The sequence below is a fragment of the Callorhinchus milii genome, unplaced genomic scaffold (assembly GCF_018977255.1).
Source record: "Callorhinchus milii isolate IMCB2004 unplaced genomic scaffold, IMCB_Cmil_1.0 Scaffold8, whole genome shotgun sequence".
Taxonomy (NCBI): Eukaryota; Metazoa; Chordata; class Chondrichthyes; order Chimaeriformes; family Callorhinchidae; genus Callorhinchus; species Callorhinchus milii.
The window spans coordinates 10,119,668-10,189,660 of record NW_024704749.1 but is presented as its reverse complement, the minus strand read 5'-3'; the positions used below and the strand labels follow the sequence as shown (position 1 = coordinate 10,189,660).

Sequence of the window (69,993 nt, the reverse complement as noted above, 5' to 3'; positions counted from 1 at the left end):
GAGCCTCCTCCTGCCCTTCCTCAACTAAGCTTTCAAGAGTCCAAGTATGTTCAGCCTTTCCTGATAAATATAACCTCTCAGTTCTGGGACCATCCTTGTGAATCTCCTTTGCACCCTCCCCAGTGCCTCTGCATCCCTTCTATAATGTGGGAACCAGAACTGCACACAGTAGGTAAGTGTGGTCTAACCAATGCCTGGTTTGCCTTTGTGTGGCCTTATTAACCTACACCTTCGTACATATTCACTGCCTTCGTTATTTTTGGGCAGAGTGCCATGATTAAATTGCCGAAAAATAGCTAATCAGAGGCTCAGCAAGGGGGAGCAACTCAGCCAGACAAGTCATTAAGGCCCTAGTTTCATTCCCCCATCTGTGCTGAGTTACCTCTCAAACGTGGTTTCCTGCTAACTTTAGTTTCCAGGTTTGGAAGAGACAGTCAGTCAGCATTTCCTCTCTTGATTGCAGTTCTATAACTCCTGCAGGATGTGCCCATGTTCACACGGACGCTGAGAACAGAATCTGGTTTCATTGTGAGGCTCTTTTCTCTTCTCCCCCACCTCCCACCCACCTTCTCTTGGTTCTAATGAAACACATTGCCTAGGCTCACATATGAAGTCAGGCCATTTCGACAAAAAAGGAGTCAAATAATGCCTTCGGGAAGAAGGAGTGAGCAAACACACTGCTGCAATTCGGAGTAACGCAGAAGAAGGGTGGCCTTTCCTTGGCTCCGCTCATCGGCAGCCTGTTTGTGTTTGTGCGGTAGTTGCATAGCATTCTGATCAAGATTCTCTGGTTATTTGCTCGGGAGTCCAGGCTCCTGGAGTTGTGGAGGTAACTGATTGTGGCTGATCGTTGCCCCAGGTGGACGAGGAACAATTCGGGAAGATTCTGGGATACATCAGCGTTGGGAAACGAGAAGGAGCCAAACTGCTGTGCGGAGGAGGGGCTGCAGCAGACCGGGGCTACTTCATCCAACCCACTGTGTTTGGGGACGTGAAGGATGACATGATCATCGCCAGGGAAGAGGTGAGAGAGATAGAGAAGAAGAGAGACAACTGGTGCAGTCCCGAGTGCTTTGCCCAGAAGAATACAATCAATCGACTTTACAATATAATCTGTGAAGCGCTTAGAGACATCTCAACGAGGTGATAAGGCACTATACGAAATTCAAGGATTATTTATTTATTACCTGTTTCTGGACTGCAACACTGTAAATATCTCATTTGATAATTCTAGTATGGAGCTGAAATGCTACGATTTTCTGTATTTTACAGCGCATTATTATTACTGTGGTTTGCACTCTTATTGGAATAGTGCTGTGGGGGAGAGAGCTAACATTGTCCTCTGTCTGCCTTTGGCTGTAGATCTTTGGGCCTGTGATGCAGATCCTGAAGTTTAAGACTATGGAGGAGGTGATTGAGCGAGCGAATGACAGCAAATATGGGCTTGCAGCTGCAATCTTCACCAACGACCTCAACAAGGCAAACTACATGTCTCACAGACTGCGAGCAGGGACGGTCTGGTAAGGTCCCTGTTACTGTAGACCATTTCTCACCTTCAGTAATTATGTCTCCAATATTCAACCATTTGTGTGTCACGGGCAAGTGCTGAGAGTGCCGTGCACAGTATTTATTCGAAAACATAGGCAAGTTTCCTTACTCCACAAGTTTCTGTTTACCCAGCAGTAAGTAGAAACCCAGTTGTTATTCGATTGGCGGATTGCTTTCCGGGGGTGGTAATAATTTGGTCACTCAACCCACGACTGTTTGTGAGACGTTGCTGTGCGCAATTGGCTGCTGCGTTTCGCCCACAAAATATACAGTCAATTCACTCTACGGTATATTCTGTGAAGCGCTTTGAGACGTCTTGAAGCCGTGATAAGGTGCTATAATATCAAATGGAAGGATTATTATTATTATTATTATTATGTGACTTCTTGTTTGTTTCCGCAGGATAAATTGTTATGATGTGCTTGTACCTCAAGCACCTTTTGGTGGATTCAAATCTTCAGGCATTGGGCGGGAGCTTGGAGAGGACGCATTACAGGCTTACACAGAAATAAAAACTGTGAGTAACATCCGGCTTCAGATTTCAGAGATGCGGGCAGCTTGTTTTCATACGATTTTATGATATCCTGCAATTGGTGACTAATTAACATTCAGGTTACAGTGCAACATGCCTCTGGCATCTCGCCCTCAGTTTCATCTGAAAACAGCACTATTATAGTCTGAGAAAATAGAACTGATTAACACACCTTTTCCTTCTAGGACTGCTCTACCTATTACAGCCGAGGCTCAAAGGGCAGTTGAGGCTTGTCAACCGTCAACGATGTTTTGCATTTCTGTAGACGCACTTGGAGTTTTAGGAGTATCCAGTTCCCAAGAGTTGGACGACCTTGCTCTAATCATCTTTCACCCCCTTCGTGGCGGCCGCATTTCCTGTGCACAAATTGGCTGCAATGTTTGGCCAAAATACTCACTACTTCATTTGAAGCGCTACGTGATTAGGCACTGTATCAAATGTAAGGGTTATTATTGTTGAAAAAGCGGGAAAGTTCTCTGTTTTAAGAAATCGATAAATAATCTGTTCTCTTGCATTCAGGTGACCGTGAAGCTTCCTCAGAAGAGCTCTTGAGCCAGGGACCAATTGGACACTTGGCTCCTGTTGTCTTTTCGGACGCAGATTCTTGAAGAAAAGCTTGAGGCATTCAACTAAAGCAGTTGTTTCAGCTTGTACAGTATGAAGCACGACTCTGTAATCCAATCGATTGAACTCTAAACCTGATCAGCAATACAAATATAACAGCAACCTCAGTGCTTAAAAGAAAATAATTGTGCAATCTGTAAATTAGTCAGGGGAGTTTACTGTATTTACAGTTCTTGATTTGTGGAGGGAAGAGAGACTGACTCCAGTCGCTAATGAGGGTTTGGTGTTTTCTCAATCCCAAGAGTTTGGATGTGATTTTATAAGAACATAAGAATTAATAATAATAATAATCCCTCCAAAAACAAAAACAATAATAAATTGGTCATTTTCAATCCACGACTGTTTGTGGGACACTGCTGTGCGCAATTGGCTGCCGCGTTCGCCCACAAATATACAGTCAATTCACTTTGCAGTATATTCTGTGAAGCGCTTTGAGATGTCTCGAAGACGTGAAAAGCGCTATATCAAATGCAAGGATTATTATAACATAAGAATTAGGAGCAGGAGTAGGCCATTCGGCCCCTCGAGCCTGCCCCGCCATTCAGTAAGATCGTAGCTGATCTATTCTAACTCCACCTACTCGCCTTATCCCCATATCCCTTAATCCCTGTATCCACAAAAAAAATCCCTTTATCCACAAGAATTTCTGACCAAACTCTTGCAAATAAAACATGTCGGGCCTTTGATTGGCCTCAATTGGGATCAGGGGATGAGTTTTGAATATTCTTTAAACACGGTGATGGGTTTCCATATATCAGACACTCAGAAGAAAAATGAGGGGCTGCAATTGGCGGAGTGGGCAGTGGAAAACAGCAATGCGATCCCCAAACAGTAGAGTTTGGGTTGACTTGTTGCTGACCTCAAAAGTGATGATGGGCGGGTGGGGTGGGGTGTGATGGTGTACAAACAGCCCCCACCGAACTCTCCCCTCACTTTTTTTTAACCATGCTTTGATCATAACACGATTTAGGATTACAAGGATTCTGTTTTCATTTTGCGCTGATGTGTGCGCGCGTGTGTGTGTGTGTGTGTGTGTGTACTCTTCAGCTGTCCAGTAGAGAAAGCATTGTCCTTTTCATTTTTATCCTTCACTAGCACGTACCATGTATCGTACAAATCGCAATAATAGGCACATGCAATAAAGTCACTCAACCGATGTGTCAAGTCTGGTCATTTGGATGAAAAATGTCGGTTCTCATATTTGGGCCATCTCTACTGATGAGTTGGCAATGGGGTATGTCCTGGGGTTTGCCTTTTCCAGAGACCTTTCCCTTCAAGTCGATAACTGTTAAAGCAACAGCAAGTGATTGCCGCGCTCTTCATATCACATCCCCCTGTGCTTTTGTGCGTCAGCCTGGCTCGCTCTGTCGGTAGCGCTCTGGTCTGCGAGTCGGAAGGTTGTGGGTTCAAACCCCGCATGGGAACGTTGAGCGTGTATCGTCTCGGCCGGGGCAGATGTAGGATTGGCAAGGACTCTGGCTCTCTAACCATTTCCAACTTCATTGTCCGACGAGGAAATGCAGGCGACATAGAGGCTCCAGGCCAATCAACAGAAGGTCTTAAGTCAATGAGTTCCATTCCCGACTCACATCTTGAGTCAATAATACCTGTGTGTGTGGGGTGGGGATTGGGAGGTCAGTCCTTGGGAGCCCCAACATTAATTTTTAAATTAATTTTAAATTAAGTTTTAACATTTAAAATCTTAAAACTGAGAAAGTTTGCGGCAAAGTTGGAGGAGGTGGAGGTGGGGGGGGGAGAGGGGGAGAGAGAGAGAGAACTGCAATCTGGTTCTCGATTACATGTATATTTTGGTGCTGTGGTTGAGAGCGGTGGGAGCGACGCAAGTGTGTGGGGGAGGCAGACCTGCAGATCACCTGCTTTGTGGGGGTAAGGGAATCAATCAAATCGGCTGGTTGTGGGATTAAAAGAGAATAAGATTTGACGTGAATTTGCCTGTGGGGAGGGGTCTCAGGGGCAGGTTAACAGCGGATCTGGAATTGGCAGGTGGGAGAGAGAGAGAGAGAGAAATGTGTGATGAATGAATGAATTAAATTAAATGAATGAATGAATGAATGAATAAATTGCTGTGATCTTTTATTCTGGTCGATTGCAACGTGTTGTGGCCTGAAATGGACCTGGGGGGGGGTTTGGGGAGGGGGGGGGGGCAGAGACGAGGAGTGGGGTAATGTTACAGAAACAGATTTATGTTTTGTTTTGTTTTTAATCGAAATAATTGGGAAGTAATTAACTACAGGATCTGGGAAGCGGATCCCCGGGGATACACAGAGAGATAAAGAGGGGGGAAAGGGATGAACAAGACGACACTCAGAAATTCCGGGATTTTTTAACCCCCCCCCCTCCCACACCCCAAAAAAAAGGAAAACGCGGATAAAAGAGAAAAACTCCCGGGATTAAACGAGCAGAAAGAGGGAAATACCGGGAATAGACGGGCAGAGAAACGGGAAGATCCAGGGATGAATGAACAGAGAAAACAGAGGACCATTTTCAGGATGAACAGAAGGGAAAATCCCAGGGTAAAGAGCCAGAGAGAAACTGGTGGGGGATATCCCGGGATAAACAGGAAAATTCCGGGATAAAACGGTCAGAGGAAGAGGAAAAAATCCAGGATATGAATGGAAAGGGTATAAGATCCCGAACTATAGGTCACAGGACATCAAAGTGCTTTACAGAGAGGGAAAGGGAAGGGTTAGTGAGTCAGACAGCCAGAGGAAGCAGAAATATAATGATGATTTCCCTTGCATTTTAGTTCAGCGACTTTTACATCCCGAAGACGTCTCGAAGCGCTTCCACAGGATTTGCCGTAAAAAGAGCAGTGTTTCGGCAGGCGAAGGCGGCACCCCAATTTGCTCGCGGCGTCATCCCGCAAACAGCCACAAAGTAAATGATCAATTCATTCCATCTGTCACAAGAAACAGACCGAGGAAAGGGAAATATCTTGGGAGAGTCAGAGAGAGTCAGAGACACGAACAGGTGGGAGAGGAGGCGTGAGGTGGGGGGGGGGGGGGGGGGGGGGAGGAAGCTGACAAACGTTGATTTTAAAAAGCTGGAATTTAAACCTCAACAACACAAAGTGAAAACTCTTGGAATCTGCTCACTTGAGGAAATACTTTCTGCTTTGTCTACGTCAGGGCTGTTGGACCCCAATTGACAAGTGGTCAATATTATTCTGTGTTATTATATGATTATTATAACTACGCGACCAGCAACTGACTGACTGACTGACTGACTGACTGACAGCCAACACACAAGGGAAAGAAACCATCATGTCTCACGGATCTATCCAGCCAACCAGGAACAAGCAGGAATATTTCGCCCACAAAATATACAGTCAATTCACTTTACAGTCTATTCCGCGAAGGGCTTTGAGACGTCTCGAGGACGTGATAAGGCGCTACATCAAATGCAAGGATTATTATCATTAAGCGTGCGCCAAGCAGAGTCCGTGCTGCCGGTGTGATGTATGCACGATACATGAACAATAATGTTACATTATAAAATGTGCAGAAATCATACGTGTCGGATCACATGAAGCGAGTGATTACTGAGGGCAATATTCTATTTCTTAGGTGCAACGCAAGTTGGTTGATCGAGTGGCCTCATCTGAATAGCCAAATGGGCACTGAGTTGGACGGGGCCGGTCTGTGTGTTGTGGGTGAGGTAGCCTGGAGCTAATCACCAGCATTAATAACATTGTGTGTTAGGTGCTGGGAGTCGGCAGAGCGAGGGAACGAGACTGACCTACCTGGGCCTCTGATGGGCTGCACCTCTTCTATCACCACTGCCTGGCGAGTCAGACGTGTCCGCCACCCCAACATCCAGATCAACGGTAAGACACCCCATGTACAGACAAGCCGATAACATGACCAAAACCCCTCCACTGCACAGAGCTCCGAGACGAGCCTGTGTGAAGGGTGCTATATAAGTGCAAGTTTTTGTTACTGCTCTTCAGTCCGTACAGTTTACATTTACATTTACAGTGTTGTCATTTGTTGTCGGTCTCTATTGTCCTGATGCTCTGCTTGACTGATTTCCTTCACAGTGATTGAACCCAGCACTGGCCTGAGCGACACCCCCTCCTCCATGACCTCAGTCCCGCAGCCTTCCAAGTACAAGTTGTCCAGAGTCGTCCAGGTCAGAGACACAGCCACGTACGGCCGTTGTCACTCAGCGTTCAGTCGCCTGGCAGACCTTAGCCCAATGGTCAGCGGGAGGCATCGGCGAGCTTCGGACTGTGATCAGGATACGGGCGGCCACACCAGGCGCAGACGATCTCTGAGCAGCTGGTCACACTCCACCATAACAGCCTGGGAGAGTGACATGGACTCCACAGCGAAGGAGAAAGTGATGGAAGTCGGATCTCACCTGCAGTCAGGTAACACTCGCTCGACTTCATAATAATAATGATCCTTACATTATAATATAATATAATAAGCTCGGGTTTGAAATGCTGTAAACCATCCAGCGCCTTAGGATGTCCTCCCGACGTGAACAGCACCATTCAAATGTAATCTTGTTGTTGTTACATTTGATACAGCGCCTTATTCACATCGTTGCGATGCCTCAAAGCTCTTCGGAACATATACTGTAAAGTGGATTGACTGTGTATTTTGTGGGCGAATCGTGCTCAAAGTCAAAAGGATAGGTTTTGAGGAGAGAGTGCGAGGCGGAGGGATTCCAGTGCGAACGAACATAATTGCTGAATATCTCCGAAGAGCGGGGAGAATGAGGGAGAGAACGATAGAAGTCTCTGACGCTGCTTGAAATTCAGCGACTTACGTTCATTTTATTTTCTTCTTCTTCTTACAGACCAGGTGGAGAGGACTCGTCACCATCAGCTGGGTCCTCAACCTGACATTTTAACCCAATCTTAACCTAGTTTTAAAACATCTTTCCATTTGCAGGTGATATTGCAACCTTCACTTTGGGAGGAAGTCTTGGGACGCCTTGGGACATCTTCCCGGCGTGAAAGGCACTATATAAATGCAATTTGCTGCTGTTGTTGTTATTTGGCCTAATCACAGATATAGTTTAAGGAACGTACCTGGGCACAGGTTACGAGAAGGGCAGAAGAGAAAAGGATAAAAGCTGCAAAACCAAAGCCACGCAGACGACCCGTCGTGTGTAACGCACTGTGGAACAAACACTCTGTGCCTGTCAGCGTGTTTAGCTTTTTATTTATTTATTTTCTGCGATCCCTCTTTCTCCCTGTTCGACGTCCAAACCCGGCACTGCACAGCGCTGCTAGACTCTCCCTGGGGCCCTACCCTGCGCGAGGGGCGCTGTATAAATGCAAATTGTTGTTGTTGTCCTCCTGCGCCAAGGGAGCTGTATAAATGCAATATAAATCGAAATTGTCGTTGTTTTTGTCTAAAATATTGATTGCGCTGAAATAAAGATCAATGGAAGCTGGCTGTGTGACTGTTGATGTCCGGGACATGTAAAGTAAAACGAAGGGGTTCAAAAATCCCTGACCAGTATACATCTCGCGCTCTTAATTACTGCGGCTGGTTTGTTGCTTTGCTGGCTGCAATGTGTAGTGTTCAAGCGAAATATTGCTGGCGCAAGGTACGCGCAGAAACTTCAAAGAAAGACTTCGCAAACAGCCTGCTGCGTTACCGTCAATAGTCCTGACCTTATCCAGCGGAGTGCAGTCTGGTGACTCCTGACATTTCCACAGATGTCAAACAGTGCCATTCCGAGGATGGACCACTAGGTGGAAAGCGTAACCCAGCCAAGAGTACCAACCTTAATGATAATAATAATAATATTAATAATAATAATAATAATCCTTGCATTTGATCTATTGCCTTTTATCACATCTTCGAGACGTTTCAAAGGGCTTCACAGAATATACTGTAAAGTGACTTGACTGTACGTTTTGTGGGCAATGATCTCCATTGTCTTTCTAAAACACTTTGAGATGTTCTTCCTATATGACATGTGTAAAATAAATACTAATGCCTTTCTTTCCTCTGCCTCTGCTTCTCTCTGTCCCGTGTGTCAATCTGTTTCTCTCAGGTAGACACTGCCTGTTTTCTCTCGCTCTCTTGTTTCTCCCCCTGTCGATCACGAAAGAAACGGCGAGAGAGAGAACAAAAGAGGCAGAGTGAGAGAGACAGAAAACAGGCAAACAGAGCGAGAGAGCAAAAGAGGAAAGAGAGAAAAAGAGACAGAGAGCACGAGACAACTCTCGTTCTGTTCCATTATCTTGCATTGTCACTTTCTTGTGTTTTCTGTTTCTCTTTCTCTGTTTTCCTCTTTTGCACTCTATCTCTCATTCTGCCTCTGTCGTTCTCTCGCTCTGCCTCATTTGCTCCCTCTGTCTCCTCGTTTCTTTTTCTGTCTCTCGCTCTGTCTGTTTTTGTCTATCTCGTTCTCTCATTCTGTCTCTTTTGCTCTCAGTTGTTCATTTGCTTCTCTCCATTCTCTCTCTCTCTCTCTCTCTCTGGGCCAGTAGCCATGGTAAATGTTCAGACTGATTGAGCTGAAGTGACAGTAGAGAGATTGCACATGTCATCCTCTCTGAGAAACCTCCCCCTCCGCCCCCCCACTCAGCACAGACCTCCTCCTGCTAACCCCAGGCAGCCGCTGCATTGTGAACGCTCATTAACATCATTCCAGTCAAAGAGCTGAAAAGCAGATGCAGTGAGTGTGATTTCTTCTTCCTCAGTGCCTCTGGGTTAGTCGAGGGGACCGATAATAATAATAATAATCCTTGCATTTGATATAGCGTCTTATCACGTCATTGAGACAGTCTGAAAGCGCTTCACAGAATGTATTGTGAAGTAGATTGACTGTATATTTTATGGGAGAAACACGGCAGTCGTGGATTGAGTGACCCGGCGAAGGGAAATGGGACAAGGCAGGTTGATTAGACAAACTCATGGATTGCCTCACGGGTCAACAAAAAGGTCGCCAGCCATCACTGCTGCCTCGGGACCTTTATCACATTGAAACGCTCAGTAATTACTGATTACTGTGAAGTGTAATGGTGGTGTATTTTCTCCAGGCGGTGTCACACAAATAACCTGGGGGTGAAATGAGTAATTGAACAGTAGAAACACCCTCTCTTTTCAAATACTGCCACGGAGTCTTTAACATCCACCTGGGGGCGGGCAGGTGCGACCTTGGTTTGTATCCCCTCATCCAAAGGACATCTCCAACAGTGCGGCCCTGCCCCGGCCTTGCACCGGAGTGTTAACTTAGACGAGTGAGTTCAAAGTCCTCGACCCCCAGAGGTCAGAGGTCTGGCGACTGAGCCAAGTTGACATGAATCACTCGGTGTCCCTCGTACGGGACAACACAACGATGGCGCGTAACAATAATCCCTGCATTCGATCCATCGCCCCGTCGTGCCGTCGAGACGCCTCGAAGCGCTTCGCGGAAGTATCCGGCAAGGCGGAGCGACCCGCGGATTTGGGGGTCCAGATGCGCAACGCGCAGTCACTACACTTTGCCGGGGCGTCCCGCCAAGCGCTGTGTGGCGTCCCGCGGCGACGCGATAAGCCGCCGCGTCAAATGCACGGATTACTATCCTTACGATCATCACTATTACTGTTACTGCAGGTGGAGGTGAGGACTGGCCGCACCCCCCCCCCACTGCACCACAGAGACCCAACGTGGGAGCCATGTGCGTTTGGTCACGTGGAGGAGATGGCCACCTTGTAGCTGGTGCGGCTCCGGAGGACCAGAGCCGGAGACCTCCAGCATCCCGGCAGGCACCGCGCCGGCGTCCAGGCAACCAGGGATGCCGTGACGTGCGGCGTGACGCGGCGCCCCCGGCGCATGCGCGGTCGGGTGGAGCCTCAGCGGCGGCGGCCGGCAATGGCGGCGGCGGCAGCGATGGCGGAGCGCGACTAACCGGCTCGGCAGCGGCCAAGGCGGAGGGAGGGAGGGAGGGACGCGGGGCCATCATGGCGGGGACGGAGGGGCCGCAGCTCTGAGCCCGTCACTGCCCCGAGGCCTTCCCGCCCAACACAGCACTGTGAAGGGAGAGAGAGAGAGAGAGAGAGGAAGAAGGCCTTCATTTGTCCTCCTCAACCCCCACCCCGACCCCCTCCCCCCACCCCGACCCCGCCCGGGCCTCGGCCCTTCACCCCACCCCCTCCCTCCCTCCCTCTCCCCGCTCCTCGCCCCCTCCCCCCTCCCCCCCCCCCCCGGCCGACAGCATGTCCGAGGACGGTCTGGAGACAATGATCAAGGTAAAGGATGGGGCGTCTCATCGTGGGAGCGACTGTGTGTGTGTGACTGTGTGTGTGTGTGAGACCCGGTGACTGTGTGTGTGTGTGTGACCCGGTGACTGTGTGTGTGTGTGTGTGTGACTGTGTGTGTGTGTGTGACTGTGTGTGTGACCCGGTGACTGTGTGTGTGTGTGTGTGTGTGACCCGGTGACTGTGTGTGTGTGTGTGTGACTGTGTGTGTGTGTGTGTGTGTGACTGTGTGTGTGTGTGACCCGGTGACTGTGTGTCTGTGACTGTGTGTGTGTGTGTGTGTGACTGTGTGTGTGTGTGTGACCCGGTGACTGTGTGTGTGTGTGACCCGGTGACTGTGTGTGTGTGTGACCCGGTGACTGTGTGTGTGTGTGTGACCCGGTGACTGTGGGTGTGTCACCCGGTGACTGTGTGTGTGTGTGTGTGTGACTGGTGTGTGTGTGTGTGTGTGTGTGACTGTGTGTGTGTGTGACCCGGTGACTGTGTGTCTGTGACTGTGTGTGTGACCCGGTGACTGTGTGTGTGTGTGTGTGACTGTGTGTGTGTGTGTGTGTGTGACTGTGTGTGTGTGTGTGTGACTGTGTGTGTGTGTGACTGTGTGTGTGTGTGGTGACTGTGTGTGTGTGTGACCCGGTGACTGTGTGTGTGTGTGTGTGTGTGTGACTGTGTGTGTGTGTGTGCGGTGACTGTGTGTGTGTGTGTGACCTGGTGACTGTGTGTGTGTGTGACCCGGTGACTGTGTGTGTGTGTGACCCGGTGACTGTGTGTGTGTGTGACCCGGTGACTGTGTGTGTGTGTGTGACCCGGTGACTGTGGGTGTGTCACCCGGTGACTGTGTGTGTGTGTGTGTGTGTGTGACCCGGTGACTCAGTGCGTGTCTGTGATTTGAGAAGCTCTTTTGAAAGAACAGCACAGACACGATGGGCAGAATGGCCTCCTTCTGTGCTGTGTAATCCTATAGTTCTATGGGGTGAAGTGTGTGTATCCCAGTGACTGTGTGTGTGTGTGTGTAACTCGGTGACTGTGTGTGTGTGAGAGAGAGACAGAGAGTGTGTGTAACTCGGTGACTGTGTGAGTCTGTGTGAGAGACAGAGAGAGTGTGTAACTCGGTGACTGTGTGTGTGTGAGAGAGAGTGTGTGTAACTCGGTGACTGTGTGTGTGTGAGAGAGAGAGTGTGTGTAACTCGGTGACTGTGTGTGTGTGTGGGGGGGGGGCGGGCAGGAGGACATCACCCACTCTTCCTGCTCTTCAGTGAAACTTATTGGAAGAGAAGTAACCTTTAGTGCCCCGTATATGTGTTATGTATATGTGTAAATATAATATTTATACCAAGATTTTCACCTCAGGTGTTTTCCTCTTCTAAATTTTCTGTATATCTAACAATAACGACTCTAGAAAAGTGCACTTGTTCCACAAGTATTTAATTGGGGGTAAGCAATAAGGTAGGGAATTGATTCTTGTCAGGGTTTGTTATATAATTCACTCATTGTCCTTTTTTGATACAGTACAAGGCTCCCATTACACAATTGAGTTAAACTTGCAGTTTGGGCACATTTGTAAAGCTTAGGGACACATCCCAAGTTTTCCATTGAACATAATAATAATAATAATCATCTCACATTTGATGTAGTACTTTATCGTGTCATTGAGAGGTCTCAAAGTGCTTCACAGAGTGTATTGTAAAGTGAATTGACTGTATATTTTGTGAGTAAAACATAGGATGAGCAGCAATGGGTATTGCAAGATTGTTAATTGAATTACACCCTTCCCGCATTCAATGTAATCATTAAATAGCTATAAATACGCTACTGGTGTGTATAAGCAGCGGCACGTCGTGCTAGAGACTTCCTGCTGGTTTTGAATAGAGTGAGGTTATAGTTTCAATTGGGTCCTTGCTGGACAAGCAGTGGGAAAGCTTGCCAGACAGTGATATCAATGGCAAGCTATGTGGTTTCAGCTGGTTAGACTCCAGCAGTTACCCCAACACAACCTACGCCTCAGCTCTTGCCAACCTGCGCCTAATACTTTCTGGAATTAGGTAGGCAGGATGGGCGAGAGTGTGCATTCCATTCCAACAATCTATCTCTGGGGTTTCTACGCGTCGGTGGGAGATGCATGGGATTCTCAGCTTGGTTTGGAGACTCTAAAGCACGGTGATGGGTTTCTGCATGTGTCAGACGCGCGGCTGCCCAAAAAAATGTTGCAAAGTGCTCCGTCTGCTCAGGGCAGGTGCATACTGAGGATGCTGAGAATACCTGAGGTGGCCTGTAGCGTAGTGGTTAGAGCGCTTGCCTCACAAGTGAGGGGACACAGGTTCGATTCCCAGGCAGGGCGAAACCTTAAGAAAGTTTCCTTACTCCACACCCCTCTGTTTATCTAACACCAAGTAGGAACCCAGTTATTAGTCGATAGGTGGATTGCTGTCCTGGCATAACAATCCCTCAAAAAAAAAATCCACGACTGTTTATGGGACACTGCTTTCCACAATTGACTGCTGCGTTTCACCCACAAAGTACAGTCAGTCCACTTTACAATATATTCCGTGATGCGTTTTGAGACGGCTCAACGATGTGATAAGGCGCAATATCAGATGCAAGGAATTGTTTTATTATTATTATAATACAACAAACTAAAGAAAGTAAAAATTTGGGATTGTTTGACTACTAATAGGAAACGGGAGGTCAGTTTAGACTGCTGCAAGGTTCGTTAGTTTTCCTAAGTTGATGATGTGTTGTTACAATAGTAATCTTTCTGACACCTGCTCAAAATCTTTTGAATGCACTGGTATCAAGTTGCTGGGAGTTCTGCCTAACCTAATCCTTCAGTTCGACTGGATTTGGGACCCATTTCCTTCATTTCATAATCCACTTGCTTGTCAGTAGTGCTGGATCAGCTGCTTCAATGATTTCATGAATATTTACTTTGTGAAACTTTAGAGCTGCTTTGTGTCACTGCCAGAGCTTTGGCTGGCAACGCGTTGTATGCGGTCAAATGACAAACTGCAAGCTGCTCGAGTCTTTTCTCCTTGACTCCCTGGAGGCTGACTGAGTACAGTTCCACAAGTGCCAGGAGCCCACTGTCACCTTGCCCAAGTGTTTGCACTTAATATTTAAGTCTGTGCAGCAAATAATGTAACATCGCCCCTTATCGCGTCTTCAAGACGTCTCAAAGCGCTTCACAGAATATACTGTAGAGTGGGCTGTTGACTATATTTTGTGGGCGGAACGCGGCAGCCAACTGCGCACAGCAGTGTCCCACAAAGAATTGTGGATTGAGTGACCAAACTTATTATTTTCATTCACTGACTTACTTGATTCCACTGAATACTGCAATACATAGATCTGCCCACTTGTTTCCAGAATGTAGATAATATTCCACAAGCAACACATCAATACATGTCTGGCTGTTTATTCAAGGGGGGGGCATCACAGTCGATCATGATCCCAACTTCCTCCAATGTCAGCACGGACACTTGTGGATCACTGGGCAGTGGTCCAGTGCCTGATATACTTTCCCCTGCCCTCAGCGAGCATGCTAAGGCCAATTGTGTTGCCAAACAGCTGACCTGTTTCAGGTGAACTGAATGGGACAAGAGGGGACTGAACGTGCAACTTTCTAATCTGTCAGGCTTAGTGCTGCAACAGGTGGTGCCTTTACTCCACAAGTTATGGAGAGAGCAAAATTTGGGTTTCTTTCTCTCGTGGAATGCATGGCGATGTATGATATGAAGTATGACAGGAGTGTTACAAGGATAACCTAATTTTAAAGTGTTTCATTGATTAATTGCTGTGCACCATTGGCTGCCGCATTTTGCCCACAGAATATACGGTAAATTTACAGTACATTCTGTGAAGCGCTTTGGGACATCTCAACAATGTGATGAGAAACTATACCAAGTGCCAGCATTATTATTATAAATGTAATGTTGGATCCTTTCACAAGCTCACAGTGTTATTTTAAGAGTTAACTGTGCTTTCTTTCATTGCGTGATCAGAAGATTAATCATTTTTTTTACCAGAAAATAAAATGAACTCATGTTTCACAGGAAACAACATCCTTTGGAAAGTAATTTTTATTAGTTTGCAATTCCTACTGTGTGTAAAAAATACATTTGTTCTGTTATAGATTAAGGAGGTTTTTCCTCTAAGACCAGGGTTAACCTCTTCTACAGTATTTGTGCTGTTCTCTATCAACAGGAATCCTCGATACTAGACGAGTATGCTATTAACTGGACGCAGAAGCTGGGAGCTGGAATCAGTGGGCCTGTACGGTAAGAGAAACAAATGGTGATAGTGTTCTTGGACTTGTGATTGTACATTTGTGATCCTTGCTTCATATCCTTTCAACCCCCAGCTCCAGTCCAAATTCCTTACTGTCCAGCACGTTGGGATGTCCTCCTGACGTGAAAGGCGCTATACAAATGTAATTTTATTGTTGTTTGTGAGCTATATCATATCACATATCACTGTTGGATATGTGAGAATTTTGTCTGATGCCGTTGTCCTTGGCTCTCACATCGAACAGATTAACAGTTGTGATGCTTCAGGTTTGTGTAGAAATATGCAGTTGGCCTCCTTGACATTCTGCATTCAATATATTTAGGAAGGGATCAATATAGTACAACAACAATTACATTTGACAAAAGGCAAAATATATGATAAAATATATGATGAGGATAATAATAATAATCCTTGCATTTGATATATTGCCTTATCACGTCTTCGAGACATCTCAAAGCGCTTCTCAGAATGGCCCCAAATCTTCCGCAGACCATGTAAATAAATGCCTTTTAACCATGTAAACGCCAAATATATTGGCTGAACTTCTGAGCATCTGGGTCATGCGTTTAAGCAACGTAACTAACGCCTGTGACATTTATTTGAGGGGTGGATGGGGGTGAGTTTGTAAGTATAATAGGGCTCGAGAGAAAGGAAACGCATTTCATCTAGTGCTGCAACTTTATTTATGAGAATAATAAACACAACACAAAGACACCAAGGTCAAAGTTGGGGCCGCAGTACAATAATGCAGCAGTGTTAGGTACAGGGCTATTTCAGGAGCAAGAGCTTGCTGAAGCTCCCAGATATGTGACAGTGCCGCTTTCAACCATTTCCATTTTTAAACTAACCTTGAAGGCTTCCTGTAAGGCACAAACACTGACGCTGATCCTGGGTGACGTGGGATTGCATAAATGTGTGAAAGAAATTGGCTGTGAAGCAACTCTGCCTTCATCAGTGAAGCCTAAATCACTGTTTGCTAAATTTAAACAGGTTCCTGTTCTGATTGCCAACAGTCAATGCTGTATGAAGGAATATTAACTACTTAGTGCTGCTGCCTTAGTTGAGATGCGCAGAGGAGTACTTTTATTATAGGTTGTCCTGCCACTGGCAACTGCAGAACATAAATAAATAATCCTTGCATTTGATACAGTGCCTTATGTTGTTGAGACATCTCAAAGCGCTTCACAGAATGTACTGCAAAGTGAATTGACTGTGTATTTTGTGGGACAGTTGCACACAGGATTGTCTCACAAACAGTCGTGGATTGAGTGACCAATAAATCTTTTTGTAAATTTTTGGGGGAGCAATTTGTTACCAATCAACCAACAACCAGGTTTCTACTTACTGTTAGGTAAACAGAGGCTTGTGAGAGTAAGGAAACCTGCCCTATGGTTTTGCTCTGCCCGGGAATCGAACCCAGGTTCCTCTGGTTTGGGAGGCCACTACACTACAGGACTCCATATGGTGATATCGGGTGTAACACGTAGCTTAAAGCTAGAAGTTTCAAAGATATTGAATAGGAATTACCCAAATGTCCCAGAGCTGAACCCTTTGCTGCCATTCCCCCCCTCCCACCAACACCAATTGATATAATTGCCTTTGTCGGTGTGCTGTGGCTTTGAGAAAGGTCAGTGTTGGGGGTGGTTTTCCTCCAGTATTGCCAACGGGGTGCCGTGGAGCAGTAATGACCCACAATATGGTGACTTACCATTGATGGGTTCAGCTTTCCCAGGAGAGAAAAAAACACAGTTGGGATGAGTCATCCCAGACTTGGAGTGAGCTGTAGGTTGGGAGAGGTCTGAGACTAACTGATGTGTCTGCTTCAGCATATGGGTGGGATAATGAGAAAGTTTAAAGGAAGTCAAGAAAACAAAATCGTATTCTAAAACTACATCCACGTGGTCAGATAGCGTAGTTTACTCGTGAATGTTGCCGCAGGGTATCCAGGGGCCATTTCCAGAGGAGAGAACATTTGGGAAGGAAAGCCTTAAGAACTTTCAAAATGTTTACTTTATGATCCATTATAATCTGAAATGTCATTATAATTTTAAAACACGTACATTTTTAAGCTCCTCTGTTTTTTTTAAGGCGGTAATGCTCAGATGTCGCCAAAGAACGGCTTACCCCACATTACAAACACCAGACTTTGCTCACTCACTTACACACACTTTCTCCTCTCCATCCCCTTTCTCTCTCTCTTCTCTCTCTCTCTCTCTCTCCTGCCTCCACCTTCATAAAATATTTAAATAGCAGGACAGGCATATAGAAGGTGTTGGTTTACGAGAAGATTTTGGATGAGTCAGATCTATGTAATTTATACGCTTTCACAAGGGAAATTGAGGGACATTATAATAATAATAATAATAGACCTCTATCTGATGACCGCACCTTTGCTAATCGCACAAACCTGAACCTTTCAGCCTCGGGATTATTTGCAAACTGCATACATCTCCGATCCTGCAGAGCATGTTCGTCTTGTTTGTGCATCGGGGCCCTCATTCATAAACACTCAGGTTTACTTGGACGGGAGTGTGATCTCCGATCAGTGCGCCACCACTTTCTCTCATTACGTTTAACAAGAGACTACACTTAACCTGTTGTACGCGCAGATGACTAGTGTTTTCCCTGGTGTATTGCCACATCATAACCGCATGTGGCCCTGAACAGATGTAACCTTCGCTGACTGATTCACTTTAGGTGGATCATTCCTGAACACAGCTTTCGTTTCCTTCTGAACTTTGGAACCTTCAGGGTAGATTTTGGAACATTGCAATGTTAACTTTTTAATTTGAAAACAAATGGACCAAAGGCCGAATGATCCATTGTTTTGAAGATCTAGTTTAATAGGTAATGATTTAATAGCTAATGATATCTCCTCATGGAGAGGAACGATTCAGAACTGTTCTCTTTCGCAACACACGCAGAACTTGTTTGCTTATCTAGATCAATTTGCTTGCACTAATAGTACACAAGGCAGGCACATTGCCTTGTGTACTATCAGTTTAAAGTGCCTCTTTCATACCCTGCCCGCTGTTGCTGTGAGTTTACCCTTTGACACGAGGATGCCTGACTAGGGTGGAAAATCAGGCTGCGAGTGCATGACCAGACGCAGAAAGATATGATCACAGTTCTCGAATCACAAAATATTGCAGTTCAGAACTAGCGCTCATCAAATTTGCTCTTCTGTTTTTCTCCACTTGAGCAACTCTTAATTCCATTTTCCTGATTGCTCCCACACACTTTAATATTCCTCCTCAAAGTCACCAACCTCCTCGTTGTTTGAGACCAAACCTCCCTGTTTCTTCTCCTGCTGCTCGACCGCTCTGTCACCTTGAGGACTGCTGACAATGCTATCCTTCTCCACCATTTCTCCTTCATAAATCTCTGCAAGTCTGCACTTTCCTGGTTCCACTCCTACCTGCTCCCATGCTGTTATTGTCTCCTCTCATAAGAACATAAGAATTTGCAAGATGAAAGAAGACCAAGGTCCATCCATTTCGCCTTCCACCGTCCTGGCAGTCGCATGCACATATCGTGTCCCAAACTATCCCGAGATATTATTTCCTACAGAAACCTATCTAATTTGTTCTTGAAAGAATCAACACTTTCTGCTTCCACCGTCTCCCTATAGAGTCTGATCCATACGTTTTCTACTCGCTCACTGATGTAGTGTTTCTGCAGATTTGTTCTGAATTTACTTCCCCTCAATTGCAGGCCATGTCCTCTGGTTCTACTGTTCAGTACGAGCTAATACAGCTTATTGTAGTCTACATTATCTAGTCCCTTTAGAATCGTAAAGACTGTAATCATATGCTTTCTCCTCGAGGTATTGTGCGCCTAACCAGATGTAATGAGCGCCAGAGATTTTGTGCAATCTCTCATGCTTTCTCCAGTCATGATGCATTGTTAATCAGGGCTCTATCCTCGATCCGCTCCTTTTCCCATTTACACGCTTCCCCCTTGGTGGAATTCTTTGCCTCAACCCATTGTTGAAGCAGAATACATTAATTATTTTCAAAGGGAATTAATTAGTTGCTTGACAAAGAGGACTATTAAAGGGTGTAAGGAGCGTACGAGCGAGTGGGATTATACAAGGTGTTTCCTGTGAATAAAAACACCAGCTCAGATTTGATGTGCCGAGTGGCTTGTTTCTCAGCTGGAACATTGTGTGATTCTCCGAACGCTCGTGGCTACACTGCTGCGTCCTCATGTGGATGGTTGTGACGGAGAAGTTGTCCTTGCTCTTTCATCTAGTTTCTTTCATTTGTTTTGCAGAGTATGCATGAAAAAATCAACTGGGGAAAGGTTTGCACTAAAAATTCTCCTTGATCGTCCAAAAGCAAGAAATGAGGTACAAATGCTCTCTGTATTAACAACAACAACTTGCATTGATATAGAGCCCTTATGCAGGGTAGCATCCCTGAGCGCTTGATATTTTAAGCCATTGCGCAAAGCTCCAACTGATGTGGATGGAGGAAAAGGTAGGAAAGTGGAATTAAAACATGTGATAGACAAGCGTCTTACCCTCGATGGTCTGAATGGCCACCTCCTGTTTCTCTGTTCGTATGTAGACTGCCCCAGGCACCTGCAATATTACTGGTTTAACGGACTGGAGAACAGCTTTTTCTTAAGCGGAGCAAGTTTTATGTATTCATTCCTCTAGGATCCTCGCATCACCATTGACTTTTGGTCTGATATTTGCTGTGGCAGGCAATAGTTATGTGCAAAGCTGAATTACAGGTTCACAAATAAACGGAGTAGTTGTGAGATGCTGCTGAAAGTACATAGGTTTGTATTGGTGTATGTACGTGTGTTTAAATTGGTGTATGTATGTGGCTGTCTGATGCGATGGTGCTTGTCAGTACCTACCAATAAATCCTTTTCCTTTTTCTCCAGGTTCGACACCACCTGATGTGTGTGGGTCACAGTAATATTGTTCAGATCATTGAAGTTTACGCCAACAGCGTCCAGTTCCCCCATGAGTCCAGTCCAAGGTACCACGTCAGTCACAGCCCAAAACCTTTTTGATTGTGGGACTTGTACGTTTAATCGGGTGGGCAACAACACTGGCCTTTCACTTCTGGGATATTGGTTTAATTTCACTTCCCGACTGGTGGGTTTAAGCTTCCTCTCTGCCAAGGGTAAGTGGAAGTGAAATGTGCTCAGAGGCACCTTCTACCCACTTCCTGGTGGACACAAATTCCCAGGACGAAAACATTAAAGCTCCATTATCTGGTGCAGTGGAGGGGGTGCTCTGTGTAGCTCAGGGGGCCTTTGTGTGCAACATGTACCTGATCATGGTGGCATATGCCAACTGTTGAATCTATCTCTTCTATTTTTTCACTGGTTTATTCACTATTCCTGTGTCTTCTCTCTACCTTATTGTCTTCCATTCATTTAAACTCCCTGTTCTTTGGCTTTTTTACTTTTTTGCCTATAAAATACACAGTGATTTTACACTTTATAGTAAATCTTGTGAAGCGCTCTGAGATGTCCTCCTGCAGTGAACGTGGCTATATCGAGTGCAAGGTTTTATTATTTTTCCCAATCAACCCTCAGGGCTCGGCTGCTAATTGTGATGGAGATGATGGAAGGCGGGGAGCTGTTTCACAGAATCAGCCAACACAAGCACTTTACAGAGAAAATGGCAAGTCAGGTCACAAAACAGGTGAGTCTGCAATCAGTTTTAAAAGCAGCTCAGCCTCATTAGTCAGTGTTAGTCGAACGGGAGACATGGTGTGTCAGTGAATGGCTTTAGTTCTGCAGTATTTCCCAGTCAACAATTTTGAATCCTCAGCTAGATTGTCCAGAGGCCAGGTTTCACTCCGAGGAGCAGTAAAGGGTGAAGGGCTACCTTTTACTTTTGGCTGGCATTGTCGGGTGAGATTGCGAACACTCTCCAGCAATGTACCATTTGTGCTGACTGCAGTCTGAGAGCCGAGCTCGCTGTCTGCCTGTTCAGAAGGACCATAAGCATCAAACACCTGAGGGCAAAACATTGGTAAAGACAACATGAAACATGACCTGCAATGCCACAAAGCTGTTATTACACGCTCAGCATTAGCTTGTGTGGGGTCTTTGGGGATCTGAAGCACAAAATCTGCAGCAACCTGACAGTTTCAGTCGCTTTCAATAGGAAACGTAAGATCCTCTCCTCCACACAGCAGTAAATGTTACGTTTGTGAGTACAAGCTGATTGAGATTTGTCAAATGTTTAAATAGATCAAAAAAAATAAAAGAAATTGGGTTCAGGTGAAAACTTCTGCAACGTTTAGAATAAACTTCCTGCACTGCCTTACTGATTTACTGCAATGCTTACAACAGAACTACTCTGTCTTCTTCGACTCTCAACTGTCCTTTAAACACCGCATTGTGTTGTGCTCTGACTCATTCAGCTTTCTCTCTCCTCCTCAATATTGCCCGCCTCCACCGCTACCTCTACCCTGAGGGCTCTGAGACTCTTCTCTGTACTTTCAACACGCCCAAGCTACACTATGCCCAATCCTATGCTTTCCATACTTCCCGACACTTCCCTCAGCTGCAGCCCATCCAGAACTCTGCAGTTCGCATGGCCTATCCCGCACTCAGCTCCGCCAGCTCATCCTTGCCTGGGTCCACTGGTTCCCCATCCTCCAGAGGATTGAATTGAAGATTCTTATCCTCACTGTTAAATACTTCCCCCCCCACCCCCACACACACACACACACAGACTTGGTTAATCCAGGGCCAAGAGGGAAACTGAGTCTAAACAACATTCAGAGTCCTCGGTTTGATTCCAGCTGGGTTTTGAGTTGACTGATATTAGACGAGACAGACATTGGTGAGGAGCTATATTTATCCTCAGGTCCTTGTTAGCGAGAGAACAATCAGCTAGAGTTCCTAGTACTGACGTTATCAGGACTCTTACTGAAAGGCAATATTGAGTGAGGGCGGATTCATGGCTAAGGCTGTGATTCGTTCCACAGTTTAATCACTTGCTAAAGGAGCATTAGTTTGGGCCAATGTCCGAACGGCCACTGGGTACACATGTATCCCAGCAACAGTGAGGAGGGGAATAGTCCCCCAAAAGCTGATCGAGTACAGTATGGCTGTGTTAGAGTATTTACTAATCTCGGCCCTTGTTGTGTTTTTTTTGGAGATCGCTCTGGCTATTCAGCACTGTCACTCCCTAAACCTTGCCCACAGAGACCTCAAACCCGAGAACCTCCTCTTTAAGGACAACTCGCTGGTAAGTGAACAGAATCCCATACAAAGAAGAGCTCTTCTAAACTAGTGATGTGGCAACTAAAATTCAACTAAAAAAAATCAATAAAATATAGAGGAACTCACATATATAGAATGTGTCCCGGGTCTTGTAGGTGTGTAACAGAAATGTCTATTTTTCATAGACAAGGTGTGAGGTAGATCCTAATTAAAATCCTAATCCTGGTAGATCCTAATTTTGATACCTGTCACTTCCTCTTCCGCAGGATGCTCCAGTTAAACTGTGCGACTTTGGGTTTGCCAAAATCGATCACGGGGACCTGATGACTCCACAGTTCACTCCATATTATGTAGCACCACAGGTGAGCTTTTGTGGGGGATTGCCTTCTACCACCCACCCGGTTACCCTGGTTGGTTACATTGTGCTGAAGTCGCCTCATGGCCATGACGTTTTGAGGGCTTTTCTTCCTACAAAGCAAGACGAGCGATATCAGAAGTATTACTTGGGGGGTAGGGGATGTGGGGTGGCGCAGTGCTGTTAGATTCGGATTAAGACCCATTATTAGGGTACGTTTACAATACAAATTACATTCATTTAACGTCTTTCACATTGAGAGAACGTCTCAAAGACCTTAACTCTTCTGGTTGGGCATCCGAGCCGGGGATATAGGAAGACTCAGTAGAAGGAGCTTTTACCCGGTGTCCTGTTCTATGTATGATCTGCTATCCTTGAGAATTGACGAAGAGATTGTTGATTGTTGAGTGTTCCATTTCCACACTGCTGCAATGTGACTGATTATTGTGTTCTGGACTTGGGCAGACTGGGCACTGGATTCAGACGCTGCCCAAACTCATTTCATTCAGGACTCTTAAAGTGTTTTCATCCCATCAGGCTGGGCTGGATGAGACCCAGAACCCAAAGCTTGGCACAAGTCTGCAATCGAAGTCCACAGTAACCTCCAGCCCATTCAGCTTCATTTTTCACCAAATATTTCCTTGCTTGAACTTTAATGATGATAATAGTAATCCTTGCATTTGATGTGGCCCCTCACCAAGTCATTGAGACGTCTCAAAGCGCTTCGCAGAATATATTGTGAAGTGGATTGACTCTGTATTTTGTGGGCAAAACCTGGCAGCCAATTGCGCACAGCAGTGCCTCGCTGTTGTGGAGTGAAGTGACCAATTTTTTTTTTTTTTTGAAGGTATTATTACCTCCGGAAAAGCGATCCGCCAATCAACTAACAACCAGATTCCTACTTACTGCTCGGTAACCCGAGGCATGTGGAGTAAGGAAACTTGCCCAACATTTCGCCCTGGAATCGAGCCCAGGTCTCTCGCTTGCGAGGCGAGTGTCCTAACCACTGAGCTACAGGACTCCATGTTCTCTCACCCTCTCTCCATTAATGTTGTTATTTTCTACAGGTACTTGAGGCCCAGAGGAGGCATCAGAAAGAGAAATCTGGAATAATACCTACCTCACCCACTCCCTACACATACAACAAGGTAACTGTTGCACGCTTGACACAGTTATTGCACTAAATCCAAACCGCTTCCTGAACTGGTCTGGTTAAATAAGCACCAGTAACATGATTCAGATTTAGCTATTAATGGTTCTGTTTGATCCAGGAAGCAGGAGAGGTAAGGGAGCGTGGGACATCTCAAAAGCCATTTGGATGGATGTTTTTCAAGTGATGGATGGGAAAGGAAAGGTGGGAGATGGGAAGAGATGAGAATGAGACTGACCACTGGGCTCATTTGTCTCTTCCAATTGTGCACATTATGTTCCTCGCGTGAGTTCCCTTCCAGACAATCCCAATGTGGGGTTGATGGTCCACAGCTCAGGAGACTTTAGCTCAATCTCTCTTGCCCTCTGGACTGCTGCAAGGAGACGAGGAGGGTGAAATCTTGACTGATGTAGGCCATTGGTCACCCCTCCTCGCAATGTCATTTCGTCCAATATAATGGGGAGTGCGGGATGTTCCATTATTGGAATTCGCCCTCATTTCTTTTCAGTTTCCTTTTTGTTTTGTTTCCAGTACCGAGCAGCGTGTGGGAGCTGAACACAGACAGCTGTACAGTTACATTAACACAGTTCTCCCGGGTCACCTCCTCTCTATGCTGTAAAGTCACCTCTTCTCGTCCTCTCTAATTCCTCCCAGCCAATTTTCTCCAATTATATTCTCAGCACTCACTGGTGCAACGAATGTAATGTGACGAAATACAATTTAGTGAGTTAAAAGTTTTTAAATTTCAGGTAAAACTTTTTTTCTGTCGATGGTTTTTGAACATTTTGTTGCATTTGTCCAAATGCCATGATACCCATATGTAACCCCAGCTCTGTTGCTCCACTTTATATTACCGTAATACTGTCACCGACCTCGTTTTGATTTAAAATTTTTATTTTGTTTTGTTTTATTTTTTGTTTTGTTCCTTTATCCCAGAGTTGTGACCTGTGGTCGCTGGGCGTAATCATTTACGTGATGCTGTGTGGATACCCACCGTTTTATTCCAACCATCACAGTCGGACAATCCCAAAGGACATGCGGAAAAAGATCATGACAGGAAGTTTTGAATTCCCTGAGGAGGAGTGGAGTCAGATTTCCGAGATGGCGAAGGACATTGTGAGAAAGTGAGTCGAGTTACTTACTGGACTGGATCAGTTAGGAGATAGTCCTGCAGGATAGAGGGAGGGAAAAAGATTCCTAGAATTTATGACAACTGGCCAACAAGACAAAATGTATTCGTGCTCAGTTGCCGTTTTAATGTTGGAGCTGCTCACTTAGGTTTGGATTATTTTACCCCATTTAGGCGTCTAGACTTCACAATTTTTTTTAACCGCCCTCCTGTTTTTGAAGTAATTTGATCTCTTCCGCAGGTTGCTAAAAGTCAAGCCCGAGGAGCGACTAAGTATCGAAGGGGTGCTGGCTCATCCCTGGTTGAACTCCACAGAGGCTTTAGATAATATTTTACCATCTTCCCAGATGATGATGGACAAGGTGAGTGACCATTGTTGTCGGTGAAGAATCAGTCATCCTGGTGGAGTTGAAATACCCCGAAACATCGGCTGACACTTAAATGGTTCGGGTTTCAGCGCATTCTCAATTCCCAAAGTAGCACTTGATTAAACTCCACAAAACCAACTGCTTTGTAATTGGATCGGAGCCTTCGCCAGAGGTCATCGGAAGGCACTTGGGTATTGAATAATATGTACCCACATCTCCAAGCTTGCCCTGTTGATGTGTGTTGGGAGCAACACGTGTGGTCTCCCAGCAAGAGACGAACAAACGGGATTTGGGCTACTGGGTTTCTGTTGGTCTTCGCTGGTATTGGTGTGGTGGGGGGAGCATTGGGTTGTAGAAGACTCTTCCATAAATATGTAACCTCAGAACACCAGATTGAACACAGCTTTGTCACAGGTCTATCACCTCGTTGAACATCATCCAACCTTCACGTGGAGAGTCCCAGAATCCATTTGTGCGGTTTTCTATTGTCTTGTCGAGTGGCGCTGTGTTTTGAAGGGCAGGCCTGCCTGTTGGTGGTGGCTCAGCTTGTTCTGACTGTAGATCTGTGTGTTGCAGGCAGTAGTTGCTGGGATCCAACAAGCCCATGCAGAACAGCTGGCCAGCATGAGAATTCAGGATCTGAAAGTCAGCCTTAAACCTCTAAACTCTGTTAATAACCCAATTCTACGCAAGAGGAAGCTGCTTGGGTAAGTGTGTGTGACTGAATTGGAAGTGTTCATCCCAGGCTTCTGTACTGATCTTTATTGGAAATGTTTTTTTTTCGAGAGGGGTAGGACAATAAAACCAAGCACACAATTGCACAAGGAAATATTCTATTTTCTTCCTATGGAAATGTCTGTATAGGATAATGAATGCTTCAGCGTATTATAGTTATTTGGTTCGAAGAATTGGGCAATGAAGGAAGATTATTGTAACGTTTTTTCACTATCATCCCAGCAAGTCTCCACAAAGCCCTGCGCTTGAGACTCAGAAGATTGAACAAACTTTCTTTCTGGGAAGAAATGAATGCTGGAGTGTTCAGAATTTCATCCTTTTGCCTTCCTTGTGTTGAAAAACCAATTGAGACCCAAGTTTCAAGTCTTTTATGATGTTCTTTCTTCCTTTTCCTGTTACTCACCTCCAGACACCACGAACAGTCTCATTGAGGCTGAGAGCCTGTCTGTGTAGATCACAGAGAAACGTTAGATCTGGATTCACTCTGGCCTTTAAGCATCGTCTCCTCAATTTTCCTCTGTCTCTCTTTCCACCCATCCTTCCCCCAGAAGCTCAGATAAGACCAGGAAATTTTTTGAGGAAATTCAGCACTCTCTCTTTCCACTGCTCCACCTACACTGTAGCCAGGTTCCATTCAATGAACTCCTATACAGAGAAAGGAATTGGCGATCAGTAAGAGATTATATATAGAGAGAATTTGAATCAGGCAATGACATGAGAGACATTCACCTTGAAGTGCGGCAATCCTACTACTGTTTATCTATGCTAGCAACACAATCTATGTCTGAAATCTGAGCTAATAATTCATGCAGGTGCTACAGTTCCCTGAGAGACTGGGGTTTTATCTGATGTGATGTACAGTGACTCGGAGCAACAGAGCTGAGAATTCACAGAGAGAGAGAGAGAGAGTTCGTTGCGTTCAGTAATTTCACCCTATGGGGAAGTTCTTCCATATGATAAATCATCTCAGGTGAAGAGAGCAAACTGGCTGCAATTTTTTTTAAAAAAATCTCCATTTCACTGCATCTCGCCATTTACTTTAATCGCTTCCCTTTTTAAACAAAGACCATCGTTCTTTCCCCCACATTACAGCGTTTCTGAAATCTTCCACTTTAATGCCAGGAAGGCAGAATTAGTTTGCTAAGAATTGCTCCCGTTTGGATCCTCAGATTTAAAAAAAAACACTTGCAAAGCTTTGCGGCACATTCAATGTAGCCCTTCATTCAACAGCTCAGTCTTAAATAGAAGCCACTTAACAATGTACACTCCACACAAAATAGTTAAGTAGCAAAATGTGTTAAACCAGATATTTGGCAGTCGACTAACTCATTTGTAACGCATGGAGCTTTCCAACCAGAATCATCTGGGTCTACTTGGTGTGCTTGGATCACTGGGGAGAGGAGTGAACAGGTCCTATGGGATGAGCACTGTGCTTTTGTCTGGATTTGATTGTGTTGGTACATAAACACTTTGAGAGTTTGAACCGAATGCCGTAACTGTTCGCTTGTCTCGGCTACACAATTTGCTTCTTATTTCTGTTGGGTTGTTCAACCTGGTTTGATTCTGTTCACATTTGCTCCTAATCCCTCTTACTCCTCCTCACCCCCAACCGCCCAGGCACCTAAAGCTAAACATTTTGACTCTGCATTCCCCCCCCCCCCCCCCCCTTTAATACACATGCAAAGTACTGAATAATTCCACAATTGACTGTAGAAATGCCACGGATTCAAGCTCTGCCATTTGCACTTGTGGAGTTGATGATTTTGTTTGTTGATGTGCATTTCTAATCTCATCTAATCTATCAAGAGAATTCTCCCTTTATAACAGCTGGGATGGCACAGCGAGTTTTAGGTGAGGACTGTTCTTCCCCTTTAAGAAGACGATATCTTTTACAAAGTAACTTTCCCTCAATGTTCCCCACTGTTTTTTCTCATATGGCTGTTTGCCTCCAGATAGCCTCCTTCCGCCAGAAGGTGAGGCAGCGCTGAGGATGGACATCTCCGTGGGCAGTGCCAGAGTACGATCGCCTGATAGATGGCACTCTTGTAGTGGGGGCGAGATGGGTAATGTCAGTTTTCCCATCCCTCTTCTCATGTCCTTATTGATTGCTTTTTCATTTTTTTATTAATTCTTTCTACCCCTTTTTCTTCCTCTTGTGTGTTTTTGTTTATAAGCCTGCTTAACGTCCTTAGCCCATTAAATATCTCCTGATTTGGCTAATCACTGGGGGTGTGCAGGAGAAGCCGGCCAGTAACAGGGCATCGTTTTGTTCCAGCACGAGGCCGAAGGATGGTGTGTATATCCACGACCCCGAGAACGATATAGAAGATTCCAACGTCGCCCTGGAGAAACTGCGAGATGTCATCGCACAGTGTATTCTACCGCAGGCTGGTACGGATTGAGTGGTGGGGGAGGAAAGGCTTTTTCTTTAATACTTGTTCCCTCAGAGCAAAATAATTCCCTATATTTTGTGTGTGTGTGCGTGAGAGAGAGAGAGAGAAAAAGAGGACATGGTAGCTAGGTGTAGGGGTGTTTGTGTGAGGTGTGTGTGTGTGTGAGATAGTTGTGTGTGTGTGTGTGAGAGACAGATGGAGGTGATAAGGCGCTATATCAAATGCAAGGATTATTAACTATTGATGTGGGATGTTTATTGAATTTGCCTCTGCAGGCGAGAATGAAGATGACAAGCTGAACGAGGTGATGCAGGAGGCGTGGCACTACAACAAGGAGTGTAAATGTCTAAGGGACGCTCTCCAGAGTCTCGGCTGGAACGGTGAGCGAGCAGGTGCTGGAGGTTTTCCAAATGTTACTACTTCTCCGCTCGACCGGCTCCGGCCTCCTGCTTGTCCCTCGTCCCTTCCTTCCGTCCCACCATCGGTTATTGCAGCCTTCGGGTCACTCAATCCACAAGTGTTTGCGGGACACCGCAGTGCGTAACTGGCTGCCGTGTTTCGCCCACAAAATACACAAGTCAATTCACTCTATAGTTATAACCTGTAAAAAGGTTTCTCTTGTCTTTCCAGGGAGACAGTTTGGTGATAAAGTGGATCGGCTCAAACTAGCAGAAATAGTCAAACAGGTGATTGAGGAGCAAACAAACTCACCGGATACCTAGCGATGACCGGCCCTGCCATTTTTACACTGTACCAGGAGTATTCTTTGATAAATGTAAAAAAAAAGTTTTTATGTAAATAAAATATGGAAAAAAAACTCCACCCCGCAGTGCAGTGCTGCCAACAACATGTGCACAACACGAGAGACGTACGTGGCACAGAGAGCTCCTCTTCCCGCCCACTCGCCTGACGGTTGTCTCTGCTCTTCATATTGCTGAGTTGCTAGAGGTGTGGTCCCACAGGTGACTTTCCAGGTTTAGGTAAGCAGGATGCGTTGCTCCAGGGAGAGAGTGTGCATTCCATTCCAACAACCTTTCTCTGGGGTTTCCACCCGCAGGTGGCATACGTGCAGCTCTGGTTTGGTTTGGGTATTAAGCACAGTGATGGCTTTGCCCCCTCCTTCCCACAACTTCCAGTCGCACCTGAAGACCTTCCTCTTCGACCATGCTGACTTGTCACCTCCCTCCAGTTCGGCACCGCGCTCTGCCACTGTTAAGCGCTCTGTGGCGCTACCCTGAGTGAGGGGCGCTGTATAAACGAAAGGTGTTGTTGCCGTTGACCTGCCCGGTTCAAGAAACCGATGAGCGAGTTAATCAAATCGATGCCAGTGTTCCATTGCCAGGCACATTACCTTGGCCACTCAATTCCCCCATTGCCACCCAAGGTAACCCAACACAATTGAACTCGCCAACCAGTCTGTGCTATAGTTGAGCATGACACTGGGCAGAGAAGCTTTATTTACCCACTGAGCGAGGCTACACACAACATTTACTGAAGATCACTGGAAGCCAGTGCTGGGGTTCGGAGCCATCGTTTGTGGTGTCAAGCGTGTAAACATGGAGCAAAGATATGGATGATTTGCTTAACCGTGTGTCTTAAACCCAACCTCAGCAAAGCAGATCCTCTGCATCAAGCAGGTCAGTAAGTGTGGTCCTATCCGTTTTATTCAGCCGGTCAAGTGGGTGGGTGGGAACCTCACAAAAGCAATTTCATCTCCTGCTCCCCTGATACGAGGAGTCTGAGGTGGTCTCGGAGCGTACAGTCAGGCCTGCTGTTCTTCATGTAGATGGACTGAGAAGCCTCCAAAGGATCAGGATCCAGCAGTGGACTCCATTGTTAAAGCACCAACAGAATGGTAGGAAATGATTTACCCTGTGATCATTCACTGACGTATATCTGAACAGGGGACCCAGAGAGTCGTATAAGTAGAATGGTAACTAACTGCAGCACAAAACAGGTAGATTTGATGGTATTGTCGGCTGGGACCACCCTACCATCGGACCTTTGTCACGTAGGACTGCACTTGGGCACCTTCTAGTGGTTAGTTTCACTTCTGTATTGGAGGTCAAGAACCATAGAAATTTACAGCACAGAAGAAGGCCATTTTGCCTTGAACATGTCTGTCGCCGGATCTTCTAAAGAGCAGTCCTTTCAGTCCTATTTAGCTGCCCTGTCCCATGTAATTTACATTGCAGCTGCTTTAAAGGGCTACAACGCCCTGTGTAGCCCATTTTGCTGAATGGAGAACATTAGGATTTTTAAGATGACAGCAGTCGTTGCATCTCACAGTGCCGCTTGGTGGCAGAAATTAATACCTGCCTGACAATTTACTATTAACCGTTGTGAAGCCAGTGTTGCTTACATTTTGAACTAGTGTTAAAGGGCTGTAATAAACTACCGATGTCGTGCATTATTCTGGTGCTACCAATGTGGAGTTACCTCTTTGACGCGACCGATAATGTCGAGGAGGTAAATTAGACACACAAAGGATGGCGCAGACCCAATGGGCTGATATGCTTTCTCTAACTCAGTCTTGCAGTATTTCACTGACTGATTCCAAAGTTTTTTTTTCTGTACAGTCAAACTGTTTTAACACAGACTCTTTCATTTGAAATCTTTCAGACGAGGTGTCAAACCGAGATCCTGTTCAGACGTCACACGACGCAATTCAAAAACAGAAGGGAGTTTTTCTCTCCCAATGTCCTGGCCAACAACCCACCAAATAAAATCAGAGGTTTTATTTACAGGGCTGTTTTGGGGAACTTTGCTGATTGCCTGCTGTGTTTGCCCATAAAATACACAGTCACTACATCCTGCGAAGGGTTTTATTTCAGACTGCTGGAATTCCTGGGTATTGTTTCAAATTGCCCGAATTCCTGAATGCTTCTGATTTTTCCTCCAGGTATATCGGATTGCCAGAATTGCTGAAGGCTTTTGGAATTACCTGCATCCATTGTAAGCATTGTCCAGGCATAGCATCGACACCAGGTGACGCTGCTTGCGGACCAATTTACTGTTAAAAATTAAATGGCAGCAAAAAAAGGGATCAGAGCAACATATTTAATGTGAAATAAGGCTTAGTACTTGAGGTAGTCTGGGTAGCTGTACAAGGGAAGCTACAGAAAGGAAGAGAGAGCTTATTAGGGGGGAATTGTGTATATATATCTATATATAGTGGCCGTCACTCAGGGTGGCATCCCAGAGCGCTTGACAGAAGGGGGGGAGTCAATGAGTAAGCACAGTCAATGAGGAAGGTCTTCAGGCGTGACCCCGAAGATGGGGAAGGACGGGGCAAGGCGGAGGGGAGTTGAGGGAGAGCGTTCCAGCATTTCGGGGCTTTTAGCGGTTGAAAGCGCGGCCGCCGACAGTGAAACGGGGGGCACGGGGGAACAAACGGGGGGCCGGAGCCGGCGCGGATAGCGGGTCGGGGGCGCGCGGGGGGGGGTGAGCAAACAACAGCAGCAGCTCGCATTTATATCGCGCCCTTCAAGCGGGTGTGGGGGTGGGGGTGACACCCTTTCTGAATACACCTTTTACCAGTTTGTTTTAGGGGGTGGGGGGGGGTCTGTCACCAACAGAAAACTGTCGATGGTGTATGGATTTGTTGATGTATCTATCAGCAGCTTTGACATTGGTGGTTTGGGCTTATTCTGGGGGGGAGAGGGGAGAGGGGGGGGAGAGAGAGGGGAGGGAGAGAGAGAGGGGGAGCGAGAGGGGGAGAGAGGGGGAGGGGGAGAGAGAGGGGAGAAGGGGAGGAGGGGAGAGAGAGGGGAGAGAGAGAGAGGGGAAGAGTGAGAGAGAGGAGGGAGAGAGAGGAGGGGGAGAGGGGGGAGAGGGGAGGAGGGGGAGAGGGGAGGGGGGAGGGGGGGGAGGGGGGGGGGGAGGAGGGGGAGGGAGAGAGAGGAGGGAGGAGGGGGAGAGAGGGGAGGAGGGGAGAGAGAAGAGGGGAGAGAGGAGGGGGAGAGGGGGAGGAGGGGGAGGAGGGGAGAGGGGGAGGGGGAGAGGGGAGGAGGGGTGGAGGGAGAGAGGAGGGGTGGAGGGAGAGGGAGGAGGAGGAGGGGGGGGGAGGGAGAGAGGAGGGAGAGAGAGGGAGGAGGGGGAGGGGAGGAGGGGAGGAGAGAGGAGGGGGGAGGGGGAGAGGGAGAGGAGGGGGAGAGAGAGAGGAGGGGGAGAGAGAGGGGAGAGGGGAGGAGGGAGAGAGAGAGGAGGGAGGAGGGGGTTAAAGGCCATGTGTTATGGCTGAAGGATTGCAGTGATGTGTTTGGCTCAGTCCTCCCCCACAGTCGGTCACGTGCCGCCCGAGCCCCGGGGGGGTGTTGGATGGCGGAGGCGATGGCCGGTGAGGGCTGGAGCTGCTGCTGCTGGAGGAGCTGCTGCTGGTGGCTGCTGGTGGAGGAGCTGCTGGTGGAGGAGCTGCTGGAGTTGGAGCAGCTGTGTGCTGGTGTCTGGGCTCTGCTGTCTCCTGATCCCCGGCCCCACCGCCGCCCAACACACACAGGGCTCCGTCCCTCTGGACACCACCACTTTCTCTAAGGTGAGCGGGTAAATAGGGGTGTGGGGGGGGGGGTGTGGGGGTGAAAATACCCCCTCTCTCTCCCCCACCCCCCACAGCCCCCCCCATACACCCCACACACACCTCACCCCCCACCCCCCACACCCCCCCCCATACACCCCCCACCCCCCCCATACACCCCACACCCCCATACACCCACCCCCCACACACCCCACACCCCCCCCCCACACACACCCCCACCCCCCCCATACACCCCCACCCCCCCCATACACCCCACCCCCCCACACACACACGTGTCGCACGTGTGGATCTGCCATCAGAGCAACTTCCTAAAATGGTTATAATTTATACTATATATTATATTATGTGTATATAATAGTACAGAGAGTGTATATGTATATATATATATATAAAGGCTATGAACGTGTAGCAAACCCCGGAGTGTTGTTGCTGCTGATGGTCACATCAGGTCCCGATACCACACACTGTAACACTGTGGGTTTAGATACAATGGGGACTTTTTCACGTGGGAGTTTCCTCATGTGGATCCCTTGGAATCCTTATCCATAGGTGGGAGGGGGGGGGTAGGGAGGTGGGGGGGGGGGGAGATGGTGGTGGTGGGGGGGAGATGGTGGTGGTGGGGGGGGAGATGGTGGTGGTGGTGGGGGGGGAGATGGTGGTGGGGGGGGGAGATGATGGTGGGGGGGGGAGATGGTGGTTAAGAATAAGGTTTAGGATCTTTCCCAAATTCACCCCGAAAGGGGAAGTTCGGGGGAAACGGATTTGAACAGGAAATCTGAGCAAAGATCTCTACTGCACGTTTCCCCCTCTCTCTCCCTCTCTCTGTCTGTGCCCCAGTCTGTGTCTGTGTGTGTGTGTGTCTGTATTTCTGATCTGTGTCTCATGTATATTTCTGATCTCTTTGTGTATAGGTATTTCTAATGGTGTGTTTGTCTGTGTCTCTCTGATCGGTGTTGAGTGAGTGTATATTTCTCCTCTCTGTGTGTACAATGTGTGTGAATTTCTGAGCCATTTCTCTTGAAACAAAGGTTCGGTTTTGGAACTGCCGGCCGAGCGCTCAGCACCAATGGAGAGATTACAGCCGAAGGGCTTTGAGATCTGAAGGCCAATCCCCTGCTCACAAGTGTTTGCTTCTTTCCCTTTCTGACAGGTCTCTACCGCTCAGTCGCTCCTCCTCGTATCTCCGTTGGGTTTGAGTACTCTTAAAGCAACGGGCGACGGGTTTCCGCATGTGTCAGGCACCCAGCGGTCCTCCTTTCCTTATTCCCCTTCTCCGTCCCACCCTTCTCCGCCCCCATTTTCCCCCACTTTAGTTCCTGCTCAACGAGGCCGACCTCAGATGTTGTGTCAGATTCTAGTGCTTTCTCTCTCTCTCTCTCTTTCACACACACACACCCACTTGATCACGAGTTTAAAGATGAAAGATTTAACACTTCACTTGATAGCCGCCCTCTTCTCCAGCAGTTATACGTGTAGCATTTTGGAAAGACTTTATAAGTAAATTTGATTTTTTTTTATGTAAAGGTCGTACCCTTCGCCCTTCTGTTTTTAAAAGGCTTTGGTGCCTTTTATCAACGGGATAAAAATCAGGCCCAAGTACAGGCATGTCCTGCAAACGGCTGTGAAGCGAGTGACTGGGCTTTGGTAATAACTGGGAATTAAATGACATGTTTGAACATGTTATTCAAAAACTTTGAATGAAATTCCACCACCGCATATTCTTTCCAAAACATCCATCCATCCATCCTTCCTCCTCTCCTCTTGTGGAGTACAGGCAACAGAAGGGCCCTGTCGTGTCTCTCTGAATTGGAGTAACCTGCCAAATACTAAGTGCTAAAGCAACAAAACAAATTGCATTTATGCAGCACCTTTCGCGTCGGAAGGACATCCCAAAGCACTGAAAGCCTACCTTCAGGAGCAGAGAGGGAGAGGGGTGGGACAGAGGGGGCAATAACTTGATAGAAAAATGCACTTGTTAACTACCGCAGGACCTGCTTCCTTCATAGCTGACTGGTTTCCTGTATCGGATGGACACCACCCAGTGTGTGGAGGCCAGGAGTGAGCCAGACCTTGTGAAATCATTGAGAGGCACTGAAGTGTGACTGTTCTGTTCCCACAGGTGGTTCCAAAGCACAAGTATGTCCTGGTTAAGTTCGACACGCAGTATCCCTATGGAGAAAAATTCGACGAGTTTAAGAAACTAGCAGCGAACTGCGTCTCTAGCCCGGACCTGCTGGTGGTGGAGGTGGGAATATCAGGTAGGGACTGATTGACTTGGAACAACTCTATTGCTCACAACAGCACAGTATTTGACCACAGCAACACAACCTCAGTGTGTCCTATGAAGCACTTTGAGATCTTCTCGCTGCGAAAAGGCGCTGTGTCAAATTTAAGTATCGTTGTGTCTGTGTTGGCTCTTTGAAAAGAGCTATCCAACTCGATCACACTCCCCCGCCCTCCCCATAGCCCTGCAAACTTGTCTTCCCCAAATCATTATCTACTTCTCTTTTAAAAGTTGTTATCGAATCGGCTTCCACCAGCCTTTCAGGCAACGCATTTCCAGATCCCAACAATTATTATTTATTGCCACCTGATTTTAATCAACTCCCGAAATGCCAACCCCTTTCTTTCCCCTTCCTGTTTTTTGGGCCATCGACACTAACTGTAGCAAACTCAGCACAGACCACGATTCACACCTTCTTAACACCCTCTATTCTTTCATTTTCTCCGCAAGGTTCCACCCACCAATAATAATAATCCTTGCGTTTGATATAGCGCCTTCTACAAATGTAATTTTGTTGTTGTTAATCACATTGTTGAGACATCTCAAAGCGCTTCACGGAATATTGCCGGCCGGGAATCGTACTTGGGTCCTCTCGCTTGCGAAGCAAGTGCATTAGAACAACGCTCCAGGACTCCCTAGTTATCACATCATTATCTCTGATTTGCTAACAGATTATGGCGAGAAGCAAAATGCAGAGCTGGGCGAGAAATACAAGGTGGAGAAGAGTGAGTATCCATCCTATCTGCTGTTTGTGGACGGAGATATGGAAAAGCCGGTCACTTACTCGGGGGAGATTGTGTCAGAGGCCCTCCAGCGCTGGCTGAAGAGCCAGGGTGTGTGGGTGGGGATGCCTGGGTGTCTGCGGGAGTTTGACCCCCTCGTGGTCAGATTGTCCACCTCCTCCTCCGAAGAGGAACGGCAGAGCATCATGGAGGAAGCGAAGGAGCTGGCGAAGGGTGTGCAGGAATCCGAGCGGAAATCGGCGGAGCAGTACCTAAAGATCATGGGTCGGGTGCTGACGCACGGAAGTCAGTTTGTCCCCGACGAGATGGCGCGGATCAAGAAGATGCTGAGCGAGAGCAAGATGAGCTCGGCCAAGGTGTCAGATCTCCATAAGAGGCTGAACATCCTGAGCTCATTCCAAGGTGTTGCCTCCAGCAAAGAGGAGCTGTGATCATTCCCTCCCTCCCCTCTCTCCCAACCAACCACCACAAGTCTGACAATCTACCTGTTTCCTCGCCACCAAAACGGTAGTGAATGTTGGATCCATTCAAATTTTCAAGACTGAGGTGGATAGATTTTTGTTAGGTCAGGGTAACAAGGGAACTGGGGCAAAGGTGGGCAATTGGAGTTGAGTCATGATCTAATAGAATGGTGGATCAGGCTTGAGGGGCTGAATGGCCTACTCCTGTTCCTATGTTCAAAATCACATCATTACTGACGCTACAAACCACTTTGGTGTCCATTTCCCTCTCAAATTTTTAAAAATTTGGTGAACAAACTTAGGCCCTGTTCTGCTCACCCCCGTTAATCAAATTCGACTAAATACATTTCACGAAGGAATAGGGTTGTCCCCACTAACAAGCCCCAATCCCCTCCCCCAAATTACCGTAAGATCCAGTGACTGTATTTTGAAGTCCCAAAGGACCAGCCAATTTGCACACAGCAATGTCCTACAAACAACCATGAAGTGAGTTGTCCCAATTTTATTTGGAGAATTATTGGCCACGATACGAGGAGAAACTCCCAAAGTGGATAAAACATTTCAAATAAAAATAACAAAGCTTTTCAGCAGTGACTGTGGTTAAAACCTGTTTTTAGTTTAATTAAGTTTAAAAATTAAACTCGACACTGTAAATGATTTTGTGTTCACCTTCTCAGATGGGCTCAGTGGGAAGTGACACCATCACTGATCCATACAAACCTGAAAGTCATTTGATTAAAGTGCCAAGTCCCCAAGGCATTAGAAGACTACATTGTGCCTGTGTGTTATTGATAAGCCCTTCTCACGACCCTTCTCTTCAGTCACCCTCCTAACCCACCCCCGCACCCTCCCTCTCTCCCTGTCCCCAACCCCCAGCTTGGGTCCAAATCCCTGACTGTCCATCCCCTTGGGACGTCTTCCTGACGTGAAAGGCGCTATACAAATGTAATTTGTTGCTGATGGCCAAAGTCAAGTGACGCTCTTCCAGGTATCTATCCAGGGATCCTGACTGAAGAGCGTGCATGCGTGGACGTTGGGAAAGGATAGATTACAGCTCCACAGATCTGCAATCACCTGCCTCAGGGTCAAGGCTGACACATGGCTACTTGGTTTTAAAACAACAACTTGAATTTGTATAGCGTCCCTTCGCGCAAGCTAGCGTCACAAAGCGCATATTGCAGCTAACCGGCTTCCAGAAATTCAGTTGGTTTTTACAAATGGATTAAAAGATACAATAATATATAAACTGATCGTGTGGTTGCATCTTTTGTAGAAAACAGTAAGAGATCCAAAAAGGATTGAAGTAACAAATGTCATTAAATAGAAAAGAATTCACTATCTACACAGGCATCAACACCCGCATGTCACACCACAGTCAGCAGCGTCGAGACAAAACACTTGCCTCAAAATTCTTATTGCAAACAACCTTACAAATCAGAGTTCTCCCTCTCAAACTGATGGTATTCTGTATACAAGCAGGTAACGATCTAATTACACAGGTCGACCAGTCAGTATTGCGAGTAATTTGATAAATAGATACAATTCAGCCAATTTAACCTGTGGCTTCGCTCATTCCAGTACAACATTTGACCCAGGTTTCGACTCCTACATATGCTGTAAGTCAGGTCCGTGCAATCTGAAACAAATCAACTTCCAAATACTGAGAGGTTCCGGTTAACAAAATGGTATTTGCAGTGGTTCTCGTCTTTATCCCACCCTTTCAAAGTACCAACATGTCCTGGGTCACCACAGATGTTGGGTAATGTTAAGTGATCATTCAGATAGTGAGTGCTAGTAGCCTGCATGTGTCACAGTTTGAACCCAATCCTGTCCTCACCTGACATCTGTTCAATGTGCACTTTCCGGCAATGCATCTTAAAAGTCTCCTCAGACCAATCAACCTCCTGAAACCAACGGGAAATAAATGAACGGTTATCAGACGCCTGTGCCCTTTCATTGCAAAGTGCTATATCAAATGCAAGGACTTTACAGTATATTCTGTGAAGCGCTTGGAGACGTCTCGAAAAGATGTGATAAGGTGCTGTATCAAATCCAAGGATTATTACATTATTGAACGACTAGACCAAGGGGCAGGGACTGAGCTGATCCTTACCTGGATAACACTTTGCGGTACTGACGATAGTTCCTAGTTTGGTATCGGGTGGGGAAGGGGGAAAGAGAGGAGAAAGGGTTGATCCCATCCCATGTCCAGGACCTGCTGCTGCAGGACGAGAGCGGCAACAAGCACGGAAAATGACCCAGAGGTCAGTAAACCAGCGACACACAGGCCTCTGCAACATTCAGAGGCATCTTAACAGCACAATCGGGTCTGTGCTCCAGATTACCCTCAGAACTTCTCCCCATGAGGATGGTACCAGGAATGAGGGACTTCAGTTACGCGGAGAGGCTCGAGAAGCTGGGATTATTCTTGGAGCAGTGAAGGCTAAGAGGAGACTTAATAGAAGTTTTCAAAATGATGAGGGGATTCAATAGGATGAACAAAGAGAAACCATTTCCGCTGGCGGGTGGGTCAGGAAATAGTTGTTAAAAGAAACAGAAGGGAGGAGGCACTGAGAATTTTTTTTCACAGCAAATTGTTCAGATCTGGAATGCGTTGCCTGAAAGGCTGGTGGAAGCCGATTCGATAACAACTTTCAAGAGAGAAGCAGATAATTATTTGGGGAGGACAAGTTTGCAGGGCTGTGGGGAGAGAGAGCGGGGGAGAGTGGGGTTGATTTGGATAACTCTTTTCAAAGAGCCGGCACAGACACAATGGGCCGAATGTCCTCCTCCTGCGCTGTAATAATTCTATCACCGTCACAAAGGCCACGGTACAGTTCCACACTGCCTGGTATTAACTCACTCAAGTATCCTCCTCACGTGTGAGCAGGCAGGCAATTTGACCATAAAAATGGAACCAAAATTGAGCCCTGATTTCCCCCCAAATCAATCCCACTCCCCCACCCTTGCCCCCCCACCATCCATCCATCCAACCACATCCACCTCCTGATTAGGAGCAGAAAGCCTGGCTGATAAGACAACACATTTTATACGTCAATAAAAACCACAAATAAACAAACCACAGGGAACGTACAATACTCGTTTATCGGAGCCTGTACACACACTATCTCTCTCTCTCTCTCTCTCTCTCTCGCACACACACACACTTGTTGTACATCCCACAAAATCAAACCTCAGTCCAGCGTGGGTGCGTTCCACTTGAATACGGAGGAGAAGAACACACAGTCCAAACTTTCACTTGACGTTTCCAAGTCCCGAGTAACGACTGACTGACTGGCGTATCATGCACTTGAGCTACGCAAAAAAAAAAAAATGCAAACAGATTCTAAAAAATATTGCCACCTTGTCTGAGAGAAGGCCTCGAAACGCCAGGGTTTATGTACAGAATTTATTCATGTTTTTATTCTAAAAATTCACTTTAAATTCTTTGTCGCAAGGTCCTTCATGCTCTCTTGGTGAATACGCTGGATCAGCTGGAAGGGGGGGGGGGAAGGAAGGCGTCACAGAACATGATGCAGTGTTTCTGTGCTGTCCTTCTCAGGTCTCTCCCTCCCTCCCGCACACACACCCCACCCTCACCCACCCTCCCCCCACTTCACTCCCACTCCTCCTCCGCTCAGATTATTAGATTTTCAGGGATTTGACAGTGTCCAGTCGTTTCCGCAGCAGGTCGCTGGTCTCCTGTAAAGACCGCTGGTAGCTGCTCTGGATCTTCCCCCGCACTATCCGCAAGAATGTCTGGTCGCCCTGGAACAAGAAACAAAACGCTTTGTTTCGTAACCTCTTCCACTTCAGCCTCGGATGAGAAATAATCACTATCTTTACTACCAAAGCAGCAGCTCTGGACACAGAGAGAGAGAGAGAGAACATATTCAGCTTTTTTCCACATCACTAGTGCAGTTCTGTCTTTTCAGTGACGACAGTTACTCGTGGATGTTTGTTTTGCATGAAAGCAGATCCAACCAACCAAACAGTTGAGGGCCCTGTTCTAGTGTCGTTTACAGGCTTCAGAGCTGCTCTCTCTCTCTCGCAGAATAAGGTTTGTGGCAGAGAATTCCACATTCCCAGCACAAGCTGCTCAAATTAACAGAAATCCTAATTCAACTTCAACATTCGAGGTTATCACTCAACCCACGACCGTTTGTGGGGACGCTGCTGTGCACAATTGCCCGATGCGTTTTGCCCACAAAATACGCAGTCGATTCACTTCACGATATATTCTGCGAAGGGCTTTGAGACGTCTCAATGACGTGATAAGGCGCTGCATCAAATGGAAATGGCTGTTCTTCAGTTGAATGTGTGGAAGCATTGAGTGCTCTCTATGTGTTTTGGACAGTGGGCATGAAAATGGAGCCCCAGCTGGCAGGAAGGAGTTACTGAGCCAAATAGCAACGGCTCCAGATCAAGCTCTTAGGCCGTGACCAACTGTGTCAGATGACTATGATCCAACGAGGCCGGGCTCACAAACACCCCCTAATCTGTCTTTCCAGCACGCACTCACCACCATCAAACCTTACCGAGTGAACACAGTTTAGCGCTGATGAAGAGAGTGCTCTTTTCTCAAGCGAAGAGACGAGAGGGATTAGATTAACTGGCCCACGTAGAGAAGTGCAGACGTGGACCAATGGCTGGTCCCTGTACCGTAATCTGTGATTCTATGGCTACCTTATCTGTGCATCAACGGACCACAGCTTCTAAAAGCACTGGCAGAGAGTCAAGCAGAAAGGCGTTCTGCCTCAAGGCTTCTCCAAGCATTGTTCTCACTGCGAGCTGGTGTTTGTTTACTCACACGGTTCCAACTTGAAATAATAATGCAGACAGGCTTTGACCATTACAATCAAAAACACTGCGACAATGGTTTAAACTCCCCAAAACATTCGACCATGTGAAGCTACTGTCAAGACAGCGTGGATTTAAACTCTTTGCTCATTAAAAAATATATATTTAGAGCTGCAGGTAGCACTGATGATGTAGGGCAGTGGTGGCCAACATTTATGGAGATGGGCCAATGCAGACGTGGACAGAATGGTTTACACAAACCAATCTTCAAGGTTGGTAAACAAAATACATTTTCTTGATTGAATCTTTCTTGATTTACACCATGAATCAAAAGAAAAAAAACCCTGAAAATACGCTACCAATCAAACTTGCCAAGACTTGTGCAAATATTCGGAGGTCCACTTCCCTCCCATGGGCCACTATTATTATTATTATGTTAGAAAAAATGAAGGGTGTGTGCAATTGCCTGTTGCATTTCCTTGACAAAATACAGTCCATCCACTTTGCAATATATTCGGTGGAGTTCTCCAACAGCAAATTGCTCTATTCAATTCATACCTCGATGCCTGAAGCCTCCAGGGTCAACTCATTGAATTTCAGTGCAGCCAGAGTCTCCTCCAAACCCTTCAGGTGCTCGAGAATGTCAGATAGGAAGGTCTGCAACCTGGCCACGTAGTCTTGGAAGCTGCTGAAAACTGTCGGCTGTGGAAATAAATATTAAGAGACCTTGAAAACAAAGCCAGCATTTAAAAATGAAGATCATTTCATCCTCTCCCTCCTCTACCTCCAAAAAAGTCCCCAGTTAATAATAATAATAATTCTTGCATTTGATATAGCGCCTTATCGCGTCATTGAAACGTCTCAAAGCGTTTCGTAAAATATCCTATAAAGTGAATTGACCGTACAGTTTGTGTCGGCGAAACACAGCAGTCAATTGCGCACAGTGAGCAGTGTCCCACATTTTGAAAAATATTGGTTTGAAGGCTGATCAGCTTCCAAACCGAGACTGAATTGAAGGCAATGATAACAAGCCTAAGAACACTCAGATCTTTTGTGTGAGAACTCGAGGGATCAGGTAAGCTAAGTAAACGGATTCCTTCAGCAAATTACTTGCAGGAATTTAGAAGTTATTTTCCTCGCTTCCTTCAAGCACTCGTGCCCCTCTCATATCCTTACCATTGTAACATTGATATCCTTTTTTTTCTTCTTTTTCTTCTGTATACTTGACTTTAGCGGCCGCAGTATGTTACCACAGTAATACGATACCCACAGGATGATGCAAACAGTCTGATAAAGCAAAAACATTACTATTAGTCAACAAAAACCTCTCATCTTCCTGTGCTGCTGTGCTCAGCAGCGAGTTACTGACCTGACTGCCAGCAGTGTTAATAATAAATAATAATTCTTGCATTTGATAGAGCGCTTTTCACATCTTCTCGACGTCTCAAAGCGCTTCACAGAATAGACTGTAAAGTGAATTGACCTTATATTTGTGGGCGAAACACAAATATGGTGTGGTATATTTGCCGGCAGCCAATTGCACACAAACAGTCGTGGATTGAAAATGACCAATTTATTATTGTTTTTGGAGGGATTATTATTAGGTGTGGAGTAAGGAAACTTGCCCATGGTTTTGCCCTGCCTGGAATTGAACCCAGGTGTCTCGCTTGCAAGGCGAGTGCTCTAACCACTGAGCTGCAGGACTCCCAAGTCCTGTAAAATATTGTTAACAATGTTAAATACATTGGACACATAGTTTTGCCCATAGAATAGAATTCATTAAACACAGACAAATCACATTTCATAACAAGAGGCAAAAAAAAGGACCATCAACAAAACAACACATTGACATAAGTCCTTCACCACGGGGTAGCATCTCAGAGTGCTGAACAACACCGGAATCTGACGCTGACGCTGAGCCGGGGAGAAATTTTTAAAGATTTTTCTAAATGTGGGACACTGCTGTGCGCAATTGGCTACCGCGTTTCGCCCACTATACGGTCAATTCACTTCACAATATATTCTGTGAAACAGTCGAAGAGGAAGAGGTGCGAGCAAAGAGGAGAAAGGCGGAGAATATTGAGGCAGGGAGTTCCAGAGGTTTGGGACACAGTGACTGAAAGTATGGGCACTGACGGTGGAGTGGAGGAGATGAGGGACGTGCAGAAGACCGGCAATGGTTGGGCGGAAGGGGCAGACGGAGGAGTTGGCTGTGAGCAGGTTTGAGGAGGTAAGTGGGTGTTAGGGCACAAAGTGATTTGTAGGTGAGCGTGAGGATCTTGAAACTGATGAGTCTGCAACAGGGAATTTGGGACTATACAAAGTCCTGAAATTCAATGTCAAACTACTTTTTAATTATACTTTAAAAAAACAGAAATGGCAAAGATTTCAAACCACACCAAAGGAAACGTTTTTTTTTTAAAGAAAAACCATAGCTAGCACAGCGAGCACTTACCTCGACTAAAAAGACTAAGTATTCTAAAAGTTCCGGTCTAGATTTGCACTCCGTTTCTTTAGTTTCCAATAAATTCCCTTTACATTTATTGAATATCTCTAAAGGGGAAAAAGAGAACAGATTACAAACACTCGGCCACCAACACTGCAGAGCAATGCTCTTGTTTTATACAGCAGATCAGGGCTTGGTTAGACCTCAGAGAGCGAACCCATCACAAGACAAAATAACATTTGCACAGTGTCTTTCACGTCGAGAGGACGTCCCAACCCTAAGTGAGGAGCTGTTGAATAAACCTACCAGCCACCATCAGAGACTAGTCGCACAGCACCAGAGGCCTGAAATTCCTCACGGTCTCAGCTTTAAGATGACAGTCCCACAACTTAAGATCGCCGAATTTCAAAACTTCTTAATTCCATCTTCAATTAATTACCGAGAAAAAACAATTTACCAAATGAACCAATTTCCGGTTTCTCATCCTGTTCACACTGAGCTCCGTCAATCGGTGCTAACACAACCTACGCCCCTCAGCAACAAACGGTTTCAAAACAGAATCACGACTTGAAAAGTACAAAACTGCTAGAAAGTGCAACGTTGGGAACATTCGCAGGCAACTCAGTCTTACCTTGTAATTGTTCTAATAATGATTTAAAACTCTCTGCTATCCTCTCCTGGATGTCCTGCGTTTCCTCTGGAAAAGGAAAATAAACATGAGTGACGTTCACAACACAGGCGGATGGCTACCCTTTGAGCCATCATGTTTGTGTTGGAATCAAGAGCTGGAATCAGTTCCCAGACCCGTTTCCTTGGCACAGACATTGCGCAGAAGGTTTCACCACCAGACTGAAGGTCCTTACCCAATCCATTGATGTCAAGCTCGTACACGCTGCTAGCCAGGTGGAAAGCACTGATCTGACACCGGCAGCTGCCGCTCTCCATGTAGGCTGACAGGCGGGTTGGAGGAGGTCTCTGGAGTAGATGCTGTGGATGGCACAGGATCAAAGATTAGTCACAGCAAGAACTTCATTTATATATCGGCCCTCACACAGGATAGCGTCCCGGAGCACTTGTCTCTTCACAAGTCACACTAATCTCTTCAACAACATCTCAAACCTGCCAGGGCCAAAATTCATGTTGGGTTGGAAAGGTCTCGTGAGCTGGTGTCGTTTATTATAGTTATTGCATTTGATAAAGCGCTATTTATCCTGTCATTGAGATGCCTCAAAGCGCTTCACAGAATATACTATAAAGTGGAGTGACTGTATTTCGTGGGTGAACACGGGAGTTCCCTGTAGGCACAGTTTATGCCACGAGATGCTTGCAAGATACCACTTTCCTGAGAGATTTTCCAACCCATTTGGTTGAGTTATTCTCGGGGGAGTTATTCTCAAAGCAACTGCTCCTAGTTTTTAAATCTTACCAGTAGATTTACGCAGGATAAGAGTCCTTTCTGCAAACATTTCAGATAAAGTGACAATTCTTACAGACCCAGCCACGTTGGAGCTGCCAGCCCAGCCTGTGACTCAAGTACCTTACCTGAATAGGCTGCCCCACACTCTTCTTCCCAGTCTGTATTGCACCTTCCAGCTGCTGAATTAACAGCTGGAGAGTGTCTGTCCGGGAGGCCACTCCATTCTCCGCCGTCTTTTTGGAATTCTTGGTCTCTGCTCCGTGGCTGCCGGTAGCCAGGGTGCCGACTAGCCGCAGCGTGAGCGAGCGAATCCTCAACCACGTCATCTCCTCCTTCATCGAGATCTGCCTCTCCTCCTCGGACATCTCCCTGGTTCAAATTTCATATGAAAACAATGCTATAGAACAACGGAGGCTCTTTAAGCCAACTGCACCCCAAGACTCTGGAACACTCGTTCCAAAGCTTCGGGGCGTAGTGGCTGAGAGCGCAGCCACCAACGGTGGAGCGGAGGGGCTGAGGGACGAGCAGGAGGCCAGAGACAGCCGAGCGGAGACAGCGGGTAGTGGAGTGGGGAAGAAAGCAGGTCAGGAAGGTATGGAGGGGCTGTGGCATGAAGCATCTTTTTACCTTTCGCTTGGATCCCAGCTAAAGTGGACCGTCAAATCCCGGTTGTCCCGAAGTTCATCCCACGGAATATCATCGTCTTCCGGACATAAACCCATGGATTTTATACTTTCCTCCAGACCGTTCGTTCTGCCAGAGTTAAAAGAGATTACTAAAGGTGCAGCGATTAGGTCTTTCTGAAAAATACAACGTGCATTAAATTGGGGGAGAAATGGCACCTGATTGTAAAGGTTTAAATAAAATTAAACTAATATCAACAAATGCCAGCAACCATTTTAACAAACATCCCACTTTTGTTTTCTAACAGCTACCAAAATGCTTAGTTCCGGAGTCAGTTGCTTGAATAGACACCCAGTGTATAAAAAGAATATTCTGTAGATTGACAGCTGATATAGAGTTCAAATCTAGAATGTCATTAACATTCATTATAGGAACAGCCCAATGCACCAGGTTATTAGATCGTTAGATGTACATTTTCAATTTCCCCCTTTCCTCCATTCATATTTTTTTCATAGGGCCTTGAGACATCCTCCTGAGGTGAATGGCGCTGTACAAATGTAATTTGTTGGTGTAGTTCCAATTATTCCTCTCCTTCTTGAACATCCCATTGAACCGGCATCGATGGCCTTCGCTGGCCGTGGCTTTCACATTCCCTTATGTGGGAAGGAATGTTCTCGCCTCTAACCGGTTTAGCTCTGATTCTTTTGGAATCCTCTAACATAGGGAAGAGTCACCAACAGGAGCGAACAGCTTGTAATTACCTAAAGCCCTTCATGTAGGATAATGTCCCTGAGAGTTTCACAGGGATAATCTGTCACACAGCAAATTTTTTTGCGAGCGAGGCGGTGGCTAGTCAGGACTAGAAACCAGGTGTGCCAAGCTTCCAATGAGTGTATGTCCACAGAATAACCCCCAGCTATAACCTGGGAGGGGACAAAAATTGTAACAGGATTTCCATGTTTTAACCCAGGGCAAGTATATCCATTCCCAGGTTGGATGCTCAAAGCACTGCACATCCATTTCCTAAACGGCAAGGAAGGAATCCGATGCCAACAGAGTTTTAGTCAAGATTGTCCAATGTGGTCAGACCACACATTTTATGGGGCTAGCAATGTTGACAGTGCACTGGACAGTCAGGGTAATGGAGAGATGGAATGACCGCATTCTCTTGGTACTATAAACGAGACAGCTCAAGTAGCGGATTTACTCTCCCTGCAAGTGTAGCCTGTACCTTCCACAGCGCTACACCACATTCCCTAAAGGAATCTCACACGCAGCGTGGAGACCAAGCGTGCAGTGCACCTCCGCTGGGTAACGAAAGCAGGTCAGCCTGCCACTCGGAAACAGAAACGAATGGGCTAAAAATAACCAGAAAGCAATTGAGGGCATATAAATAGCCTTAAAAGAAGTGCACTTTCTACTTTGAACAACGTAGGATGGAGAACAGCGGTGTTCTCATGGAATTTCACACGTAAGAGGGTTGGCTGGGTGGCTCGATCGTGATTAGACTCGTAAACATTTAAACCAGTGAAATGGAGCGCGGTTTCACAGCTATGATACCAGACAGTACAGCTGCACGTACGTATTCGCTTCAAAGAAGAGGTCTAACAGCATACGTTCAATGCGGACTTGTGCAAAGTGCAGAGAGTTGTTTAGCCTGTTCCGGAAAGCGATGAACTCCGGAATCTTCTCAAATGCACCATATTTGTATGCTTGGATGATATATTCAGAGGTCTGGAAAAACAAGGGGCGGGATATTACAGCGGCAATTAGAGGGCTCTCACGAGAAGCAATACATCATCAAGAAGGAGTATTGTGTTCAACGGTTACAAAGAGAAATGGCTACAGGAAAATAATAGTTTAATTTAACACAGTGCCGTGAAATTGTGGGTGGGGGGAGAGAGATCATATGATGCCAGGACAGATTTGAGGATTTTAGCACCAGCTGATCTCCAAGATTATGTTAATTCTAATGACTCGGTTTAATTAAAATGAATTAAACATAAAACTAAATAAATTACTTCTCAGTTGTATTTATTGGGCTGTTTAATCCACAATTATTTCCCTCGTGGTTGGGGGGGGGGGCAAGGGATGGTTAACAATAGATTAGTAGAAAGAGGAGTCACACACACACACGTACCCCGGTAAGATAAAATAAACTACATTTAATCTTCGCTGAGCTCTCTGGTCTCAGATGGGACAGATTTTCACAAGGAAAGAGAAAAATGTTCCCACGCACAACTGTGATCAAGGTAAGCCCACCTCCCTTCCTCCCCCACAGCCACATTCACCCACAAGAAGAGAAGACAAACACCATTTTAAACCTCCAACTCTCCATCTTCCCAATTGGAACAATTTTTAAAAAAAACATATAAGTCACAATGCCTTAACAAAGTACCCAGCGTGTTGTCTATTGTAGATCATGTACACAGAGGTAGGTCGTGGAGCTCTTGAGCCCCTCGAGCCTGGGCCACACTTACATCTTTCTGGTTAGAGTGGAAGAACCTGAGTGTGAAGTTACATGCTTGGGAGGCAGCAGCGAGGTGGCCCAGTGGCTCCGAATATCGAGTCAGCAGGTACCTGCCAATCAAACAGAGCCGCCACTCATCACAATCACAGACACCACCGACTTCTCTGACCACCACACAGCCACCACCCACCTACGCCCCTCCATCCACCCACTCCGCCCACCTCCAAAACAACGACAGCAACCATAATAATCCTTGCATTGGATATAGAGCCTTGACACGTCATCGAAATGTCTCAAAGAGCTTCATAAGATTTACTATAAAGCGATGTGAATGTGTATTTTTTGGCGATTTCCAGTTCTAGGGATGATAATAATAATAGTCCTTACATTTGGTACAATGCCCTTCACGTCGGGAGGACATCCCAAAGGGTTATTGTAAAGTGCAGGGACTATGGATTTACAGGTGAGCGTGGCAGCCAATAATAATAACGTTCCACAAACAGCCATGAAGTGAGTGACCAATTTGATACGAGTGATACACCTGAGCTGGAGATTACTACAGTACCCACCCGATGGTATCGTGCTGCACGTGCTTGGCGTCGAGGCTGGTGTAAAGGTCCACGACCGGCTCGAAGGTTCCCAGGAGACAGTAGATCCGAATGAGCAGCAGCTTGAACTGGGCACTGGAGGGACTGTGGGAGAGGGTCTCCTCCAAGAGGGCCAGAGACCGCCAAAGTGGCCACTCCTCACCTACAGGAAACAGATCACAGATGCATCATAACAATGTCATGTAGCAGCCAACTGATCGAACGAGGTGCATCGAGATCAATCAGCACGGCACCAGTATCTGATAAATCGTGGTACGGTATTGAGAAAGCAACTGACCTGATTCGTTCCAGATATCGAGGAGAACATGCACTGCCAAGAGGCAATAGTTATCAGAGAACTGCAACTCAGTCTTCAAGCACGACTTCCCTGTTAAACAAAAGCACTTCAATCAGGAAACAATTCGACGTGCAAACTGGAGCTGCCTTGGAAGGGAATGGAGCACGAGAAATAAACCTCGAGCGAAGAGCTACCGGGATTAGTTTTGAGCGTTGATATCTGGGGTGGAGCACGGCTCAAAGCCGAACAGTACAAAGCTTTGGGTTTCTGGAGCGAGTGGCAACTCACCGAAATCCAGGCCATGCTTGTATCTGTGCAGTAGCTCCTGAACCAGTGCCAGTCGCTGAGCCTGATCCATGTTCTGCTGAAGACCCAACAGTCTGGAAAACTGGATCACAAACATGTGCCTCTGCATGGCTTTGATGTCGGCCGGTAGTGCGAGGCTGCCCTCTTCTGGTACTGACAGAGGTACCACTTCTAGGAGTTTATTAATAAACTGCAGAGAATACAAGGAAATGAGAATTAAGCTTTCCCCCCACCCCCGACTCTTTTCCTTACATTTCTTTGAACAGAGTTCGGGGAAAGGCAGGAGAATGGGATGACACGATTGCATTTTCAAAGAGACACACGCAGGCTTTTTTCTCTACTTGAGCCATCCAGTCTCTCCTGCTTGCTCCCCATTAATCTTTTCTGCACACAGTCTAAACGTACTCTCCTGCTTACTCCCTATCACCCTTTAAACATTTCTTTCCAGCATCTATCCAGTTCAATTCAATCCAACTTTGAAAGGATTCGTAGACTCTTGATTCAATAATACCTTGTGGTGGAGAATTACAATCTGATTGAGCTGTTCAAAATATCACACGCCTCTTACTAGACGCGGTGTTGTTACACTGGTGTTTCTCCCCCCAACACAAACCAATCTGTTCCCAATGCTCGCTCCCCATTCCCTTTCACATTCACCTTTTAAGTGTCTAATTAATCCCTTTTAAAGAAAGTGATGAAGGAGCAGTTTCGCAGGTTCCTCTTTCTGATGGGAGAAACTAGCTCCCTCCCTCTTTCTCTCTCTCTCTCCCTCCAGCCACAATAATGTGTCCATTGTTTTTGACAATAAATAAAAGGATCTTCGGGCAGTCTAATAAATAGAACAAACCAAATCAAACAAGAGGTTGGCTGCAGTCCCAGATACTCAGCACGCAGTTCTGCTCAAATACTCTTGTAGACACAATGCTTCAACACCAGCTTATGTGCAAATTAAAACATCCTGGGTGATCATGCTGGTTGGATGCTGAGGCCACCAAGTGTATGAGCTACGTGTGTCACAGACTGGAGCGATTCTGCAGGCCTCCTAGTCTCACCTGCGTGTGCCGTTCTGGTGACAGGAGGTCGGCGAAGATCCTGAGGTCGGAGTAACAGCATGGCCTGTCCCCAAACCGTTCAAAATAATGGAACATCAGATCCTCCGGGATCCCTGCAGGCGAGGAGGGAAAGAGAGAGAATGAGAGCTCGCCCACGGAGGTACAAGAGCTACACAGAACCAAATTTACACAGCCCAACTTTCTGCAATATTTAAAAACATTCCATAATCCTTGCATTTGATACAGCTTCTTATCATGTTGTCGAGACGTCTCAAAGCTCTTCACTGGATATGTATTTTGTGGGCGATCCAGCTGATCAAGCTGCAGCTCCAGACGCTGGTTGCCTTCCAGTACAAGTTGACCCTCTTTACCTCCACCTAATCACCTCCCTCCCAGAAGATGGGAGTTTGAGTTTCATGGTTTGAGTCTCCATGTTACAACCAAAGGTCTGTGGCAACATGGCAATAATAGAAACAATAAAGGTCACTATATAATAAACAAGCTTGATTTAATCTCCTATGGCGTTAACGACTCACCTAGTTTATGTTCATCATTGGTGCCTCTCTGTTTCAGTCGCCTGATCAGCTCGAGTTTGGCCAAGTACGGTCCCCTCAGGCACCGTGATCCCTTTGGCTCCTCGTTCAGGACCCTCTCTTCTACAAAAGCAATGGCTTCCTGTATATCCCAAGTGACTGGACCTTCCAGAGAGCTGCGAAGGGTGGAGGACAGTTATTCACCACCTGTACCGTACTCAACAAACAGTCAACAATATCTGACTTGAGTGTTGGGCGTTGCGGTATTAACTATAAGGAGTAAATTACAGGGAAATGGCCACGTAGATGGGACTGAAAGGATTACTCTTTCAAAAAGAGCCAACTCAGACACAATGGCTGAATAGCTTTCTGGTGTACTGTAAATATTTATGGTTCTAATTGCAAAAGGATATAAGAATTATAGTCACGTTTTATAGCTCAGTTAAAAAAGCTTTTAAATAAACAATAGTGTCATATTGTAAGGCAGTATTTCAAAGAGGTGATTCAGAACTGAGTTAGTGTTTACTGCTACAAAGACATGAAATACTGACCTATTTGAGCATTAAGCACTCTTGCTTTTATACTTCAGTATTTGGACGCGATGGAGAATGTTTAGAAGCGTTATTAAAGTACTTACTGTTCGCCCTCTGCAGGGGGAGTCCAGCCCTCATCAATCAGGTGGAAGAGGGAGTCGAAGAAAGACAAGTAAAACTGCCAGTCGTCAGGGCTAGAAGAGAACCACAGAACAGCAGTGAGTATTGCCAGCAAGCGTACAATGGAGAATCACATTGTTATAACATACTTACAGCTGCAATATACACCTGTACGGTGGAACAAGCAGGCTACCCCTGCCCTCGGGTGTATTTACAGTGCTCATACCTCTCCCAGTTAAACAAGTGAAGACCTGCTCACTTTTTCAGTAACAGTTTCCTCGACAGGGAATTGCATTCAGGCCACTTGACCAGTTTCTTGTACAGCACCATGCACTTCATCTCTCGGCTCTGGAGCTCGCTCGTCAGTTTCTCTGAGGAGACAAACAATGCAAATCAATGCGATGCTAAACCTTTCAATCCAACCATCCGTCCAAGAGATAGGAAAATCCCGTTGCCTCCGATTGACTGGCTGCGGCCTCCTGATTGTCCCTTGTGCCTTCAGTTCCACCATTGGTGGCCGCGCTTTCACCCACTACACCCCAAAACTCTGGAACACTCTCCCTCAATCACCCCGACTTGCCCCTCCTTCCCTATCTTCAGGTCACACCTGAAGACCTCTCTCTTCAATCGTGTTTACGGTCACCTCCCCTCACGACTCGGTGTCGTGCTCTGCCACTGTCAAGATCTGGGATGCTACTCTCTGCGAGTAAATGCAAGCTGTTGTTTTTGGTGATAACACTGGGCATCTCAAAGCACAAGTCTAACCGGGGAGAGAAGAAATACAATAACGATCCTCCAGGGAATTGTCAAAATTCTGGATTTGTAATTACCTCCCAGCTTTCCGCGAATAACCTCCAGAGCCTCCTGGTCCTTCCTAAGTCGTTCAAGAATCATTAGATACAGCTGTACCTGCCAACAAAAGACACAGCACATTGGACACACAGCCTGGAGGACCTGGGCCACACACACACACACACCAACATTTCACACTCAAGGCCTGAAGAGATTCTGCCTCAACTTTAGGACTTGAATCAAGGAGAACAATTGAGGAGGTGCCTTTTGGGGCCAGTTCAGCTCCAAGAACAGACTCCCTAGATTCACGCAGGAGCCAGTTAAAAGAAAAGGAATTGTTGCCGATTTCTCCCCTGCTCCCATTCTATTCATTCTGGATCTGTAACAAAAAAATACAAGTTGCCACTCCGAACAACTCCATTTCTCTACCTCAGCTTCCGCCTCAATCTTGTCTTCTTTCACCATCTTTTCCACCATGCGCTGGGCCAAGGGGAGAAACATCGTCTTTGATAGTTTTTCATCTTGCTCTGAGATGGACTGCGGAAAATCACAAAGAGTTATTTCCAAACAATCGTTGTAGATTAGTCAGTCAAGAACACATCAATCAATACTGCATATTCCGTATAAAATCAGCACCAAAGACCCTTTTTTAAATTGTGTACAATACGCTCAAACACTTTGGCTCCAGGTTTTTGTGCAACATGTACAGATACACGGAGCAGGCAAACTCACTGTGGACGTTATTTAATGATTAGTAACCGCCACGTCCACTGGATGGAAACCTAACAGTGAGTTTGCCTGCTTCCTGTATCTGTAAATGTTGCACAAAAACCTGGGGCACACAGTACCCATTCAAGCAACAAGTTTTGGAACCAATCCCAGGCCAGATGCTTTGCAGATTTCTACCCGTCGTAATTAGACCATCAGCTTCCGAACAACAATAATTAAAATGGAAGAGAGTCAGGAAGGAGCCCAGGGCTATGATACAGGAACGCTGGATTCTCAAACAAGAAAAGCAAAGTTTGAACTCCACCCTTAGTTAGCACTCATTTACAGAGATCTGGTTCTTAAAATAAATGCTATATTCAGGCAGACAGGCAGAGCTTTATCAGGCAGGGCTGAATGGGAAACAACATCTAAAGGGAATACTTGTTGTAGCAGCAATTCACTTATACGGAGACACTTTTACACAATACCTGGAACTCACATCCGGCACAAGGTCACTCCAGGGACCTCTGTGACCCCCCCCCCCCCCCAATACTATGAATCTCTCTGCCTCAATCTCTGAAGCTTGCCTCCTACCCTCCTGTCTTCAGATCAGACCTGAAGACCTTCCTGTTTGACCCGGCCTACGGCCACCCGCCACCCCCTCTCCCTGGCTCAGTGCCAAGCTCCACCACTGCTAAGCACTCTGAGACCATACCTCACACGAAAGGTGCTGTATAACTGCAAATTGTTATTGGCCCATTACAAGGAAGAGCGAAAACAAGGGAACAGTTATTTAAAATTATTTCCAATGAGGAGGTAAATAAATTGGATTGTGGTGTCATGTTTCTCAGCTGTAGCACTTCAAAGAGGCATTTTAGTGTACAGAGTGTATGAGGAGTCCAGGTCAATTTATTTTTGAACCATTTATTCAAAACTAATCTCATTATACAGAATCCATTTAGCTGCACAACAGCTTAGCAAATGGTCTGCCTGATGCAGATTAACTGGAGCTTGCCTGCCTCCGCAATACAGGGATCTGCAGAGTTGTCTGGCAAATGGGATTCAATTGATAAAAGAAACTGCTTTAGAGTGAAGGACTGTGTGTTGTGCTTACTGCTATTTTGTTGGTGCATACACAAGGGAGAGGGGAACAGAGGGGTGAAGCCTCATGTAGAATATAAACGCTGGCATGGACTAGTTGGGCTGAATGGCCGGTTTCCATGCTGCAATGTCCTATATGAGGGTGGTCCAACCTTTTGGCTGCTGAAGGCCGGATACTGGATTTGGGACATGTCCGTGGGCCACACGCAATATCTTAACCTGATTGATCAGTCCTGTTGTCGAACATAGCGTGGGCCCCTGGTGACCGTTTTCCTGATTGGTTCAGGGCCTGCGTGATGCCTATATTTGCTCGTAGGGCAATGAAGTCCAGTGCCTTGGGACGTCCTCCCGACGTAAAGGGCGCTATACAAATGTAATCTTGTTGTTATTGTTGTTGAAGTTGGAAATGGTCCGTGGGCCAGATTAAATCATCCCGGGGGCCTGATGCGGGCCACCAGTTGGACCACCTTGTCTCTCCGGTGTGATTGTATACAATATTCAGCATTGTTGGTGGTGGCTGTCAGGTCACGTTCAAGGCTTCCACCCATTGCTTACCTGCATCACCAGACTCATCACCGACCAGAAATAATATGGATTCTTCGGAACAATCTTGTAAAGTGCCATGCCAGCCTAAAAACAGCAGAACATTTCACTCGTCTCTAATAGCACACTACAAACCGCAACACTGCACAGTGACATTGCCAAGACCCCTTCCGACACAGAATTCCAACGTGTGCTGAATTATTCCAGACTCAGAGGTGCGAAGCTTCACAGTCCAGCATTAAAATTATTTTATCTGAAAATGTAAGATTGTGAAGAAATTTGGAAAATTCTTACATTCAATCTAAATTTGGGACTTATTACGAGAAGTTATGATGGAGTTTTAAATTGAAAATCTGGTGTTATATATATTATATATGTATTACACACACACATTATATATATATTATAAAAAGAAGAGAATGCAGCTCTTTCCTCAATATTCATCAATAGAGAGCATAAACTGGCCACTTAACTGGAGGGGTGGCATGAGAACCAAACTCAATCCTGCCTTTAATTGACTGTTAACGCACACATAAGTCACTCGGATGAAGAGGGACAGAAGGGAAGATTAAAATAATTGACATTTTGATCTGTCACAGGATATAGTGCACACAAATCCACAGATGACAGCTCCTTGCACACTTAATACAAGATAGGCAATAGTGTTGTCTCCTGTCATTTCACTCTGAATTTTCAAAGAATAGTTTAAAAAGCAATGCAAACTGTACCTGTTGCATTTTCTTGTATTCTCCAACCCTAGCGTATGCCATAAAGAGGTGTGAGTGGTACTCCTCACTGCTCGGGACTTTTCTCACTGCAGCCTCATACAGTTTGGTGACCAGCTCAGCTGCAAAAGAGGGGCACAAGCAAATGAAGTCATGGATTGCGGACAGCCAACTGTTTACAATACTATACATCCAGAGGCAGAAACCTACACAATGTCATCCCTTCCCTCTTTAAACCTTCCCCCAGCCTAAACCTAACCCTAGCCTAACACCCCACCACCCCCGAGAACTTACGTCTGTGCATCTCACGGTACAGGATAGTGAGAGCCTGCAAGGAGTTGTCATCTGTGGGTTCGAGTGCAGCTACTTCCTGTGCCAGAGAAAACGCCTCATCCTGTTTTCCCGTCCGCTGCAGCCCAATGGCCTTCAGAACCTGTTGGAGCAGAACGCACAATGAGCTAGCTCTGTAAGCTGCGATATTTTCAATCCTTTGGAAAGTTAGGAAAACCTGAAATGATCTTTGTTTTCCTACAATAATCCTTGATTTAGTGCCTTATCACATCGTTGAGAAATTTCAAAGCGCTTCACGGAATATATTGTAAAGTGTATTGACAGTGTATCTTGTGGTTGAAATGCTGTCCCACAAACAGTCGTGGACTAACAACCGGTTCCTACTTACTGCTAGGTAAACAGAGACAAGGGAGTAAGGAAACTTGCCTAGGGTTTTGCCCTGCCTGGGAAACGAACCCGGATCCTCTCGCTTGCGAGGCAAATCCGCTAACCCCTATGCTACGGGGCTCCACAATAGACTCCTGTTAACGGCATTACACTCTAGTTATACAGTGGGCTGTGCAATCAGTCATAGACCCCACTCCATTTAGAACTGCTATTTCTTTCTCTTACCTTTGCACAGTGAAGATCTCTGTGTTTCTTGAGCAGCTTGTCAGCCTGCTGTATCGCCATCTTATTATTGCCATTGTCCAGGTAATCTGTACAACAAGTAAAGAGACATCAACCTATTGCCCGCCAGTTTTGAGGGGAAAAAAAATCAGTGTGCTATAATAACAATAATCTTTGCATTTGATATAGCGTCTCATCACGAGACGTCTCAAAGCCCTTCACAGAATATACTGTAAAGTGAATTGACTGTATATATTTTGTGGGCGAAACGCAGCAGCCAATTGCGCACAGTCGTGTCCCACAAGTCTTGATGGATTGCCTGACCAAATTATTATTATTTTTTTCTGAAGGGATTATTATCCCCGCAAAAGTGATCTACAAATCGACTAACAACCGGGTGTCTGCTTACTGCCAGGTAAACAGAGGAGTAAGGAAACTTGCCTAATGTTTTGCCCCGATTGGGAATCGAACCCAGGTCCTCTCGCTTGCGAGACGAGTGCTTTAACCAATATGCTGCAGGATTGCACAATTGGATTGGAATGTAAATGAATTGGCTAACTTTCCCTTGTTGCCCTTGGTATATAGCTCCACAAGGGACAGTTCAGTTTTCACATTGTCGCAGGCAAAGATCCACTTACAGGACCAGCTGTCGTACCATTGAACGTGATGGTTAACAAGAAGCTCTCAATCTCCTGCAGAACCAGTGATAATAATAATAATAATAATCCTTGCATTTGATATAGCGCTTTTCACGTCGGGAGGACGTCCCAAAGCAGGTCAGGGCGAAACCTTGGGCAAGTTTCCTTACTCCACACAGAGCCTAATAATAATCCCTCCAAAAAAAACAAAAACAATAATAAATTGGTCATTTTCAATCCACGACTGTTTGTGGGACATTGCTGTGCGCAATTGGCTGCCGCGTTCGCCCACAAATATACAGTCAATTCACTTTACAGTATATTCTGTGAAGCGCTTTGGGACGTCCTCCTGACGTGAAAAGCGCTATATCAAATGCAAGGATTATTATCATTATTATAAAGTGCTTCACAGAACACACTGTAAAGTGAATTGACTGTATATTTGTGGGCGAACGCGGCAGCCAATTGCGCACAGCAATGTCCCATAAACAGTTGTAGATTGAAAATGACCAAATTAACTATTATTTTTGGTTTTGGAGGGATTATTATTAGGCTCTGTGTGGAGTAAGGAAACTTGCCCAAGGTTTCGCCCTCTGCCTGGAGTTGAACTCAGGTCTCTCACCTGCAACCACTAACCACTGAGCTGCAGGACTCCACAGTCTATCTATCTTGTGTTGGAATGAAGCCACTGTAAAGGTTTCAGCTCAGTGGGCCACATCCACACCCCTCACCCACTGACTCTAGGAAAAAGAGGCCAAAACACAACCTCAGTTAGCAACTACCGAGATGATCCATCATTTGCTCCGATTCAAACACAACATGAACAGCTGCTGGAACAACTGATTGACTCACAACCTCAGATTCCTGTCAGGTTACAAGCCAAAACATTCCTCCCCTTCCACTCAAGTCCTATCCTTATCCAGCACACGTAGTCAACTCAAATTTAATTATTTGGTACACCTACTTGTCAGTACAGACGGAGAAGCTCCAATCTACCCATTTAAACCTGAGATTTAAAGCTGGAAAATGGAGTATAGTCTTGGGTCAGAGTATCACCCAGATAATCTCCTTCAGTTAGAGATCTGGTGATCAGTGAAAGCCCAAAATATAGAAGCTTCAGCACAGAGAAAGCCATTTGGCTCATTATGGTTCTGTGTAATGCTCGCTCCCCACTGCAGCTACTTTAATGGCCTTCAGGAGCAGAAAACTTGGTTGATATTCCCATCCCTAGGACAGAGGCAATTTGAACCTTGCCAAGAATTACACTTCCTCGCACTCCCTCTCCCTCTTGTGCAAACATACCCCACACCTGCTCACCAGTGCCCCACGATGGGACAGCAGAGATTGGAAAATATACATATATAGGGTTACATTATTGACTTACAGACATATTGACACACCACTCCGGGCTCAAACACATTCTTAATGTGTTCCCTCAACGCCCATTAAAAACCTTCACTACATACCACAGCATATAATTTTTTCTTTAACATTCAGAAAGGACATGCCACCCCCCATTAGTATTACGAACTAACCAACAAACTCTCCCAAGAAACATTCTCTGCTGTTCCATATCTAAAACAATAACTTTATTCGAATAGCACCTTTCACACAGGAAAATATCTGAAAACACAAAAATTAACAAGTTCCAGATGGCCAAAGTACGAAAAACCCATCTTCGATAAAGCCTGACATTCAGTCCCCATCTGACAATCAATGTCCAGACTCACACATAAATAATAGATAAGTAAACTGGGTAAGGGGGCAGCGAAGGAAGTACTAGAAGGCAGCAAGTACCCATTAAACTGTACCCAATCAGCAGTCACTATCTACACTACCAAATGAGCTGAAAACAATGAAAAACTCCAATCCCTTTCTTTCGAATCCATTTAAAACAAAAAAAATCCAATCTGAATAATGACATGACACACGAGAAAAGCATTTTACAAATTCCAAAACCTTTTCAACAAAGGGGAATGTTTACATTGCCGAGGCTTTGCCAAACACCAGCTTGACAAGGCACTAACCCCATATACAGTTCAGCCAAAAGTCAGAATTGCACAATTCCCCAATGTAACAGAAAACCGCTTACAGCAGTTAGCATTTACCCCCTGAACTTGCTTAATACTAATAATGCTTGCACTTGATACAGCGCTTTATCATGTCGTTGACACGTCTCAAAGAATATACTGTAAAATGGATTGACCGTGTACTTTGTGGGCGAAACGCGCCAGCCGATTGTGCACAGCAGTAGCCCACGAAACAAGTCGTGGATTGAGTGACCAATTTTTTTTAAAAAGGGATTATTATAATACAATAATATAACAACATTAAGCTAAGCTCACTCTTTCATCCATCTTGGCGGCTGCAAAAATAAATGTCAGGGTAAATGTTAGGGCCTGTCCAAAATATTTCTTGAGGATAGAATTTTGTTTGGTCTTGAATTTAGTAATCTTTATATGTGCAAACCAGTATACTTTCAAGAGAAGAACAAAAACACTGACACAATGAGAATGTATTGTCTTTACAACAGACAATATGAATGACTTTTCCCCTATCCAATTCAGTTTCTTTCTTGGTCTTCCTGTATAAAATCTTCCAAAGATCCCACAACTGGAATACATCTTTCTCCACTTAGTTTCTGCTTTGCCGGTTACTTAGAAACTGCTCTACGATTTTATGGTCTGAAATAGACCACTGTGAAAATTCTGATTTAACAGGAATTTGGGCATCTGTTGTGAGACAGTCAGGAGAGTTATAATAAGAATCCTTGCATTAAATATAACCCCTTATAATGTTGAAACAAGAATGTGCATCACAAAGTTTATCTATAAAATGTATTGACTGTTCAACTGCAGGCAAATGAGGCATCTAATAAGCACACAGTTATCCCAGGAGAAACTCTTCAAATGCCAATGGGGCTTTAATGTTTACCTGAAGAGATAGATGGCACCACAGTTTAACATCTCATTCAAAGAACAGCATCTCCAACAACGCAACAACATTAGAGCGTCTCAGAGCGCCATTGCACTGCAGTGTCAGCCTAGAACAGATTATGAGCTCAAAGTCCTGACATCGACCCCCTGACTGAGGCAGTGGCACCAACTGACACCTCAGGGTTGCAATCCCGATCCCATACGATAATGGCGCTCCTGAAATCCCGGGATTTATAGAAGAGAATCCCAGGATTTAGGGATTGTGTTAAAAAATATTTTAAAAGCTGCAGGAAAGTCGCTTTCTGCCAATTGCTGCATTGTTTTCCCTCTCTCTATTGTGCCCTTCCCCCCAACACACACACAGACCCACAAACCTCTCATTAGTGTTTTTCTGTTTGTGTTACGGTCATCTGTTTTGCTGTCAGTGTTTCACTTCTCGCTTTCCATCAGTTTTCTCTCCTGCATGTCACTGTCTCTCTTCCTCTCCCTCTTTATTTGACATTCTTTCTCCCACTACCCCTATATGTGCCAAAGACCCTCTTTCGGTTTCTCTGTGAATGTATGTCTTGGTCTCGGTGCCATCTCTCCCTCTCTTTGTGTCATTACCATCTTTTCAGTACTTCTGTGTTATCTCCCCCGTTTGTCTCTACATACATATCATACATACTGTGTGTGTGTGATTGCAATCCCTATTGACACCTTTATTTCCCCTACCCCACCACCACCTCAAAATGGGGTAAAACAGTCTGTTGTCACTTTCACAGAATAATACTAAATTGGGTGAGTTATCAAAGGGTGACTGATCTCACAGCATGAAATTAATAGCTTCAAGAGAGCAGTAAGGGATAAAATTAACGAGTTATCAGTGGTGGAAATTCATCTTCCATCACAAACCTCTCTGAATTAATAGCTTCAAGTGATCGATTTTCTCAACCATTATTTAGATATGGCCTGACTACACAGCTATCACGGTGAAGAAAAGGTGCAAACTTTCTTCTCCTACCTCTACTCTTAAGAGCCTAGGATAAGATAGTGGGTGGTACAATGCAGTTGATTACTTATTTCACTTCTAGTAACTGGATATGAAATCACCCTAGATTGATGTAATAAATACCTTCCCTGCCAGTTGTAAATCTTATGTGAAACATCAATGTACTTAAGTTTGCAATTCTTATTCAAGAGGTGCCATAATTTTATCTGATTAAATAAAATCTCAGTCCTTCACAGGATTTACTGTAAGGTGCAGTGATACGTATTTTGTAGGCAAACATGACAGCCAATTTACCCCCAGCAATATTTCATGAACTGCCTTAAAATGAATGACCAATTTTATAATAATAACCCTTTATAAGCCTTGCATTTGACATACTATCCTATAACGTCAATATCGCGTCTTAAAGCGCTTCACGGGATATACTGTAAAGTGCATTGACTAATTTGCGGGTGAATCATAGCAGCAAGTTACGCACAGCTATTGCCCCACAAACAGCCATGGAGTGAGTGACCAATTTTATTTGGAGGATTTGAATAATGCCATGGGATCTTTAACTTCCACCTGAACAGGCAGACTGGACCTCGGTTTAATATCTCATCCAAGGATGGCATCTCCAACAATGTAGTGCAACCCCAGCACTGTATTGAGTCTCAGCTCAGACTATGTGAGTTCAATGTCCTGACCCGGGGTTTGAATTTACAACCTTCTGACTCCAAGGCAAGAGTGATACCACTGAACCAGGCTGACATTCTGTTTTGTTATGGGAAATGGAAGTACAGTATGAAAGTAACACGGCAGATCGCGGCTCAGGGAATACCGCTGGGAGAGAGCAGCTAATAATGCTATAGTGTGCGCCCTAACTTTTAAACAGCCTGTTGACACTTGATGTCCAGGGTCACACATCAAAAGTGGCCACGTTATTGGTGGGCTCCAGGCACCCAGACAACTCGAGTCAGCGACTTCAAGGAAGTGTCAAATATTTTAAAATGTGATGACCTCCCCAATGGTGAGCACATAAATAATCTAAGCTCCACTATGTACACCACTCCACACCCCCAACACCAGCATAAATAACAGGAACATGCCCTGTGGAAACTCATGGAATTGAAGGTCTGTAGGACAAACAATATACACTAACACTGCAACAGTCAATGTTCCCTTTAAGAAGATCCTGCACCAAAATTGTTAGCAAAGAGATGACAGAAATAGTAGGCTGCAGAAGCAGCAGCTGACAGACATTATTACACAGTAAAATCACACCAAGTTTTGCCAACAAGCTAAAATCACACTCACAGAACCAAATACAAACGCAGATTTTTGACTCCCTTCCGCCCACCTCAGGTTTGCAAAAAGCTTACAGATGCCGAACTTGGTTATGTTTTAGCACGATGCAGTGACCGGAACTAAGAGTTAAATGAGAAATACATTCAATGTTCCATCGGACGATTACACTCCTGGCAACATTAGTCCATTGATAAATTCATACAAGAGGAAGAAGGGAATAATAATAATCCTTACATTGGATATAACACTTTTCACTTTGGTAGGACATCCCAAAGCGCTTCACAGAATACACTGTAAAGTGCAGTGTCTTGCAGGAAAGGGGTATGGGGAAGGCGATTAGCAGGAAGGAGGCTCATGTGTAGTATAAACACCAGCATGGGCTAGTTTCTATGCTATAATGTTCCATGTCCTTTTTGATTCTATTTAATTCACTCATCATAGTCGAGAGCTAATTTAGAACCATGGAGTAGTAGGTCAGCTACCCACCTTCGCTTCTTAAGAAATGGCATATAAAGTTTAAAAGAAAGCTGTTGCCCACGTTTTTGCAGCTATAGTGCAGCACTATTGGCAGGCTTTTGCTAATACAGAACAGTATCGGAAAAAGGAAAGAGCATGGTGAACTCAATACGATTGCCTTACTTAAACAACGATTTGCATTTATGTAGGGCTTTCACATCAGGACATAGTCGCTTGACACAGCTGACTGCGAGACCCAGGGTTGGGGGTCAGACTGGTATTCTGTTGTACAATACGTACAGTGTGATTTACAGCTATGATCCTTGATGGGTGAGCTTTTAGACCCATTTCCCCCCATTCTCTGGAAAACATTGAGCAATAACAGCTTGAATTTGTAGAGGATCCCCCAAATTGGATACGTTCGCGGCACGCTTCACAATCACAGGATCGAAGGCTGAGCAATGGAATGGGGAAGGGGGAGGTGACTATAGGTGAGCTGGAATAGGTAAGTGTTTAGGTGGGGTTTAAAGACAGGATACAATAGGGGCTGGTGGAATTGTGGGAGGGATATCTGAACAGATTAAAGAATGGTTAGGAAACTGAATCCAAATGGTACGAGATAAGGATATCTTCTCAGGCTGGAAAGAGGTGTTCCACAGGGATCTGTGTAAGAATCATATACCATATAATAGACTAATAACCCTTGCATTTGATATAGAGCTCTATCATGTCTTCGAGACGTCTCAAAGCACTTCACAGAAAATATACTGTGGAGTGATTGTCTGTATATTTCCTGAGACATTTAGTAGGGACCTAATAGAAGTGTTTAAAATTATAAAAGGGTTCGACAATGTTAACATAAATAGACTGTTTGGGCTGGTTGGGATGTCTGTAACTCAGGGAACACAAGTATAAGATAGTGACTTGGGGATCTAAAAGAAATTTAATAGGAATTATTAGAGGTGTGAGGCTGACCGAAGCCACGCACGATCGAAAAGGAAGGTCCTGAGATGGGCCTTAAAGGATGCAAGATAGAGGATAAGGTTGAGGTGCTCCAGGATGGAGTTCCAGAGGGTGGGTGCAGAAAGGTCCGACTGCCGATGGTGGAGCAAGCAGGGCGGGGGACCTCGGGCAGTCAGGGGACATGGAGCAGGCCAGGGCCTGCAGACCGAAGGAGACAGGTTGGTAATAGGTTGCAGAGTAGGATGGAGCAAGACCGTGGAGGGCTTTAAAGATGAGGACAAGGATCTTGAACTCAATAATAAATTCTGAATAAGGTGGAGGGAAAGAGTTGGGAAGTACGGCGAGCAGGGAGATAGCATTGTCAAGCCTGAACGTAATTAAAGTGTGGGTGAGGGTTTCAGCAACCTGAAGGGAGAGATAGTGGTGGAGGAAGCAATTTTGTGGAGTTGGAGAAAGACAGAACAGGTGAAACCGGGTTAAACCTGGAACCCCCTGATGCCTATGGTTTAGTTTCACAGTTGCAGTGATTTTATTTAACTGGTGAACTTCAGGGAAGAAAAAAAAAACCTGCAAGTTTTATCCAGTATTCATTAAGATTCCCGAGAGAAGAACAGAAAAAATGAAGGCAATAGTTGAAGTTAAATTCAGCTCTTTTAATCAACAGCCACGATATTTTTTTTTAAAAATAAAATACTTGTTGGGTCGGACATACCTAACTAAACTCTGCAAAAATAGCCACTAAAAAGGAAGTATTAAAGCACTCTCCATAAATTCCTGAAACCATACCATAAAAGGTGACCATAAACTGCAGCGACAGGGGGTACATAACATCACCACAAACATCCCCCGCGCACACGAACCGATGAATTAGTACGTTACAAATAAAAAAAAAGCTCAAGTTATTTTGTTGTCTGGCAAACCTAAACGGCCAAGAGAACACCAGCCACACCCCCCGCCACGGAAGAAGACTCTTTAAGTTGGTGAACTATTTGCACTGAAGATACCTCCCCCCCCCACCCCGACCCCAAGACAAATAAGACTAAAATGAATGTGGATTTTAATGATCCCTCACACTCCTTCCTCGCAAAGTGTGACCTTCTGTGAACATCCAGTAGCTGGTGCAGGGCTCTGCTGAGGCTGCTCGGTGCCTTTTTGCGGGGAGGGGGGGTAGGGGGGTAGGGTAGGGGAGGGAGGGGGAAGCAGCTAAACCGCCCTGTGAGGCCCGGCGGACTCTTGAGGCAAAAAGCGACGGCATTAGGGACACGGAGGGGGGGAGAGAGGAGAGAGAGAGAGAGCAGAGCCCTTCCCGCTCCAACATCTCCGACATGTTTGTCACAAACGGGACTGATGCCTCAAAGCCCATCCGCAGACTCCCTCCCTCCGTCCCTCCCTCCCTGAGCTTCTCTTGCCCCCCCCCCCCACCCACCCACCCAGTTTATTCTCCACCGGTGATTGCACCCTGTCTGCCCCGACCCCGCGCCGCTCCTCATCTCATCACCCAGACCGGAGCAATTCAACTCAATTCAATTCAGAAGCGCCGACCCGGAGCCGCCAGCCGCCAGCCGCGGGCTCGGCGCGTAAATCGAGCCCGAGGCTGCGCTCGCGGCCTAGGCGTCGGGGGAGGGGGGGGGTCAGCCGCCCGCGCGCGCGCGAGAGGGAGGGCAGCGGGGGCCGCCCGCCTCGAACCCGGGGCCCCCGGCTGCCGGGGCGCGGGCGAGCGGCGCGCTGGCGGCGGTTGCGCGGCGGGCCCGCGGGGGGAGGGGGGGCTCCGTTACCGTAGATGGGGCGCAGCCTCCTGTCATTCGGGTCCTGCACATGGCTACGCGCCGCCATGATAGCGCTCCGCTTGGTTTGCACATGCGCACAGCCACCGGGGTGGCGGGCGGGCGGGCGGGGGGGGAGGGAGGAAGGGGGCGGTCTGCGCGCGCATCCAGCCGTCCGCCCCCCCACTCCCTCCCCCCGCGTGCGCATGCGCACGGCTGCCCAGCTTTAATCCTCTCAGTCAAGGTTATGACACGAAGCGGACAGTCACTTCACTCGGCCCCACGACATGCGCAGTCGGTTCGGTTCACGGTGTATTCCGTGAAGCACTTTGAGGCGCCTGGAAGACGCGATAAGGCCCCGAGGCCGCTGTATTTCACATTGCGAGGATGAGTGTTGCGGTCGTATTCGTAAGGGGTTGCGTTCAGCACACGGGGAGGGAGAGACATCAAAGAAGGAAAATGTCCAAATCTCATCTGGACAAAAAAAAAAGCAATCATCATAACAGTAATAATACTACGCCCCTGTAGCGCGGTGGTCAGCGCACTCGCCTCGTCAAGCAAGGGGACCCGGTTTCGAGGGTGAAACAAAACCTTAGGCAAATTTCCTTGCTCCACGCACCTCTGTTGACCGAGCAGTAAGTAGGAACCAGGTTGTTAGGTCGATTGGCGGATCGGTTTCTTGGGATAATAATCCCTTTTTAAAAAAAATGCGATCCCTCAATCCACGACTGCCTGTGGGACACTGCTGAGCGCAATTGGACGCCGTGTTTCGCTCACAGACTATTCAGTCAATTCACTTTACAGTATATTGTGCGAAGCGCTAAGTGACACAACAACAATTTGCATTTGTATAGCGCCCTCCACGCGGCGGGTCGGGGGAGTGGGGTAGGGTCCCCGGAGTGCTTGACAATGATGAACATAGGAGCATAGGAATTAGGAGCAGGAGTAGGCCATTCGGCCTTCGAGCCGGCCCCGCCATTCGATACGATCATGGCGATCTTCTAACCTAACTCCATCTGCCCGCCTTAGCCCCACCCCTATCCCTTAATCCCTCGATCCTTTAGAAGTCTGACCCTGACTGAGCGTAATTATAATAATAATAATAATAATAAATAAATCGTCATCCTCGCATTTGATAGTGCCGACAAAGCGCACAGTGGCTACATTTTTCTGCAACGCCTGAGATCATCTGCGAGACACAAGGATGATGATTATTATTATTATTATTATCGCAGCACCGTAACACATTGGCCAAGACCATGTCAAAGTGCTTCACGGGATGTGGAGTCCTGTAATTCAGTGGTTAGAGCACTCGCTTTGCAAGCGAGAGACCTGAGTTCAATTCCAGGCAGAGGGCGAAACCTCGGGCAAGTTTCCTTACTCCACACAGAGCCTAATAATAATCCCTCCAAAACCACAACAATAATAAATTGGTCATTTTCAATCTACGACTGTTTGTGGGACATTGCTGTGCGCAATTGGCTGCCGCGTTCGCCCACAAATATACAGTCAATTCACTTTACAGTGTGTTCTGTGAAGCGCTTTGGGACGTCCTCCCGACGTGAAAAGCGCTATATCAAATGCAAGGATTATTATTATTATTATTATTTGACTGTCGAAGTGGTGACTGGGTTAGTTTAGTGGGTGAGAGGAGTGGGGGGGGGAGGAGGGGGGAGGGGCCGGCTCCGCAGTTTGATTGACGTGTCCAACAACCAACGCGGGACGGGAAATGACGAAGGGGGACGGGGCCAATGGGCGGGAGGAGGTGGGAGGGCACTTCCGGCGCGGCGTTGCTGAGGTGAGTAAACACGGAGCCGGTGGTGGTGGTGGGGGGAGGGGGCGGTCGTCTTGCTCTCTCTGTTCGGCGTCTCGTCACCCACCGCGCAGACGGTTACCATTCCCCCCCCCCCCCGTCCCCACCCTCTTCCTCCTCGTCGTCGTCGATCGCCCGGGAAAAAGGGGAGGGGGAGAAGAAGAAGAAGAAGGAGAAAAATAAAGACGACGACGACGACGGTGAGGAGGGTGAGGGGAGTCGGGACGGGTGACAGTTGGGGGGCGGTCGCGCGCGCGCGCCCTCCCTCCCGCCCTCCCTCCCTCCGGGGCCTCTCGCGCCGTTCTTTGGAGCCCACACCGAGAGGCGGTTTTTTTTTCAAAAAAAAATCAACACCGACCGCGACGACCACAAAACAAAAACCTTCACTCCGGTTTAAACCACAAAAAAATTAGCGCTCTCTCCCTCCTCTCTCTCTCTTTCCCTCACTCTCTCACTCCCTCACTCACTCCCTCCCCCTTCCCTCCCGTGAGTGGGGGCTTTCCTTCCCTCCCGGTTTCTTCTCCCCCCCTCCCTCTCCCCCCCCCCCTTCGGGAAATGTCAGTCACGGGCCCGGTTGAAAGTGAAAGCGAAACCCTCCTCCTCCCACCACCTTTTCTCTCTCTCTCTCTCTCTCTTTCTCTCGCCTCAAAACTCTGCCTCAGCCCTTTTCGAGGAATCTTAACACGGTTTTAATTTGGTGAACGCCTCACTCCATAAACGTCGCAAACCCCCCCTCTCTCTCTCCCTCTCTCTCTCTCTCCCCCCTCCCCAAACCACCTCTTTGTCCAGTGGATGTTGCTTTAACGTGATGTCAATGGCGACCCCTTTTAATCGGGGTCAGCCCATGACATCATGGGTGGAGCAGCCACTTGTTTTTAAATCCTCTCTCTTCCCCCCCCCCCCCCCCCCCCACCCGGAAACTTTTTTTCCGTCTCGCTCTCTCTCTCTCTCTCTCTCTCTCTCTCTGTGCAAACCTTTCCGTCCGTAACAACAGCCCTTGCATTTGACCCGGCGCCCGGTCGCGGCCTCGAGATGTCTCCAAGCGCCTCCCCGGGCTGCGTCCTGACCGCCCCGTCCGTACCTTGCGGGCGAAACGCGGCAGTCGATTTGTGCGCGGCCGCGGGTTGAGTTACCAATTTTTTTNGTCTCTCGGCGCTGAGGGTTTGGTACCCCAGGAAAGCCATTTCCCAAGCAGTCGACTTGACGACCGGGTTCCTACTTACTTACTGCTGGTTAAACAGAGGAGTGTGGAGTAAGGAAAGTTGCCTAAGGTTTCGTCCTGCCCGGGAATCGAACTCGGGTCCTCTCGCTTGTCGGGCAAGCACGCTAACCACCACGCTACGGGACTCCACAATACACAATCGTTGCCTTTTACATTCGGGAGGGGAGGAGTGAAACTGATGGAGAACTGTATAAAAAGGAAGCTTTGCCGTGTCTAATTGTATGGGTTGTTTGTGAGATTGCTGCCTTGCTCCCAGTAGTTACTATGTTTCAGCTGAAAAATGTTCGTGTTGAAGCTTCTCATGAATTTTATGTTTAAAAAATCCTAATTATATAACCAATTTGTGTTTTTTCTGTTCAGCTGCTGAACAGTGGAGTAGGAACCTGGCTAAAGGGATTCCTTCACTGTAGATTTTATCACTGTTCCTTGTTGTCATATTGAATACACTCTTGAAAGTCTGCCACATAATTATTAGAAAAAGTAAGAACTTTGTGAGATTGGTCATTAAAATAGACCCATTGTATTGGTAGCAATTGGTTCAAAAGTAGGGCTGAACCGAAGAGGCCTGCAAAAGGGATATTTATAAACCTGTACATTTTAATATAGAATTGCATCAAATGTTATGGCATGGAACCAGGCAGTTTGGCTGTCTGGTTATACATTAAGTGAGCTTGTGTGGAGTACAAACATTGGCACAAACCAGTTGCTCTAGTTTCGGTTTCTTCTATTTTACTTTATGCAAAGATAATTTCCCTTCCAAGTAACAATAAGAGGAATTATAATAACTTGCATTGGATATCACACCTATAATGTCAAAATGTCTCAAAAGCACTTGATAGGGAATTACTGTCAATTGTAGTTTTTGATGTCAAATGTGGCAGCCACTCTGAGAACAGCAAGGTCCCAGAAATGGCCATTAAGTCAATTATCAATCCGACGGATGGTTCCTTTGAGAAAGTTGTGTTCCCCAGCACTACATTGGAGAATTGGCCCTCACTGAGTTTAAAGTCTCAAAGTGGGGATTGAATTCAACCTTTAGTCTTGGAGATGAGAGTGCTACCAATGGAGCCAAACTGACACTTACCAACTTCCTGTAATCAGAACCGCTGCTGAGAATGCAGCACGTCCCAGTTGAACTTTCTAACCTGAAGCTCCACATTTTTCTGTTTCACCGGTCGGTTTAGAATCAGATAGGAACCTCTTAATGTGGTAGCAAACTAGACTGAACCAAGTGGGTTCCACTGTTCTCAGCAATGTTTTTAAAATGCAAGTCCCCCCACCCACCCCCCTCCAATTTTCCCTTCCATTGACTGTTGCTGCAGAGTAACAGAGTCATTTTGTCAGGCACCTAGCTACCGATCTAAACTTCAAAATATTTTAAGGGCACATCCATCTTAT

General features: G+C 46.2%; 5 protein-coding genes across 9 annotated transcripts in view; 4 read left to right on the top strand and 1 right to left on the bottom strand.

Moving 5' to 3' along the window:
- The window catches only part of LOC103184053 (aldehyde dehydrogenase 2 family member), a 15,735-nt gene extending 11,875 nt beyond the window's left edge, over nt 1–3,860 (top strand). Inside the window, exons 10-13 of the mRNA XM_007901895.2 lie at nt 860–1,024; nt 1,363–1,520; nt 1,951–2,065; nt 2,600–3,860. Coding sequence (XP_007900086.2) covers nt 860–1,024; nt 1,363–1,520; nt 1,951–2,065; nt 2,600–2,632 — 471 coding nt within the window. The 3' untranslated portion in view covers nt 2,633–3,860. The remainder of the gene's footprint in view (nt 1–859; nt 1,025–1,362; nt 1,521–1,950; nt 2,066–2,599) is intronic.
- A 7,026-nt stretch (nt 3,861–10,886) lies between these two features.
- On the top strand, nt 10,887–29,371 carry mapkapk5 (MAPK activated protein kinase 5). 3 transcript variants are annotated; one of them, XM_042337503.1, is made up of 14 exons: nt 10,887–10,926; nt 15,133–15,206; nt 19,492–19,567; nt 20,113–20,210; nt 20,776–20,884; nt 22,355–22,444; nt 22,686–22,781; nt 23,842–23,922; nt 24,861–25,048; nt 25,295–25,415; nt 25,998–26,128; nt 28,432–28,547; nt 28,825–28,929; nt 29,180–29,371. In XM_042337503.1, the coding sequence occupies exons 1-14, from the start codon at nt 10,894–10,896 to the stop codon at nt 29,269–29,271; spliced, it is 1,410 nt and encodes a 469-aa protein (XP_042193437.1). In that variant the 5' UTR covers nt 10,887–10,893; the 3' UTR covers nt 29,272–29,371. The 3 variants fall into 3 exon arrangements, with proteins under 3 accessions (XP_042193437.1, XP_042193436.1, XP_042193438.1); XM_042337502.1 differs by having other exon boundaries at nt 28,825–28,941; XM_042337504.1 differs by lacking the exons at nt 28,825–28,929; nt 29,180–29,371 and adding an exon at nt 28,113–28,219 and having other exon boundaries at nt 28,432–28,541.
- Nucleotides 29,372–32,789: 3,418 nt separating this feature from the next.
- LOC103184055 (endoplasmic reticulum resident protein 29) lies at nt 32,790–37,009 on the top strand. Its single transcript, XM_042337507.1, has 3 exons — nt 32,790–33,083; nt 35,203–35,341; nt 36,039–37,009. Exons 1-3 carry the CDS (start codon nt 32,805–32,807, stop codon nt 36,539–36,541), a joined length of 921 nt encoding a protein of 306 aa, XP_042193441.1. The 5' UTR covers nt 32,790–32,804; the 3' UTR covers nt 36,542–37,009.
- A 2,648-nt stretch (nt 37,010–39,657) lies between these two features.
- On the bottom strand, nt 39,658–65,663 carry naa25 (N-alpha-acetyltransferase 25, NatB auxiliary subunit). The gene is made up of 24 exons (XM_007901899.2): nt 65,573–65,663; nt 56,530–56,615; nt 55,921–56,059; nt 55,630–55,748; nt 54,914–54,988; nt 52,979–53,086; nt 52,588–52,666; nt 52,017–52,128; nt 51,742–51,831; nt 51,108–51,280; nt 50,572–50,684; nt 49,502–49,709; nt 49,214–49,303; nt 48,898–49,078; nt 48,339–48,438; nt 47,441–47,592; nt 45,862–45,987; nt 45,360–45,603; nt 44,681–44,804; nt 44,449–44,514; nt 43,827–43,924; nt 42,548–42,658; nt 41,930–42,073; nt 39,658–40,339 (listed from the first exon to the last, which is right to left on the bottom strand). The coding sequence occupies exons 1-24, from the start codon at nt 65,628–65,630 to the stop codon at nt 40,217–40,219; spliced, it is 2,919 nt and encodes a 972-aa protein (XP_007900090.1). The 5' UTR covers nt 65,631–65,663; the 3' UTR covers nt 39,658–40,216.
- Nucleotides 65,664–67,304: 1,641 nt separating this feature from the next.
- Nucleotides 67,305–69,993, top strand: part of trafd1 (TRAF-type zinc finger domain containing 1) — a 15,095-nt gene continuing 12,406 nt past the window's right edge. Inside the window, exon 1 of one of the 3 annotated variants that reach the window (XM_007901900.2) lies at nt 67,305–67,358. The gene's annotated coding sequence lies outside the window, so the exon portion shown is untranslated. Of the gene's footprint in view, nt 67,359–67,546; nt 67,574–68,973; nt 69,076–69,993 lie in introns of those variants that run through there. The other 2 variants (XM_042337481.1, XM_007901901.2) reach the window with 2 other exon arrangements.

What these genes read in the sequence shown, in the direction of transcription:
- naa25 (XM_007901899.2), bottom strand. Translation starts at nt 65,630, where the DNA reads ATGGCGGCGCGTAGCCATGTGCAGGACCCGAATGACAGGAGGCTGCGC. An exon ending in GAGATCTTCACTGTGCAAAG is followed by an intron (nt 56,060 to 56,529) that starts GTAAGAGAAAGA and finishes CTGCTCCAACAG; the next exon opens with GTTCTGAAGGCCATTGGGCT. An exon ending in AGGATATCAATGTTACAATG is followed by an intron (nt 42,074 to 42,547) that starts GTAAGGATATGA and finishes TTATTTCCACAG; the next exon opens with CCGACAGTTTTCAGCAGCTT.
- mapkapk5 (XM_042337502.1), top strand. Translation starts at nt 10,894, where the DNA reads ATGTCCGAGGACGGTCTGGAGACAATGATCAAG. An exon ending in GTCCAAAAGCAAGAAATGAG is followed by an intron (nt 19,568 to 20,112) that starts GTACAAATGCTC and finishes CTTTTTCTCCAG; the next exon opens with GTTCGACACCACCTGATGTG. An exon ending in CAAGTCAGGTCACAAAACAG is followed by an intron (nt 20,885 to 22,354) that starts GTGAGTCTGCAA and finishes TTTTTTTTGGAG; the next exon opens with ATCGCTCTGGCTATTCAGCA.
- LOC103184055 (XM_042337507.1), top strand. Translation starts at nt 32,805, where the DNA reads ATGTGTTTGGCTCAGTCCTCCCCCACAGTCGGTCACGTGCCGCCCGAG. An exon ending in ACACCACCACTTTCTCTAAG is followed by an intron (nt 33,084 to 35,202) that starts GTGAGCGGGTAA and finishes CTGTTCCCACAG; the next exon opens with GTGGTTCCAAAGCACAAGTA. An exon ending in GGTGGAGGTGGGAATATCAG is followed by an intron (nt 35,342 to 36,038) that starts GTAGGGACTGAT and finishes ATTTGCTAACAG; the next exon opens with ATTATGGCGAGAAGCAAAAT.